Source organism: Neomonachus schauinslandi, chromosome 3, assembly GCF_002201575.2.
Source record: "Neomonachus schauinslandi chromosome 3, ASM220157v2, whole genome shotgun sequence".
In the NCBI taxonomy this organism is placed as follows: Eukaryota; Metazoa; Chordata; class Mammalia; order Carnivora; family Phocidae; genus Neomonachus; species Neomonachus schauinslandi.
Genome location: NC_058405.1, coordinates 185,115,480 through 185,187,031, shown reverse-complemented (window position 1 = coordinate 185,187,031; position 71,552 = coordinate 185,115,480). Strand labels below are relative to the sequence as shown.

The window sequence follows — 71,552 nt, the reverse complement described above, 5'->3', positions numbered from 1 at the left end:
AAATTTGTCGACCTCCCAGAAGTTCTGTCCTTCAGCTGAACAGCCACCTCCAACACCTTAACCTTCTCAGCCCCACCCTCACGCCACAGCCGTCAGGATAAGACAGAGCATCCTTCCTGTTGCCGGCAGCCTCCTAGAGAGGACGACTGGGCAGCTCTCTGTCTCAGCTTCAAAGACAAAGACAGCTTAGATTTTTCACATTAATGAAAACTCATCCCAGGCTGTGGCCATTTCTTCACTCAGGAGTTGACTTTGGCTCTAAGCAACCACCATAATGACTGTCGCTGACCATTATAGTCTTGATTATAAAATTCTAATGACAGAGACGGGGCGTGGCCGATGCCTGAATGAACACCTTGCCCAGGAGCCCCAGGGACATCCCAGACATCTGTCATCTGTTTAAACACATGGGGCAGCCAGAGACGGGAGTTGAGGGACAGTTCATCAAGGCCCAGGGTCCCTGTGCGTGTGCTGGCCTCTGGGAGGGCACCACACCGTCTCAGGGGGACTCCTTCCTCGGGCCCCAGAGCACCCACACGCCCATTAGCAGAGAGCTGGTAGAGGCCTCAGCAAAGGACTCTTCTAACCCTCCACCCAGTGAACCCAGTATGACCATTCCTTGCCCCGGGGCTGGCGGGAGACCCCGCTTCCTCTGCGTCTGAAGGGGACCCTTTCTGTGGCGCAGCGAGCTGCAGATGGAAAGGCTATTTAATGAGGGGCAGCTTGACCCAGACACCCTGCCAATGCCCATCGTGTGGCCCCCTGTTGAATCTTAAAGCCGGCCCTGGGGAGGTGGCTATTATTCCATTTTATGGGTGAGGAAAGCGATACTCAAAGCTATCCAGGGCCATCCAGGAAGTTAATGTCAGAGTTGGGATTCGAGCCCAGAACTCCCAACTCCTCAGGTGGGTGCCTTCTCCTTCCCTCAGCTGTCACGCAGACACAGAAAGCTGAGGCAAGCACCTCACGGAGGGTTTGTGTCATTAGCAAAAAAAGGGAGGAGGGCATCGCCTCACCCGGTGCCAAGGGCCAGGCCTGCAGGGAGCCTGAGGGGGAGGAAAGCTGGCAGACATCCTGGTTCCACCTGCGCTGGGGCAGGAAGTGCCAAGGACACAGCAGATGAGGTGAGGGCCAGAGAGGGGCCCCTTCCCCACTCCAGGACGGCCTGGTCAGGGCTAGTCGGCCCAGGTGGGACTCAGCTTCACATTGCTCGGGAAAAGCGCCGGTCCTGCAGGCTGGGCTTCTCAGCTGAGTGTCCCATGTCCCCTCTGTGTTTCAGGATTGGGAACTTGCTCCGTTTTGCTGAGGTCATTCTTGGTCATCAGCCTCACAGCATCTGGAAGCACCTCCAACGCAATGTGGCTTTTACATTTCCTTTTTTTTTTTTTCCCCCGGTACTAGGAATACACAACACCAGCTGTTTTATTATTATTTGGGAAGGGGGGTATGATTTTATTGTTTGGGGGTTTTTTTAATGAAAAATAAAAAGTTATATATTATATATATATTATATACATGCAACACACACACCTACACGAACGTGATGACAAGGGACAGTTGTTAAGAGACTGACAAAACCAGCTGTAAAACATTGCTGTTTGTAAATTCATGTCATGCATAAATGTATTTATGTTGTAAAGCTATTTATATTGTTTATAAAGAGATATTTATAAAAATTTTATTTATGTAACTAAATGAAAGAAGTCAATCATTGTAATGTTTTTGTCTTAACTAGTGGAAAAATGTAAAAAAAAAGTCATTCCATGAACATCTTGAAAACTGTCTTTATTTACTTACTGCATTTATTGTTTAGATATTAGTCTGAGGAAGAGGGGAAATGTGAAGACAAGGCTTTTGCCTTTCTTCCCTCCAGCTGTAGGTTCAACCAGTTTCCCGATTCTGGATTTGTTTGTATCAGAATCCCCTGGGGATCCTGGGGCACAGGGGTGGCTCAGTCGGTTAAGCGTCTGCTTTCAGCTCGGGTCATGATCCCGGGGTCCTGGGATCGAGCCCCACGTCGGGTTCCCTGATCAGCGGAGAGCCTGCTTCTCCCTCTCCCCCTGCCCCCCCCCCCCCCCCCCGGCTCATGCTTTCCCTCCCTCTCTCTCCCCTCCCTCTCTCTCAAATAAATAAATAAAATCTCAAAAAAAAAAATGAAAAAAGATCTTGGGGATCTTGCTAAAAGTAAAGACTCCTGCCCCCACAACCCCCTGATTGACTGAATCTGAGCCCCCCAGGCAGGATAAGACTCACCATGTGCATTTTGTCTCCGGTGGTTCTAACCAGTTCGGCCCGGTCAGGAGGCTCTGCTCAGAGCCCTTCACAGCTGGGAAGTCAGATGCTGTGAATTAAATTAACATGGAATTTAGCTGACTGAGGGTCCTCTAATTCTACTCCATCTCTTCTCTGTTATTAGAGGAGGGAAAGAACTGGAAACTCTTCTGTTTGGAGAGATTTAGGTTTCTGTGTAGGTTGCAGAATTGGTCAGGTTACCTTGTGAATCTTAGCGCACAAACGCATACGGTGGTTCGTTTTATCTCAGAGTGAATGTCATGGTCAACAGGGACCGAGGCCGAGGACCTCAGAGAGAACAGGAGCTATTAGCTTCCATGTTTGCACAGTGTGCTGTGCTTTGCCAGGGGCTGTGGTGTTTCTCTTCACTTGAAGCTGCTAACAATTATGATTCCTATGCCCCGTGGAGCCTGAATGTGACATTATGAATATTTAGAATCTCTTTGCCTGAAACCTGCAAGAAAATCAAATAACTCCGAGATAATCTCACCACATCCTTGGCGTGGTGACCCCTTGCATCTGTCTCCTGTCCCCTGTTGGGTGAAAGCAGGGACAAAAAGAGCCTTTCGGGCTGGTTATATCAGCTGGGAGGGAATTGGACAGCGTGGCCCCGAGGTCACGGGTCGGCAGGCCAGGCTGAGTGGTTTCCCGGGAAAACCGGCACGTGGGGGAGGTGGCCAGGACACCCAGCCTTTCTGCTGACATCGGAGCTCATGGCCTTTCTTCCCTGCAGCTGCAGGTTCTCAGGACAACCCAGTGACCTCGCCCAGGTGAGAAAACTGCTTCTAAGACAGGTTCCAGCTGGGGAAGGTTAGGGCCCTTCCCACCCCCACGCTCAACTTCCACCACTGCCCCAGGGAACAGCTCGTCCAGGGTGTGGCTATCTTCCTCGGTCTCACCCCACCTCTGTGGCTCAGAACTCAGGTGCCTACGTCAATGAGGGTGAGGGCTTGCTGCACGCAGCCCTCACCAGTGCCTCAGTTCACTGTGAGTCTGCAGACCCCATGCCGGGGGATGCAGAGGGGGGCTGCAGAAGCAGGGGGAACAAGAAGGCAAGGGGTACACTGTGGGCTTTGCTGGTGGTGAGGTAGGCACATCTCCCCTAACCCCAAAGACACAAGGGGGAAGAATTCTGGGATTCAGGGAGTCACTAAAGGTTTTTCCTGTGGACAGGACCTGGGATGCCAGTAACCCCCCAGCCCAAGTATACATGCTATCCTACCAAGTAGCTCTCACCCCATGAATTAGTCCACAAATAGCTTCAGTCCCCACGGGGTGGAAGCCAGTCCCTTGGTCTGTTGGCTTAAGATGTTGCTAGACAGCCAGTCCTCCTTTGCTATCCAAACCTGAAATCTTATGGCTGCTTCCTCAGCAGTGACAAGGACATGTCATCCCGGCAGGAATTTCTGCTGAAAAGCCAGGAAGGATAGGCAAATATTCCATAAATAACAGGACAAGTTTTGAAACCTTCAGAGATTTCCCCAGGTGGTATTACCCAAGAAATTCCAATCCTCTGGTCTGGGTCTTGGTCTCCCCCGTCTCTCCAAGCACCTTGCCTCCAAAGCTGCCTGGGGAACCCACAGCTTCTGTCTCGTGCGGGGTGACCACGACAGCCAGGACCACCTGGAAGGTATGGCTCCCGAGAGGTACCATCCCTGCACCTACCATGGAGGTGATGGGAGCACTAAGGAGACAGAGTCTCCAGATCCTCGGCCAGGCACGTGGTTCCAGGAGTCTACCTCTGCCCTTCCACATACCCAAGACGTGGGAGGTCCTCCGGTGATAGCCATGACCCCGAAGGAGTGGTCCAAAATGGACTGCACAGGAGCAGGGAGCCTCTGGGGGTGATCAGAGAGATGACAATGTCTGAACAGGCTCAGAGCCTGAAAAGGGACAGACCGAGGAGCCCCCTCTCTTAGGGACCATGTAAGTGGGGAGGGTCCCATCAGAAATGGAATTTGACTCAGACGGTTCACATGAAGAGGCTTTACTGAAGGTACTACTCACAGAGGTGTGGGCAGGTGCCACCGAGGAGCCAGGGGGTGGCCACTTCCTCCCCTGGGAGGAAAGGAGGAAGCTGTCCCTGAGTTGGAGCTGGGTGGAGGGGGTGTCCCATGGGAGCGGAGCCATGGTGCAGGACATGTCCCCAAAACAGGGAGAAATACCCCAAACTCTCTCTCCCCTCCTTGCTCCCTCTCTTGCTGGTGTCTCACAGGCTGTAGGCTGAGGCTGGGAGGCGTTTCTCTCTCTGGTACCTTAGTAAGGTCCATCCTTCCTGGTTCGTCCTGATTCTGACATCACATTGTCTGTCAGTCACTTTGGAGTGCTGTGAGTTTGGGTCCTCATCTACACCTTCCTGTATGTGTGGCCCTCTCCAGAAACAGTTTTGGAGCCAGGAACTCTTTGCCAACAAAGTACATTTCAGATTTGCGAGGGGCAGAAGTTTATCTACTTCATGAATGTTTTTCCCTTTTTCATGGTACCAGGACACAGGCTCTTAATTAATTCCACTATTTTGCTATTTTCTGATCTGTATATTTTTGCTCATATATTTTTTTACTTAGTAATGTTATCTATATTGATTTTCTTAACAACTTCCCTCTACCTTTTCTCAATTTGTAATTGAACATTGATCTCTGAGTACGGCTAAGTGTCACTGTCATTTAAGGACTTCCTACATCACATGCTCTGTATTTCCTAGTAAAGTCTTTTTTATCTGATATGAACATTATCACTCCAACTTTATTTTTATTTGTGCTTGATATCTTTGCGCAAACTTGGATTCTTCCCCTTGCTGTGTTTTTTTTTTTAATTTAGGTGTGTTTATCAAGTTTTAGATTAAAATATATGTAATTTGAGACATTTTGGAATGTAATGAGGAAACTAGATTGTTCTTGCCATCATTATTGCTTATTCTTGGGCCAACTTCTTCATCTGCATTTTAACTCTGTTTTTAAGGTTCTTTAATTTTTTTGTTGTTGTTCCTTTACATTTAATTTTTTTTTCTGTATACTGTTTTGTTTGCTTTTATCTTCTACAATGATTTGGAAAGTAGACACCCTGTTTTTAATTCTGTTAGTGGTTCCATTTATTTTTTCATGAAAATTATTAAACCCACATTTATATTATTATCAAAATCAAAATCACAAACAATAACTGCAGGCTCCTTCACAAGAGAGACAAAGAATTTAGCCCATTTGCTTTTTCCCTGGTCTCTGTCCTTTCTGGATCTCAATTAACATAATCTGAGGGCACTCTCCTCAACTGGACCATTAAAACCACCAAAACATCCTCTCTCCAAAATTCCTTCAGCTTTCTGTTTGTTGCCCCATTGCAATCAGATATTTAGACCTTCGACCCTAACCCTCTTCCCCAGATGGGGTCCCATTGCACACTATCCCTTTCCCTGGGCTGGCTTCACTACCCACTGCCTGTCTCCATGGTCTTTGTGGGGTGGGGCGCTCCAGCAGGTCTGGGGTTTCCATTTCAGCCCCAGGGTATGGTATGGTGTGTGTGTGTGTGTGTGTGTGTGTTGTGGGGGCTGTGTGGTGTGTGTGCGGTGTGCATTGCGCACTTGTGTCTTGCGGTGTGCATGCGTGCGTGTGTGTGTGGTGTATGTGTGTGTGTGTTTGGGGGCTGGTGGTGTGTGTGCGGTGTGCATTGCGCACGCGTGTCGTGCGGTGTGCGTGCGTGCGCAGGGGCGGTGTGCGGGCGCGCCTCTCCCCGGGCAGTGCGGGGTGCGCTTCCTGCCCGCCGCCCGCCGCCCCCTTCCCTTCCCGCGCGCCGCCTCCCTGAGCCGAGCACGCAGCGGCTGCGCATCGCTCCTCGGGCCGCAGAGCTGCAGACCCGGAGCTGGACAGACTTGTCGCCCCCCCGGGCTGGCCGGCTCTCCAAGGCCTCTCTCGGAGGCCTTCACCCCCTTTGTTTAATCTGCTGGGGAGCCCCGTGAGGCCAAAGCGAGGTTCCAGGTGTTGAGCTGGGTCAGGAAGGCGCCCCACACCTGGATGGACACCAGGGGGCGCCACAGCTCTGGACCGATCAAGGGCTCCCAGGGGACAAAGGCAGACAGGGCCGAGTGCGGGCCAGAGAGGCAGGGCGTCGAGCGAGCGAGGTGCCCTGTGGCGCACGTGCGAACTGGGGCATGGACCCCGGGCGTGGGTGCTCAGGGTGAGATGGGGGACGCGGGCTGCGCCTTGAGCCCTGAGCCCTGGGAAGCGCTACCGGACTCCCTCTCCTGGCTTGGGGCTCAGGTCCGTTGGTCTGTGGGCTCGGTTCACACATTCTTCCGGGGCGCAGAAGGCCCAGGCCTGGTGTGAATTCTGAGTGTGAGCAGAGCGCAGGGCCGGCAGACTGCCGCAGCAGCCTCCTGGGGGCACGCCGCCCCAAACACATTGGGCCCCAGGAGGGCTGCCTGAGCTGCTCAGGATCTACCTCCTTTCCACGCCGTGAAGTAGCTCCAGTTTGTGAGCTCCCGCACCCCACCAGTAAGATCTTGGGTGTCTTATTTATTTGTACATGAAATGCAAGCACTTCTGTGTTAATGAAATTGTAAGATTGTGTATATATATACTTTCTTCCCAGGCCCCGGGATAGGCCGCACTCCCGTATGAAGTGCACCAGCCCAAAGAGCCCTCAGCACCTTTCCACGGAAGGCCTGGTGGGAGGCATGGGATGGGGTGGAGGGAATGGTGTCAGCTCCTACACGATCCGTGAGCCGGGGGAAGGGGGAGACTAGGCCTGAACTCAAGGAGAAGGTTGAGATCGTTCTCTGAGGCTGGAGAGGCGGTGACATCTGACAGGATCTTTACCAAATGGTGACGGCTCTTATCCCTAGATGAGGGATTTCAGGTGGCTCTTTTTATTCTCTGTACTTTTGGTTGGACTTGCACTGTATGCAATGAAGAGGTGGAAGGTATATGTATGTATGTAGATGTAAGTGGGTATATGTGTGTGCGTGTGTGTAGATGTGTGTATGTGCACGCACACACATGTTCGTGGCAGCATTATTCATAACCACCAAAAAAGTAGAAACAACCCAAATGTCCATCAGCGGGTGAATGCATTTGTAGAAATGGTGTATCCATACAGTGGGAAATTATTCATCTGTAAAGGAAGGACGACACATGCTTACAACACCAGTGAAATTTAAAAACATGAGGCCATAAGTAAAAGAAGCCAGACACAAAAGGTCGCGTATCGTATGGTTCCATCTACGTGAAAAGTTCCAGAATAGGCACATCAATGGGGACAGAAAGTACATTCTGAGTGGTTGTCTAGGGTCTCAGTGGGAGTGTGAGGAGATATAGGGAGGGACTGTTAACGGGTATCCGATTTCTTTTTGGGGTTAGGAAGACAGTCTCAAACTGATTGTGATGATGGTTCACGAGCCTGAATAGACTGAAAACCACGGACTTGCTCTTCCTCCCCCTCTTCTCCATGGACGAGCCCACGTGACCACTCCTGCCCCAGGACTTTGCCCTTGCCGCTCTCTCGGTCTGGACCAGCGGTGTCCCCCTCTATTCTTGTGGTGCATTCACTTACTCGGATCTCAGCTCAAATGCCAACTCCTCAGCCAGGCCCTCCCTGACCATCTTCTCTGGGATACCTTCCCACTTGACTGCCCCACGCACTGGTTACCCTCCTACCCTGCTTTGTTTTTCTTCCGACATTTATATCATGTGCTTCTTTGTTTAGTGCCTGCCTTCCCCACTAGAATGTAAATTCCATAGGGGCAGGATTTTGTCTTGTTTACACTGCAAGTCCAGCGTCTAGACTCCAAAACACGATAAGTGCTCAATAAATATTTGTCAGATGAATAAATCATCATGTTTACAGCCAAATCCTGGGTAACTGCTCAGTAACAAGCAAGTTTAAAAAACATGTAAGTTAATGGAAGTGACTTTTAGCCAGTTCGGAAAATGCAGTCTGTCTTTTAAAATGTACTTCCTATACAAACTACAATGAAATATCACCTCACACCTGTCAGAATGGAGCGAATCAACAACACAAGAAACAACAGGTGTTGGCGAGGATGTGGAGAAAAAGACACTCTCGTGCACCGTTCGGGGAAATGCAGACTGATGCAGCCACTGTGGAGAACAGTATGGAGGGTCCTCCAAAAATTAAAACTAGAACTACCCTATGATCCAGTAATCACACGACTGGGTATTTACTCCCAAAATACAAAAACACTAATTCAAAGGGATACACATACCCCTATGTTTATTGCAGCATTATTTACAATAGCCAAATTATGGAAGCAAGTGTCCATCGATTGGAGAACAGATAAAGAAGATGTGGCATGTATTTACAATGGGATATTTATTACTCAGCCATAAGAAAGAATGAAGTCTTGCCATTTGCAACAACATGGATGGAGCTAGAGTGTATCATGCTGAGCAAAATAAGTCAGTCAGAGAAAGACAAACAGCATATGATTTCACTCATATGTGGAATTTAAGAAACAAAAAAAAGAAAGGGAAAAATAGAGAGAGAGAGAAATCAAGAAATTGACTTTTTTTCTTAAGATTTATTTATTTATTATTTGAGAGAGAGAGAGTGCGAGCGAGCAAGCGGGGCAGGGGCAGAGAGAGAGGGAGAGAGAGAATCTCAAGCAGGCTCCACGTTCAGCACAGAGCCCAACACGGGGCTCGATCTCATAACCCGAGATCACGACCTGAGCCAAAATCAAGAGTCCGACACTTAACTGACTGAGCCACCTGGGCAGCCCTGGACCCTGTGCTTCTATGGGAAGCTCTCAAGAAGGCCCTCAGGGCACCACCAAGAGAGCCTTCCCTGCCTGAAGTGCGCTGTTCTGATGGCAAACTCAAAGGCCCTTTCGTGCTAAAGCCAAAGCCAAACACTGTGTTTTGGGGGGGGGGGGGGGGGGAGGGAGGGCAGGGAGGGAGAAGCAAATAAATGGATCTGTTATGTTTCATTTTTTTAAAAAATCAATGGGATGGTGGCTACATTTGTCAAAATTCATCGAGCTATCGAACACTTCCAATGAGTACACATACGTAAAAGGCACCTCGCACAATTGATTGGAAAATAACCAAAAAAGAGGAAACCAGAGGGCGGGGAGAGAAGTGTCACTGGTGATAGCCAGGCTCTCAGCCCAGGGGACCTGCCCCTGGAGGCAGGAAGTAGGGGCCTGCAGGAGAAGCAGAAGGAGGGGATGGGCCACAGCGAAGCTGTATCCTGCTTTTTATAGAATAGAAGCTTTTACTAGGAGGTAATCTTTGCTGCTGACCCCAGTGCTTTCTCATTTCTGTGCATTCCAAACAAAACAAGCACTATCAAAGGAGTCTCACCACCACCAAAACACACTGGGTCCTCAGTTAAGCAAGGACAGAAGGACAGTACAATTTGGTCCAAACACGGTGACATTTAAGGTTAGTCAGCAATTGCCAACATAGTGACAGTCATTCTTTATTCAAAAACAAAAAAAAAAGAAAGAAAAGTCTGGCGAGGCCTTAATATCCTTAATATACTTGCTAGTCTTTGGGAAACTAAAAGCTGCCAAGGGGGAACCACAGCCCACTGGTGCCCTCTGGTGGGAAAGTGGCAGCACTGCATGGGCTTGCAAAAGTCAGGGAGGGATTCCCAGACTAGAGCTCAAGAGGTCAGCTAAAAGGGCGCACGCACCCGACTCCCAATTTCTAATGTGCAAAGCCCCAGGTGGGGCCTGAGAATATGCATTTCTAACCAGTTCCCAGGTGCCACTGCCGTCCCTGGGGCCACACTGACAATCACCGGTTTAGGTTGGTCTATCCCAACACCTTGCGTCTATCATACTCAACTGCATGCTAGGAAATTAATTAAACCCAGCATTTTCCTACATCTCAACAACAGTTTATGGGTGACTTTTTTGTTGGTTTTCCCCAATTTTTGCAATAAGGTTATAGCTTCTGGGTTTGTTTTTAGCAAAACGAAAAAGACCTAAAGCACGTCGGTCTTGTCGGAGAAGGGTTACCACAATGTCCTTTCAAGAGACAGGCGCAGACACTTTTGTGACGCTGGTCTGGGCACTTCAGAGCTTGGGCCCTTCTTTGTCATTTTAATCGCCTTCCATCAAAGGCCCCACCAGGAGGGTTGTGCCCCCAACCTGCAGTACTCGCTTTGCCAACATATTGGAAATTTATTTATTTATTATTTGAGAGAGAGTGCAGCCGCTCATCCCTCCAGGCCAGGGCTCTCACCCTCTGCCTGGGGGCTCCAGACCCCACTTCTCTTGCCGCCCTAGGCCCTTGCTCTCAGCTTCTCCCCCTGCTCCTCCAAGAGCTCTGAGACCTGGGTTCACCCCTGCCCCGCTTCTCTGCTGATGGGTCAGATTTGGGGCTGCAGGTGAGGAGACTCTCAGCTCCCACTGGCTTTGCAGAGAGGAGCCCTCAGGGACTGGAGGGGAAAACGGGCTGTGGGGGCGGGGGTGGGACCTAGAATCTGCACTGCCAAGGCCACAGGGACTTTCTCTGCATCAAGTCTCTGTTTCTTTCTAAGGGTCAGCCACTTCCTCTCAGGCCTGCTAGAACCATGAGCTTGGCAGTTCCCATACCTCTCACCTCCCCGCATTACCATCAGAGAGGAACTGGGGGCTGGGAGGGGGGCACAAAATCCCAAGGATGGACCCCAGTTAGCCTAGCTGGGGTCAAGGAGCCACCTCAGACCAGTTGCCTGTGGCCAGAGTTCAGGGGTCTTGTGATGGGCACCCCATCCCCACAAGAACCACTTGGACTTGGTTGGCTTGGGGCAGAATTCACCTTCCCAAAGGAAGTTGCACAAAGTGAGTGTCCCAGCTGCTGGGTGGGCTGGGGTACAACTCTCCTTGCTTCCCAGGGCTGGAGCTTGCCATGACCAGGCTGCCTCGGTGGCTGGCTCTCCTCTGGCTGCAGCAACATAAGCCATCTGGGCTCTGCACAAGGCACCTGCCCCTTCCTGCAGCGGGTGGGGGCACGAGAGGAGGGGAAGTGCCTACTGGTGAGTGCTCCGCACCACGTGACCAGAGGGAAGGTGCTAGTGGAGAGGGGACTATCCCCCGGGGGGATGGAACTACTGGAGGGCCTCAAGGTGGCTGAATGACAGAACTGCCTCCAATCCCCCAGCTTCCTCACCAGGGTACCACGGACATTCTCTCCCCTTCCACTGAGACTGGGGAGGTGAGGGAACTCCTGCTCTGGCAGATGCCCAGGAAGTGGGCCTCTTGCTGCTGAGGGCTGCGCCCTGACTAGGGCAGAGAAGACCTTTGGGCCTACAGGTGGCTAGTCCATAAAGGTTCATGCACCTGCTGGGGGCCCTGCCTCGGCTGCATCAGCCCCAGACTGACACCCTGTTCTCAATCCCGGAAGTGAGCTTTCCCTTCCAGAAGCTTGGAAGTTCCGGCCTCTTCCCCAGACTGGAGTCTGCCAGGCAGCCCCGACCATGTGGCCCAGCGACCTCAACCAGCTGAAAGCCTCCCTATGCACATGGTTCTCGCCCATAGATACCTGCAGGGGCCCAGTGACCCACGAGACAACCCCCAGAGCACTGGAGAGCACATCAAGAGGCCAGCGCTGAACTTGCCTGTGGCCCACGTGCTCCTCCTGGGTCCTGGAAAACCTACATTCTCGCCTCAGGCCAGCTTGGGCCCCCTCTAGGTCTGGCCCTGCCTGCCCCCAGGTCCCTGGATAACTCTGAGCTCTGCTCAGAAGAGCTCTGGACTTGCCTCAGTGAAATTACTCACAGGCCCTCACCAAGATCTGTGTCTCAAAAGCAACTGGCTGCTTTTGGAGATGGGTGGTGTGGGTATAGACAGTCCCAGCCTCTCCCATCATTTCCAGATTAGCTCCGTGCCTGCCATGTATGGGTGCAGAATAATGACCCCCTTCAAGAAGTCCACATCCTAGGGGCACCTGGGTGGCTCAGTCGTTGGGCGTCTGCCTTTGGCTCAGGTTATGTGGGATCAAGCCCCACATCAGGCTCCCTGCTCCGCGGGAAGCCTGCTTCTCCCTCTCCCACTTCCCCTGCTTGTGTTCCCTCTCTCGCTGTCAAATACATAAATATGTAAAAAAAAAATCTAAAAAAAAAAAAGTCCACATAATTCCAGAACCTATGAATATGTCCCCTTACCCGGCAAAAGGGACTTTGCAGATGTGATCACATCTCAAGGGTACAGACCTTGAGATGGGGAAATGATTCTGGATTATATGGTGGGCCCAATGTCAACACAAGGGTCCTTAAGAATGGAGGAGGGAGGCAGATGAGTCCCTCTGAGGGAGATGTGACTACAGGAGAAAGGCACAGAGGCGCCTGGGGGCTCAGTCAGTTAAGTGTCCGACTCTTGATCTCAGCTCAGGTCTTGATCTCAGGGTTGTGAATTTGAGCCCTACACTGGGTTCCATGCTGGGTGTGGAGTCTACTTAAAAAAAAAAAAAAAAAAGAAGGACAAGGAGGAGGAGGAGAAAGGCACAGAAAGGCACACTGCGGGCTTTGAAGGTGGAAGAAGGGGCCATGAATCAAGGAAAATGTGGGCACTTCTAGAAGCTGGAAAAGTCAGGAAACAGATTTTCCCCTGAAGTCTCCAGAAGGGAATGCTGCCCTGCCAACACTTTGATTCAAGCCCAGTGAGCCCCATGTTGGACTTCTAACCTACAGATCAGTGTGATAGATGTGTGTGGTTTTAAGCCACAAAGTTTCGGTAACTCGTCACAGCGGCAATAGAAAACTAATATGCCATGACAGCCTGGCTAGTCGAGAGACAAAATTTCAGAGCTGCCACAGGATTTTGAAAATTTTCTAACAGCTTTATTGAGTTGAGCTGTAATTCACCTATCATGCAATTCTCCATTTAAAGGACCCAATTCGGGGTGCCTGGGTGGCTCGGTCGTTAAGCATCTGCCTTCAGCTCAGGTCATGATCCCAGGGTCCTGGGATCAAGCCCCGCATCAGGCTCCCTGCTCCGCGGGAAGCCTGCTTCTCCCTCTCCCACTCCCCCTGCTTGTGTTCCCTCTCTCGCTGTCTCTCTCGTCAAATGAATAAATAATATCTTTAAATAAATAAATAAATAAATAAAATAAAGGACCCAATTCACCATAGAATTTTAAGGGTTTTTTTACAGCCTCAACTTCTGGGGGAAAAAACCACCATTAACAAACTCCAAGTACATCTTCGGAGGCTTATGTAAAATAGTTTGCCTCTTATCGGGGGTTCTTCAACAAACGACTGATATCAAGGAGCTCACCCTTGTCCAGTTGTGCTTCCTGACTCCGAGGTTCAACCTTAGGTGAAAGGAAGTGAATTTGGTCTTGGCTTCACAGTTGTCGGCGGAAGCCCTCCTGGGAGAGGGGCTGTCTTTGTGCAGAAAAACACCTCGACGTGTTGGGGGAAAGGCGAGCTCGGGGAACGTGGAAGGTGACAGGCGTCGGTCATCAGAGCTGGCTGAGTTGTTCCGTCTGAGAGGAGGAGCGGGAGGATGGAGAGAGGGGGGACAGGGAGGCTGGGGGGATGCTGGCACGGTGGCTGAGGCCGGGGGTCGTCGGTGCCAACAAAGGAGGAAGAGGGGCGGGGACACAAGCAGCATCCAAGGATCCATTTGAAGTCGGTTTTGCTGAGAATGTAAATCCTCCTCCTCGTGGGAGGGCTTTGGGGGGTTGGGGGGTAAGGAAAGGCCTGGGCTGCACACTTCAAGCCGGCGTGCAGAGCAGGGTCCACACTCGCAGTGGCCTGGGGAAAGCAGGTCGTGTTAGACGTGCAGACGTCTAGTGCACGACTCCTCGGGGCATGGAACAGACCCCAAGCCGAGCGTTCATCAAGTCCGAGGGGCCAAGAGACATCCCCCCTCCTCCGACGCGCACACGCCAAGCTCGTGCGTACTTGCACACGGGCGCGGAACGCTTTGTCACATTCTTGCTGTGTCACCCAGCTTTTTGCCTTACTTGAGCCAGTAATTAGTGTTTAAAAAAAATAAGATGTTTTCAATCACGAAGTAACTAGCGTCCTCCTGGCTTCCTTCCGTGCCCCCAGGCTGCGGACAGATGTTGGGGTCCCCGGCCTTAGTATAGATTCTCCCCCGTGTGATCCCCGAGACCCTCCAGTGCCAGGGTATGCTCTGGGAGCTTGGAGAGCACCGCGCCCTGCAGCAGCCTGCTGGGGACACGGAGGCCCGGCCGGCGGGAAGGCAGGAGTCCAGTCTGGAGCTCTGGCCCGCGCCCCCTGGAGCCGGCAGAGCCCCCCCAGGCAGGCGGCGTCTGTCTGGGGCACACTGATGACCACACCCCCGGGGCGAGCTGGCCCAGGACCTCGGCCCCCCCCCCCCGAGTTGTTCTGAGGCCGATCTCCCAGAAGCCCTACAACTGAGGTCCTCTGTTTCCCTCAGGGATTCTCCAAGGGATTACTCAGATTTTTTTTCTTTTAACCTTTGAAACAAGAGGTTCTGATTATAGTCCCTTTGCCCAGACCATTGTCAGGTCCCCTCGCCTGAGATCAGAGCGTTCTTAAGTTGTCCCCTCTCCTAAATACAAACTCAGGCCAGGGGCACAGATGTCCTGTCCTGTGCTTCTAAGTTTATCTGCTGTCAATGAGTTCAAGGAGGCTTTCTGGCAACTTCTTAAGAATAAGAGAAACAAAATATAAACTTAACCTCTAACAAGGCACCCTGACATTTTTAAAATTCTAAGTTTAATTTTCAGGCAAAGATGGTGAACATCCTTGGGTACTCTAAACTCTGATGTGTGTTTATTAAATTATCGGCCTTCATGCTATTTGGTTCATTTAAAACATTAGCAACACAGTCATGTATTTTATTCTTAAACTAGAACAAACATTATTTTATCATACATTAAAAATAAATTTAGAATCTGAGCTCTACACAGAGAGTGATTTTTGCCTGTCATGCTCATCCCTGCATCCCCAGCATCGAGAAAAGTGCCTGTCGCCTAGTACGTACTCAATACATACTTGTCGAAGGAGTCAATTAACTAATTAACTGATCAGTTTTTACAAATTTTAAAAATACCTGAAAACGTCTTTAGTGTTATAGCTCACAGTGTCCTCGCAATACTAAAGAAGAATATAATGCAGTCATTTTCACCTTCTTTTTAAGATATCTCCTCTATCAATTGTGGCTTCCCTTAAGTGGATTTAATGTTTTATTAAGAAACAAGATTGGAGATCCCTACGGCATTAAATGTCTCTTCCCTGAAATGAGAGCATAATATATTTGCACTAATAATTCTGAAACCTTTGAACTGATGGAAATTCATTAGAAAAAAAGCTAACCAGGGGCACCTGGGTGGCTCAGTTGGTTGGGCAACTGCCTTCGGCTCGGGTCATGATCTCAGGGTCCTGGGATCAAGCCCTGCATCGAGCTCCCTGCTTGGCAAGAGGCCTGCTTCTCCCTCGCCCGCTTCCCCTGCTTGTGTTCCCTCTCTCGCTGTCTCTGTCAGATAAATTAAAAAATCTTTAAAAAAAAGAAAAGAAAAAAAGAAAAAAGCTAACCATATTAGCTCTAAGAAAGACATGATGTAATAAAAATTCAGGGGTGCCCGGCTGGCTCAGTGGGAAGAGCATGCACTCTTGATCTCGGGGTCATGAGTTTGAGCCCCATGTTGGATGTAGAGATTACTTACATAACTTTTTTTTTTATTCCAGAAAACCACAAGTTAACCCCTGATTTTACTACTTATTATCTCTCTGACATCAAGAAAGTTCACTGAACCTAGGACTCCTCATTTGTAAAATTAATGCTAACACCTCACTCTTCTACTTCAGAGTTGCCATGAAGATCAACACACGTGAGAGCACATTATAAAACACCACTCAAAACTAAGCCATCCTTGGGCGGCTGGGTGGCTCAGTTGGTTAAGCGGCTGCCTTCGGCTCAGGTCATGATCCTGGAGTCCCTGGATGGAGTCCCTGGATGGAGTCCCGCATCGGGCTCCCTGCTCGGCGGGGAGCCTGCTTCTCCCTCTGACCCTCCCCCCTCTCATGTGCTCTCTGTCTCTCTCATTTTCTCTCTCAAATAAATAAATAAAATCTTTAAAAAAAAAAAAAACCTAAGCCATCCTAAAAAATACTCATGTCTGATCATACCCAAAATGAATATCTCAATTTTTATTATTTTTTTAAGATTTTATTTATTTATTTGACAGAGAGAAACACAGTGAGAGAGGGAACACAAGCAGGGGGAGTGGGAGAGGGAGAAGCAGGCTCCTGGCAGAGCAGGGAGCCCGATGCGGGGCTCGATCCCAGAACCCTGGGATCATGACCTGAGCCGAAGGCCGACGCTTAACGACTGAGCCACCAGGTGCCCCAAATATCTTAATTTTTAAAAAGTCAATCAGATAGCTAAACAGGAGTTAATCAGATAGTTAATTATCATTTGTATTTCCTTGAACCCCACTGCTTATGTTTATTGGCCATTTGGATTTCTACCTCAGTGAATGATTTTTTCTTCCTCTGCCTATTTTTCTCTTGGGAGTTTGCTCACTAACTGATTTTCAGTAACTTTTTATCTAGTTAACATATTTACTCCTTACCTGTCCTGTATGTTGCAATTACTTTTTCCCAGATGATTTTATTTGCCAGATGGACATTTTACATTTTTATGTAGGTCAAGTTTATCAATTTTTTATTTTAGATATAGATAGATGATAGGTAGATAGAGGTGTGTGTGTATATATATATATATACATATAAAGGTATGTAAACATATATATGTAAGCATTGGTTTTTGATCAGTGCTTAAAGAGAGCTCTCCAACTTTACGATTATAAAATATTTTACCTATATTTTTCTTCTCTGATCGATTTTTTTAGGGAGGAAGGGGGTGTGGGGAGGGGGCGAGGGAGAGAGAATCTTAAACAGCAGGTTCCATCTCACGATCCTGAGATCATGACTTGAGCTGAAATCAAGAGTCAGATGCTTGGGGCGCCTGGGTGGCTCAGTCGATTAAGCATCTGACTTCGGCTCAGGTTGTGATCTCGGGGTCCTGGGGCTGAGCCCCCGTTCCAGGCTCCCCACTCAGCAGGTAGTCTGCTTCTCCCTCTCCCTCTGCCCCTCCCCCTGCTGTGCTCTCTCTCTCTCTCTCTCTCTCTCTCATATAAATAAAATCTTTAAAAAAAAAAAAAAAAAGACAGGGCGCCTGGGTGGCTCAGTTGGTTAAGCGACTGCCTTCGGCTCGGGTCATGATCCTGCAGTCCGGGGATCGAGTCCCACATCGGGCTCCCTGCTCGGCAGGGAGTCTGCTTCTCCCTCTCCCACTCCCCGTTTGTGTTCCCTCTCTCGCTGTGTCTTTCTCTGTCAAATAAATAAATAAAATCTTAAAAAAAAAAATTAAATAAATAAATAAAGATACTTAACCCACTGAGCCACCCAGGTGCCCCGATAGATTTTTATATTTAATTATTTGATCCACCTGTCATTTATTTCAGGATAATATAAACAGTGGGGAATCTAATCATTTTCCCCCAGTGATGAGTCAGTTGCCCCAAGGTCATTTATTGGCTAACCTGTACCCTCTAGACTGATCTTAAATGCCATTTTTTTTTTTCAGCTACTAAACTCCCACCCAAACTTACAGTCAGATCTGGACTCTGTTCTGTTCTGCTCAGTCTACTTATGTCTATGACAGCATGACACAATTTTGATCACCATAGGTTCAATAGAAGGGCCTTTATAGGGGGTGAATCTAAGACATCATGCTGAGTGAAAGAAGCTGGGCACAGAAGAGAACATTCTGTAAGATTCCACCTCGATGAAATCCTAGAACAGGTGAAACTAATCTATCGCTACAGAAAGCTAACCAGTGGTTGCCTCCATCAGGCCTAGCATGGGGGAGCAGATTTGGGAGGTCAACCCTAACGGGTCACATGGGACCTTCTGTGAAGACGTCCTATATTTTGGCAGGGTTGGCGGTTACAAGAGTGTATACCTTTGTCAAAACATATCTAATTGTAACTTAAAGTGTATTATCATAGCGTATGTAAATTATACTTCATCTAAAAATATCTAACAAGGCAAGTCTCCTTCTCATTTCATCCTTGTTTCCAAAAATTGCTTTTCTGTGCCTTATATAATTATTCTTCCAGATGAATTTTAGAACACCTTTATAAATTTTTTTTAAATTTCATCAGACTCATGATAGGAATTGTATTAAATGTATTCATTAATTTGGGGTACAACTGACATTTCTCTATTATTAAGACTTTCCATCCATAAAGAGGATGTATCTCTTCACTTACTCAAGCTTCTTTGGTAAACTGTTATCATTTTGGTAAATGTGCCATACACATTTTTTATGAAGTTATTTTAGGATATATTTTATATGTGGTTCTTATTGTTAAAGGGTTCTTTAAAAAATCATATTTCCCAACTCATTTCTGATATATGAAAAGGCTCTTGATTTTTGTTTATTTACTTTGTATCTGGACACATCACATATGTTTCTTATTGTTTTAATATTCTGTTAAGCTGATGTTACTTTTTAGGTGGACAATCATATTATTTGGACATTTCATGGTCTGTGTTTTATTTTTCAATTTACCCTCAACTTTCTGTTTCTTACCAAATTTAATCATCTGAAGCATCTAGAGCTTTTGAATAGTTGCTGGGTACTTCTGGGTGATTTCTGGGTATTTCTGTTTTGTTCTTGATTTAATGAGGTTGCCTCTGTTTTTCCTTGAAGTACAATGTTTGCTGTTGGTTTCTGATAAATACTTTCAACCATGCTAAGGAATCATATGCCTGTTTTTAGAATTCTGAGCATTTTGGTCAGAAATGGATGTTTAATATCTAGTGTGTTTTCAGCATGTGCTTAGGTCAGTGGCTCTCAATACTGGCTTCACATTAGAATCACCTGGAGGGGTGCTTGGGTGGCTCAGTCGGTTAAGCTTCTGCCTTCGGATCAGGTCCTGATCCCAGGGTCCTGGGATGGACCCAAGTGTCAGGTTCCCTGCTGGGTGGGAGTCTGCTTCTCCCTCTCCACGCCTTCCTCCCTGCTCATGCTCTCTCCCTCAAATAAATAAATAAAATCTTTTTTTTTTTTTTTAAGATTTCATTTATCTGACAGAGAGAGACACAGCGAGAGCAGGAACACAAGCAGGGGGAGTGGGAGAGGGAGAAGCAGGCTTCCCACCAAGCAGGGAGCCCAATGCGGGGCTCAATCCCAGGACCCTGGGATCATGACCTGAGCCGAAGGCAGACGCTTAACAACTGAGCCACCCAGGTGCCCCTCAAATAAATAAAATCTTAAAAAAAAAAAAAAAAGAATCACCTGAAATCTTTAAAAATACTCTTGCCTATGTGCCCTCTCACCTAGATTCTGATTTAATTGGTCCAGAGTGGAGCCTAGGCCTCAGCATTTTAAAAAAGCTCTTCTGGTAGTTATAGTATCTACCCAGGGGTGAGAACGATTGAGCTGGAGCTTTGCTTCCCAAACTTTAATGCGCACACAAATCACCCGGCAATCTTGATAAAATGCAGATTGTGACTCAGGAGGTCTGGGGCTTGAGATTCTGCATTTCTTGTCCTAAGAGTGGGCTCCTTAAACTACCAGCATGGGCAGCATCCAAGAGCTTGTCAGAAATGCATACACTCAGCCCCAGACATACTGAATCAGAATCTGCAAGTTTACAGGAACCCCAGGTAATTCTTACATGCACTAAAAAGTTTGAGGGGCACTGAAGATAATTATGTTTAAGGTTTTTTTTTTTTTACTTTTATCCTATTAATGTAATAAATTACAAGACCAAATTTCCCAAATTTTTAACTACTCTTGCACTCTTATAATAAAACTGGCTTGATGTGCTGATGAATCAGATGTGCTAATATTTTATTTAAGATATTCAGACGAAAGATTGATCCATATTATCTTTTTGTGCTGATTTGTCAGGTTTGGGTATCAGGCGCTGTCTCAAGGGTTATTTCTCCATATTCATGCCTAATTATGTGTGCTTTTTCTTTGTAAAATTTGCCGGAAGGCTTCATCATTTGTTGATCTTTTCAAGGCATGTTCTCCTAGTTTCCCCTTTAATATATGTTGACTTCCTATGGACCCTAAAGTCTGTTTTTGAAACATTCTTTTTTAACCGTTTCACGCTATTTTAATTATCGTAGCTCTGGGTAGCATTTTAGTAACTCTTACCAAGAGATTTTGGTAAATCCATTGAGCATTCTAAAACCTCCCTTTGGTCTCTAAGTTCCTCACTCCCTCCAGGAGCCTGGTAGAATGTCAGGAGATATGACATCACTTCGGAAAGGCTTCACTATGTGCCACTCAGTTGGCTGGCAGAAGCTTGCCGGGTAGGTATGTGGGCTTCCAATCTGTCAGGCCCGAAACACATTTACCTTAATAAATGTCTTTACCACATGCTGAGAAGTCCTGAAAAGGAGCCTGGGACTCTGGGACCAACCCAGCCAAGAACACTCTGTTCCATCTTCCATCTTAATAATGAAACGCTGACTGCTTGCTAAAAGATGCACAATTTATTTTAAATATATGAATAGGATGATTGTTTAAAAAGAGCTCCAGCTGGTTAAATTTAGGTCCCTGCAATAAAACTCTTCTCCGGCACATTCTCTGGCTTGGGGCCCCGGAGGGCGGCAGGTTCTCTCGACTAAATTGGAGACTGTGGTCTTGCATGTTCAGGTTTTCCGGTGGTGGTTTTGATGTTCTGAGTCAGGGCGTCAGGAACTGCTCTGGCCTCAAAAGGACTCCCTCCATGCCTTGAGTGATCCACTTCTAGACTACTCTTGCCAGTTAGGAAAAGTGTCCTTTAGTGAAATATTTTCAGTGAACCATTGGGCAAAAAATTAGGTGGCTACTTTCCTTTGCTGTGATGAGGCAGATTCTCTCTCTCCGCTCCTTTGCATGGATTGGCTTCTGGATGTCCACCCACCAGGGAGAGAAGGGCCTTCCTGAGCGTTAAGCTGGGGTTCGCCGGGCCTTCTTCCACAAGTGCTCACACAGCTTCAGCTGACAAACTCGGCCTAGCATCCAAGTCAGTCTTGTCAAAGCCCCAAGGCTACCTGGCCTCCTCTCTTTGTTTTGGTCACCCTGTGAGGTCTTTTTCCCATGGCTTCCAACATCCTCTCCTCCAGGGGTCACCTAGGTCCTGTTAACATGAGGATGGACCAGGGAGGATGCCCGGCGGTGGCTTGGGGGTGACACAGGCCTGCCAGGACTGCATGTAAAAGGGTCTGGTTTAGGAGCAGGTGGGGCTGTGGGGACACTATTTCTAACGCAGAGGGAGAGAAGGGGCAGGATGGGGCACCAGGGTAGGGCACCAGGATGATGGAGAGTGTGTGAGAGCGAAGGACGATCACTGAGCTCGCTGTGCTCTCTGATGATCTGTGTTCAGAGAGAGGAGGGATGAATGGCCTGGGGCCGGCTGTCTTCCTGAAGTTGAGGACTAGAGGAGTGAGGGGCAGGAATGGGCCTGTGGTACAGATGGAATGGAAGGTTAGTAAAGGGAAGAAGAGGGAGAGGAGGTTGAAGTGCTGGTTGCATTTCAGGTGAGAAGAGCCCTCACTGCAGAGCCGAGGAGAGCGGACTTCAGTATACAGGCCCTGGCGAGCAGGAGGAACTTAAGAAGTCCATTCCGGGGGCGCCTGGGTGGCTCGGTTGTTAAGCATCTGCCTTCGGCTCGGGTCATGATTCCAGGGTCCTGGGATCGAGCCCCGCATCGGGCTCCCTGCTCCGTGGGAAGCCTGCTTCTCCCTCTCCCACTCCCCCTGCTTGTGTTCCCTCTCTCGCTGTGTCTCTCTCTGTCAAACAAATAAATAAAATCTTAAAAAAAAAAAAAAAAAAGAAGTCCATTCGGGCAGCAGCTTGCAGGCCGTCTGGAGCTGTGCACTCCACTGTTCACACTGCGTTCATCCTTTGAGCTTGAGCACAGTGTATCGGGCAGGTTCCTGCTGAGTCTTGCTGGGTAACAAACCCGCTCAGCCTCGGCAGTGGCTTAGAGCAGTGATCGTCCAGAGCTACAGGTTGTCTGAAGCAGCTCTACCTCAGGCTCTGGGTTCCATTTAGTTTTCCTCCATGTCTCTCCTTCTGGGACTGGTGGCCACCTGGAGTATGTTTTTCCCACACTGGGAAAACAGGAAAAGTGCAGCAGAAAGTGTGATGTGGGTAGCATCACACATGCCCTTTGGAACTGTCACTTCTGCTCTGATTCCATTTGTCAGAACAAGTCACTTGGCCAAGCCCAACATTCACAGAGCAGAGAAATACACTCTGCTTACTCTAGTGGGAGGCAACTGAGCATCTCAAAGCAAGAACATGGATGTAAGATTGGAAACAATGATTTGATTACCACCAACACCAACTAACTTCTCCAACAACTTTAGCTCCTGTTTCATGGGTGGCCATATGGTATAATAGGAGTGCTGAAGAAGGTTCGGAGGTCCTGGGTTCTAACTCTGCAAGGCATTTAGTCTTGAAGACCCCCAACATCCCCCTCCTCCACAGAAAATCGTTGTCCTGGTTGCTTTTCAAGATCTCCTCCAGCTCCAGCCATCATGAGTCTTCAGTGCTCAGATGGCCCCATCTGCCACAAGCATGATGGACTTGGGAGGGGTTGAGACCAGAGGCCAAAGACCCTGAGATGAGCATACAGGAGGGCAGGCCTGAAATGGAAAGAAGGGAGTGAGTTTGCAAAGTGCCAGGAAGGAAGAAGAAAGCTGAGTGTCAAGGAGATTCTGGTGTTGGTAAGCAAGGTTATATATTTGATCACTGTTCCATGGGCCAGTTTTTGACACTCTGCCTGACAGGTCCAGTGATTCCTGACCAGGATGACGTGACATGTGGAAGGTTTTTAGAGAGAGAGAGCAGGCCTGAGAGATCACTTCAAAGCATTCTAAGCAGATGAACAAGAATCAGAATACAAACATAAGTTCAGAACCTTTTCATTATTCCACGACCTTCCATCTGGATTCCAATTTGTGGGTCAGGAGTGATTTAGAAACCAAGAGTGGCCTTCATCCCTTTAATCTGTCAGAGCTGTGAAATTGAATAGTTCCCAATAAAATTCAACAAATGAGTGTTAGATGTCTTTGGTTGCATACAAGGGAGTCTGTGAATCTAGCCAGGAGGAAGCATATAGGAAGGCTGTCAGATAACTCAGAAGGCCGAGGGGAAAGCAGAAGAAACAAGCTCAAACACAGATCAGGGGCCAGGGCGGCACTGCGTCTGCGATGAGTCAACATTGACTCTTTTCTTTTCCGTCCTGTGTCTCTCTACTTGCCCCTCGTATCTCAGAGTCCCAGGAGACTCTGGTGGATGGAGCGTGGGTCCTCTGACCCAAGGAGTCATGGGCTGGGCAGTCTGAGTTCTGTGATGGGCTCTGAAGACCCCTTTGGTCTCTCCAGCAATCAGGTTGGGAACTTCCTGATCTATTGCTTCCCAAAGACAGCACCCAATGGGATAGGGGTGAATCTCCCCAAAGAGATTAAGGGCTGTTAAAATGGGGCAATGGATATTGAATGAGCCACAAAACAAGTACCCATGACAAAGGGATAGAAGAGCACTGGAATATAACATTGCAAGGGTAGCAGACAACAGTTCATAGAGTCACTCTCAGCCATGATGTTTGGAGGGGACTAAGACCCAGAAGGAGATGCCAGTAAGGATACCCTAAGCCCCAGCCCAGGCAGTCCCATGGCATTCCTTTCTGTGCCTTTCTCTGGAATGGCCAAAATGGCTAAGGTTTGTTATCCAAAAAAATGTCATTTAACTCCTTTCCTATCTTCTACTTTACAGTAAAATAGCTAATATTTATAAAGCAGTTACTATGTGCTGGGCACTGTTCCAATAATTAACATAAATCATCTCATGGAATCCCCACAACAATCCTTATTAGGTGGTTACTATTTTTATCCCCATTTTACAGATGAGAAAACCAAGGCATAGACACTAGCTCCCTAGGCTGGTGAAAATTAGAATCAGGATTCAAACCCAAGTAATCTTGGTTGGAATCATGAGATCCTTCCATGAATACTCGTTCAGAGACGATGCCCCAGGTACAGAGCTCCCTGGAGGGACTTAGGAAATATACTCAGAGGTCTTAATCAGGGGAAACTGGGACTATTTTGCAGGTGCCTGGGACAGGAAGTAATCATGAGGCCCAAGGAGGAGAAAGAGACTGGGAGAAGGCGATCTCTAAAATTCATAAAATAAAACACAAGGATGGAAAGCTTTAAAACCCCTGGAGGGTTTCTCTAAAGTGTTGAACTGTGGAGAGTTGAAATGGCTGCTCATATCCTCGCGTTCCTACTTCAGCTCCTACCTGGCGAGGGACTTGCATTTCCTGTGGGTCCCCGGGATGGTTTCTATTCCATTCCTAACTCGTCTGTCACGAGGACTGGCCCGTGTGTGCAGCCAGGTGTGGGGCCTGAGCACAGCTGGCTCTAATTTGAGGGGCCTTCTGCCATTTTAAGATGACCTCACCCCATTCCCTTGACTTTTTAATATGCAATTCACACCACTTTTCAAAAATTGGAGTAATGATTTGTTGGCTTCTTTTCTTGCATTATCCTGCAGTGTGAGGTTTTTTTTGTTTAAGGGCTTGATAACTCCTCTTGATAGGGGGGTTGTAAATGTATCTACTAGAGGAGCGATGTCCACCATTCTGGCCATATTTTAGTCCTGGCCAAGGAATCCCTCTCCCACCTCTACCTCTGACAGGTAAATGCAGGACAAGGGGGTGATGGTTAAGTGGCTTTGGCATGAACAGACTTGGATTTGCATCTTGCCTCTGACCCTTAGCTGTATGACTTTGGGCAAAATAGGGGACTCTACTACAAGGTCCATCCCTGCAGCAGCAGGAAATGCCCGCTCTCTCGGTCCCTCCTGAGGTTGTGGGGTTCTGTACTACCCTGACCACAGCTGCTTGGCCAGGGTGGGCATCTGACCTATGAGTGGCTGGCAGGAAAGGAGAGTGGAAAGGAATTAGGCCAATCAGATTCCCTTTCAGAAACATGAACTGGGAAAAATGAGCAGCAAATCACGGCGGCTGCCGGGGGGAGGAGGGGGCAATGGGCCAGGGACCTGGCACGGGGCTGGGGCGGGGGGGCGGCAGCTGGGTCTCCGTAGGCAGTGATGGAGCCTGGCAGGGAAGCCCCAGACCATCTTTTTATCAGATGACTGAATCCTGGCCCTAGAGCTGCCTTGAATCCACAACTCATCTCCAGGGGGCGGGTACACCGTGGTTCCCGTGTTGGGAATGCTGGGGGGACACCTCTCCATCCTATTATAAAAGAAAACAGGAGGCTGCCGCCATGTTTGCCTGGGGTGGGGAGGGGATGAAGGAGGCAGCCCACTTCATATCAGTGGGGAAAAACAAAACCTTTACACAGCTCTCCTCCCCTTGTGCGGGCTTGTGGGGAAGGGAGAAAGAAAAGCAGGAAAGAAAGAGAAGTGCTGGTAGCTCCTCAGTACTTCCAACATGTGTGCTAAACAGATAATCCGTTTAGCAGAGAATATTAATGGGTTTGGGGTTGCCCAGGGAGGCCCAGACCCCAGGGAGAGGGAAAATTAAACAGCTCGGCACAATGAGGAGGCCGAGTTTGGAGGAGGTGGAGAAAGGACCCCCAAAATGGAATCAGGGCATGTTGGGGGCATCTCTTCGAATGTCCAGGAGGCTGCAGGCTGTCAAGAGAGGTATACAGGGAGGGGCGCCTGGGTGGCTCAGTGGGTTAAGCATCTGCCTTCGACTCAGGTCATGATCCCGGGGTGCTGGGATTGAGCCCCTCATCGGACTCCCTGCTCCACAGGAAGTCTGCTTCTCCCTCTCCCACTCCCCCTGCTTGTGTTCCCTCTCTCGCTGTCTCTCTCTCTGTCAAATAAATAAATAAAATCTTAAAAAAGAGAGAGAGAGAGGTACACAGGGGAAGTTGCTGATGATGGAGACCTAGAGGATTTTTAACACTATAAAAATATTGAGTCGAAGAGCTCGCATTCCTGTGAGGTAAACCCCTTTCACCAATGAACACATGCAGTAAAATAGTACAAAAGATCTATTTAGAAAATACCCCAGAAGACAGAGCTCCTGGGGGCTTCTGGATCCCTCAATGAACACCCACTGCCTGAGGAGCTGGGAGGAGCCTCTTTTTTTTTTTTTTTTTTAAAGATTTTATTTATTTATATGACAGAGAGAGACAGCGAGAACAGGAACACAAGCAGGGGGAGTGGGAGAGGGAGAAGCAGGCTTCCCGCTGAGCAGGGAGCCCGATGTGGGACTCGATCCCAGGACCCTGGGATCATGACCTGAGCCGAAGGCAGACGCTTAACGACTGAGCCACCCAGGCGCCCTGGGAGGAGCCTCTTGTTTCTAGAACCAGAAGAATCTGCCCCAGAACCTGTCCTGCAGCAGGTCGCAAGGACTGGGGAATCGTGTCCACTGAGCACCCAGCAGGTGCCTGGCACAGAGTAGGTGCGCAGCCCACAGCATCACATGGAAGTCAATCAGTACCAACTCCTGAGCGTCTCCTGGGTGGGACATGTAGCAAATGCAGCAACAGAGACAGGACTTCCTGTTGGGGTGAAAGCCAGAGCCTTGCTGACCCAAGGGCTGAGAGGATACACGCATTTGTCAGGAGGAAATTAAATGGCCCCGAGGTGTCTTCATCAGGGGATAAATGCCTTGAAGGGACCACAGTACCACCCACAAGATGAATGCATTCTGGATTGTGTGTGGCCTGTTTTCTCAGACCCCATCAGCCCTCATCACAGTCATGGAAGTTACCTGTATGCCCACGGGGACAACCCGATTTACTCCCAAGGACCCTCTCCCTTTGCAAAGTTCCTCCAGGTATTTTCGGGGAGAGCACAGAGGTAATCACACACGAACTCCTGGACAACCCCATTCGGCACTTGCAGGCTGTGTGAGGGCCACCCAACCTGTACCCAGCACTGACATCGCCTCTCAGCTCGGCCTCTGATGCCCCGAACACCTCGAGGGACCAAAGCTGCACGAGTGTGCTCATCACCGGGCAGATGACACAGGAGTGGTTGTGAAGAATCCTCAGAGCAACGGTTCATAGGTGAGCAGTGAAGAATGTATCGTGCTCTTTGACCCCAATTCTCAGGACAACAGAAATGAAAGACTGTCAAAGCAGAGCATGAGGGAGCAAACTTCAGTACTGCTGGTGAGTTTGGTGCAAGAATCACAATTTTAAACTCATTTCCCTACAAGAGAAATGTACTATTCACTTACTCATTCATCCAAAACAAAACAAAACATGTTTCAAGGACTTTGACATTTTCACACTGAACTTGGCATTTCCAGTTCAACTCTTGTGAGGGGCAACCTGGGTCTCTTGTGATAATCAGTGGTCATGTCTGGGATACAAACGATGATTTCCTCTTCTCCCAGGCATCGCTGGACTTCACTTCCCAGCCTCCTTTGCAGTTAGGCGAGACCACGTGACAGTTCCCATCAAAGGAATGTAGGCGGAAGGGACTGGTGTCTCTTCTAGGCCTGGCCCATGAGAAGCTCCCATGTGTGATCCTTTATGTTCTCCGCCCCTCAGTCAGCTTGATGAGGACAAGCATGGTGACCCTGGAAGTGACATGTTGAAGATAGCAGGTGGCAGCGACCAGGGCCCAAGAATCAGCGCGGAGAGGGGAGCCAGCCTGCCAAGCACAACACCCGCTTTGGACCTCCGACCGCGCTCGAGCCCCACGGACCGCGCGGTTTATTTGTTAGGGTAGCTGGCATTGCGGCAAGTAAGCCAACTGGAAGATATATTTGACCATAGAGAAAATGTCCTGTTCTAAAACTTTGAAACTTAGATTTATTTATTTCATAGAAAGAGAGAGTGAGCAGGGGAAGGAGCAGAGGTAGGACAAGCCGACTCTGTGCTGAGTAGGGAGCCCTACCTGGGGCTCAATCACGGGACCCCGAGATCATGACCTGAGCAGAAATCAAGAGTCCAACGCTTAACCGAATGAGCCACCCAGGCACCCCCGTTTCCCTCCTTAAAGCTGCCCAAACTAACTTGATTTTGCAAAGTACTAAAAATTAATATATAGTGTTAAGTGCATGGAGAGGAACAACATGACCTGCTTCAACGGCTTAGCCTGGGTGGCTCTGTCGCTAAGCATCTGCCTTCAGCTCAGGTCATGATCCCAGGGCCCTGGGATCGGGCCCTGCATCAGGCTCCCTGCTCAGCGGGAAGCCTGCTTCTCCCTCTCCCACTCCCCCTGCTTGTGTTGCCTCTCTCTCTGTGCCTCTCTCTGTCAAATAAACAGATAAAATCTTTAAGAAAAAAAAAGGGGGAGTCACATCTCTTTGAATTTCTAATTATGTGTCTACAAGTTCCTATTAGCAGGAAGTTCTGTCCTTCCATCTTGAGGCCTCCCCAACACGCACCTGCCACCAAGCAAAGAGAACCACTGCCATCTTTGTCTCGATGCTGCCACCCAGTGTCACTGCTTAGAACGGGTCCCCAAATCTGCAGAATGCTATGGACCACACTGCAGAGATGCCCTTGTTTGTCCCGGCCCTCATCTGACCTCCAAGTCCTCAGTTTCCTTAGGTCACCTTCATGAGCTTGGGATTCTGCCCAAACCTCCACACCAGCAGGGTGGCTGAACCGGGACGCCCAGCCTCCGCCCACGCGGTGCCTGGAACAGCACAGCCCTGTCAGCCCAGCAACCTTGGCCAGAGTCCACTAGATGACCCCATGGGCCTCCCTCACTTCAGATCTCAGGGAGAAGGGGCTGGGGTCTTAGATCTTCCCTCCCCGGGGGCTCTTAGTTGGTGTGTGCCGGAACTCTGCACACCAGGGAGGCCTGCATCTGCTAAGCCTGTTCCTCACTGACCCCCACCTGGAAAATGAGAGCCCACTCTCCTTCCACTGCAAAACAAAGGGGCCACCCAGTGACTCTCAGCAGATCCAGATCGACTCTAAGATGTCCTCCTGTTTCGGCTTGTTCAAAAAAGCAGCTGGGAGCTTTTTCTTCTCTATTAAAAAAAAAATTGCTGCATATTACATTGAGTTGAAGGGAATAGATGATGAGCCCCTGGGAAAATATTAATTTCTATTTTGTTACAAAAACATACAGATTGCTGAGAATCTGATCCCCTCATTTTGCTTGTAAAACATGTTTTGTATTAGTTCATTCCTATTTTCACAGTATATTAATTTGCATTCCCTCCTTTTTAGAATTTGGCTAATGGCTTATTTTTTTAAGACTGACTGTAAAGGAACTTCCCCTTCAAATAAACATAATATTAAATCCTCCAATAGCCAGTCTCCCCTCTTTGTGCCCACACTTGTCACCTGTGTGCCCCCACTTTCCCCAGCCTGTGGTATCTGATCCCCAAATGCTCTGGCCTGAGGGCAGGCAAAACCAAGATCTTGCCCTTTTCTCTATCAAGATGAAATTTAGTTTTTTAGTTTTTTGTTTTTTTTTTTAATTAAAAACAGGTAAGACAGAGGGAAAGGAAGACCCTATAGGCAGGGTAAGACTAGGTGGATTGACAAAGTATGGGTGTAAGCCTCATGATAGGGTGCACTCGCCTCAAGCTTTGTGCCTCCCTCTCCCTGGATGCAGGATCTGCCGGGTGCTTTCCTGATTTTGAGCATTCTCTGTCCCACCCCAAGTCCTTCTGGGGTATTCACTGGGGTAAGAACTCCCGTCAAGAGTCCACGGCCAGTGGGTGGCCACAGGGTCACCTGCACCCAAGCCCACCTGCCCCCAGGTATCTGATGGGAAGGAGGAGCAGGCTGCCAGGAAGGGCTGGGCCCCTTCCTCCCTCCTGCGCCGCTTTGCCCCATTCTGCAGAAGGGCCATCTCCTCCCACGTGCTGTTGATTAAATTTATCAATTCTCTTCTTCCTCCATTTTGTTTAAATTTACTACTTCCTTTTTCTCCTTTCTCTTGGTTTGTAACTTAAAGGGAACAAAGTTCATCAGGTATGGACTTGATTTACTCTTTCTCTTTTTTTCCTCTCTGTAATATAAGCACTGGGAGCAATAAATCTCCTCTAAGTACTGCATTGGCAGCATCCCAGAAATTGAGATATGTCATTTTCATGGTTTTGTTCTTTAAATATTCTGTGGAGTCCTAAATGTCTTCCCTAACGAAAGGTTTACTTAAGAAAGGATCTGTTCTGCCGAACACAATAAGAAACAGCTGAAAAAGAGGTTCAGCTCGAGGAAGGGAAGGGAAAGGCAGGAGATAGAATGATCATTTGTTGATAATGTGACTTTATTCCTACAATAATCAAATGAAAAATTGAATTCTTAGGACTAATAAGAGTTTAGTTAAGGTGAACAGATATAAAATAATTCACAAATCAATTCCTTTCCTCTACACCAACAGCTAGAAAACAAAAGGGTGGGGGCAGACCCCTATAGACCATAGCAACTGTAAAAGGAAAATACTTAAGAATTAGCTCAACAGGGGCGCCTGAGTGGCTCAGTCGTTAAGCGTCTGCCTTCGGCTCAGGTCATGGTCCTGGTATGGAGCCCTGCATTGGGGGTCCCTGCTCAGCGGGGAGCCTGCTTCTCCCTCTCCCACTCCCCCTGCTTGTGTTCCCACTCTCGCTGTCTCTCTCTCTGTCAAATAAATAAATAAAATCTTTAAAAAAAAATTAGCTTAACAATAAATTGTGCAGAAACAAATAAAAACTGAGAGTTATAAAAGACCAGAAAATACAAAGACATGTCATGCTTGTGATAAGACTCAATGTTGTAATGATGTTTCTTTTTATTTATTTATTTGAGAGAGAGAGAACGAGAGACAGAGAGCAGGAGAGGGAGGAGGGTCAGAGGGAGCAGCAGACTCCCCGCCGAGCAGGGAGCCCGATGCGGGACCCAATCCCGGGACTCCAGGATCATGACCCGAGCCGAAGGCAGTCGCCCAACCAACTGAGCCACCCAGGCGCCCCTGATGTTTCTTTTCATATTGATGTATATATTTAAAGTAATGTCAATCAAAATCTCGATGGAAATTTTTAGGAAACATGCCCAAATGATTCTGAAGCACATCTGGAAAAATAAAGAGACACAACTTTCCCGGAGTCTTCTCCTGGGGAGGTGAAGCTCTGGGCTGGGAGAGGGCGCATAAACGGCAGGGGTGGGAGGCAGGTGGGGACAGAGGACTGGCCACCATCGGGGCCTTGCAATCCCTGAGCTTGGAAAGTGGTCCTGGCTGTTAACTCCTGGATGTGACTTCGGGCATTTCCCACTCGGGGGGAGGCAGTGAAAAACAGTATTCACTGAGCATCAGGCCCAGCTACACTCTCGGTGGAAGTTGGGCTCTTGTTCTGTAGCTGTCTGACTCTCCTGTCTGTGTCAGAGGGCCATACATCTTCTCAGAGCCATAAAAACAAATCTTCAGTAGCAGATAATAAACTTTTGGTGTGTCATTTAGTGACAAAGATAAGGAAGTTTCTCGATGACAGTGTTAAAGTATAAGCAGGGTATTATTTGCCCATATAAATTATGGCTGAGGCCAGGTTAATTTTTTCTAAGGTTACATGTGGATAAGAAAAAGGGTGTTAGCATTTTTATGAGGTCATGGAATGTCAGGACTGACTAATGTTTCTGAATAAGTATCTCCTGCATGGAATTTAAGCCTCCCCCAGCTGCCTCTTAGAGGAAAGCCCAAATGGGTGGACAGCCGCCCACGGTCTGCCGTTCCTGTGTTAGAGCACTCACTAAAAAACTCACTTTGCAATGTGGAGGCCCACAGATTCACTCATGGCAGAGAAAGACTGATCATCACCCTCCTGTCCCTTTGGGATGCTTGACCAAACAGTGAGACGTGCACATGCCTGTAGCCATACTTATTGATTTCGTATGATCATCATCGCTTTTCAGGTCCCATGCCCAGAGGCCCTGCTGTAGAGGTAGATTAGTTACAGATTAGTGTTTGATTGTACTCCTTGGGGCTTACAATAAGGCTTTTCCCAACTCTCCAAAAATGTGCAAGAGGGGGAGAAAAGATTGCCCTCCAAGAGTCATCAAAAAGAGCGTGGTAATGGGGCACCCGGGTGGCTCAGTTAAGCGTCTGCCTCTTGGTTTCAGCTCAGGTCATGATCTCAGGGTCATGCGATCGAGCCCCATGTCAGGCTCCACGCTCAGGGCGGAGTCTGCTTGTCTCTCTCCCTCTGCTCCTCCCCGCAGCCCATGCTCTCTCTCTCTCAAATAAATAAATTTTTAAAATTAAAAAAAAAAAAGAAACTGGTAAGAATACCCCCGGTCAGGACTCAGCCTGACCCATGCCTGACCACCACAATACCCAACAGAAAGAATGGCTAACATCTGTGTTAGGTTTCTGTATGGACATAGGTTTCCATCTCTTGGTATATACCTAGGAGTGAAATTGCTGGGTCAAATGGTAACTCTATGTGGAACTTCTTGAGGAACTACCAGGCCATTTTCCAAAGTGGCTGCACCATTTTACATTACCACCCACAGTGTATGAGGGCTCCAGTTTCTCCACATTCTTACCAACACTTGTTATTATCTGTCTTTTTGATTATAGCAATTTTAGTGGGTGTGGAGTGGTATCTCATTGTGGTTTTGATTTCTCAGCATTTCCCTGATAAATGCTGTTGAGCATCTTTTCATGTGTATTGGCCTCTGTATATCTTCTTTGAAAAATGTCTATTTAGATCCTTTGCCCATTTTTTAATTGGTGAGAGGTATTTTTCCCTCCTGACACCAGATACATGGTGTCTTTTCCAACCTCACTTCTCCAACTCTGCAACACCAACTGGATGTCCAATAATTCAATCGTACTCTAATACTACCTGGAGTTAGCATCAGACTCCACAGGTTTAAGAGCTCAGCACCACAAGACTGCCCCCACTTTAGAAGCCAGCTACAAGTATTGCATCCAGGTTACCTACACCTCTGTCCAACTTGGCGAAAAGTCAGGGGTTCCCACCCACCCTAGGTTCAATAATTTGCTAGGGTACCTCATAAAGCTCAGGAAAATCCCAACGAGTCCTGAGCACAGGAGCCTCTGTCCTCATGGAGTTGGGCTGTGCCATCCTCCTGACATGTGGATGTGTTCACCTACTCAGAAGCTCTTGGGGCGCCTGGGTGGCTCAGTTGGGCGACTGCCTTCGGCTCAGGTCATGATCCTGGAGTCCCGGGATCGAGTCCCGCATCGGGCTCCCTGCTCGGCGGGGAGTCTGCTTCTCCCTCTGACCCTCCCCCCTCTCATGCTCTCTCTATCTCATTCTCTCTCAAATAAATAAATAAAATCTTTTTTTTTTTAAAGATTTTATTTATTTATGTGACAGAGAGAGACACAGCGAGAGAGGGAACACAAGCAGGGGGAGTGGGAGAGGGAGAAGCAGGCTTCGCGCTGAGCTGGGAGCCCGATGCAGGGCTCGATCCCAGGACCCCGGGATCATGACCTGAGCCGAAGGCAGACGCTTAACGGCTGAGCCACCCAGGCGCCCCAATAAATAAAATCTTTAAAAAAAAAAAAAAAAAAGAAGCTCTTGAACCCTGTCATTTAGGGGTTCTTGTGGAGGTTTTATTATGTAGGCATGACTGTGCCACTGGTGATTATCTCAATCTCCAGCCCCTCTCCCCTCCCTGGAGGTTGGGGGGTGGAGTTGAAAGTTCCAAGCTATTAATCAAGGCTTGGTCTTTCTGGGAACCAGCCCCTGTCCTGAAGCTACCTCGAGGTGGACAAAGAGTCAACTCATTAGAAAAAAAGGCACTCCTGGGGCGCCTGGGTGGCTCAATCGTTAAGGGTATGCCTTTGACTCAGGCCATGATCCCAGAGTCCTGGGATCGAGCCCTGCATCGGGCTCTCTGCTCAGTGGGAAGCCTGCTTCTCCCTCTCCCACTCCCCCTGCTTGTGTTCCCTCTCTTGCTGTCTCTCTCTCTGTCAAATAAATAAATAAAATCTTAAAAAAAAAAAAAAAGACACTCCTATCACCCTTATCACTCAGGAAATTCCAAGAGTTTTAGGAGCTCTGTACCAGGAACTGAGAACAAGGACCAAGTATCTTTCTTATTATACCACAGTTAAGTTATATGTCTTTTTGTTATTCAGTTATAAGAGTTCTCTATATAGTCTAGATACTAGTCCCTTATCAGATACATAATTTATAAATCTTTTCTCCTGTTCATTAGGTTGTCTTTTAACTTTCTTGTTGGTGTCTTTAGCACAAAACTTTTAATTTTGATGAAGTCCAATTTACCTATTTTTTGTCTTAGTGTCCGAGGTGACAAAGATTTATCTCTATTTTTTCTAAGAATTTTATAGTTTTAGCTCTTATATTTAGGTCTAGGATTCATTTGGGGTTAATTTTGTATCTAGTGTGAGGTAGATATACAACTTCAATTTTTTTGCATGTGGATATCCAGTTGTCCCATAAGTATCATTTGTTAAAAACCCTATTCTGGTAGTGCCCTTCTACTTACCAGATGGGATGCTGTGTGATTCATGAATCACTTAATAAAGCCAATGAGATCTGCAAAACAAACAAACTGAAACACACACACACACACAACCAAGCTATTCTTTCCCCCATGGATTGTCTTGGCACCCTTGTCAAAAATCAGTCGACTGCAAATCTGAGGTTTATTTATGGACTCTGAATTCTATTCCATTGATCTATATGCCTATCTTTATGCCACTACCACATTGTCTTAATCACTGTTTTTGTTTTTGTTTTTTTTTTAATTAAATTTTGAAATTGTAAAGTCCTCCAAATTTCTTCTATTTATTTGAGAGAGCGAGAATGAGAGAGAGAGTACATGAGAGGGAAGAGGGTCAGAGGGAGAAGCAGACTCCCTGCTGAGCAGGGAGCCCGATGCGGGACTCGATGCCGGGACTCCAGGATCATGACCTGAGCCGAAGGCAGTCGCTTAACCAACTGAGCCACCCAGGCGCCCCAAATTTCTTCTATTTCAAGATATTTTTGGTGTTCTAGGCCTCTTGAGTTTCCATATGAATTTTAGGATCAGTTTGTCAATTTCTGCAAAGAACTGGAATTCTGTCCGCTGGAATTCTGACAGAGATTGCATTGAGTCTGCAGATCAATTGAGGGAATATTACCATTTTAAGAATGTTAAGTCTTTCTATCCATGAACATAGGATGTCTTTCCATTTATTTGGAATTTTAAAATTCAACAATATTCTGTAGTTTTAAGAGTGTAAGTTTTATACTTCTGGGGCATCGGGGTGACAGAGCCAGTTGAGTGTCCAACTCTTGGTTTCAGCTCAGGTCGTGGTCTTGGGGTTGTGGGATCAAGCCCCACATGGGGCTCTGCACTTCGGTGCAGACTCACCTTAGGATTCTCTCTCCCTCTCCCTCTGCCCCTTCCAAGATAAATACATCTTTTAAAAAAGAGTATAAGTTTTACACTTCTGTTGTCAAAGTTATTCATTTCATTCCTTTTGGTGTTATTGTAAATGAATTTTTTTAAATTTTATTTTCAGATTGTGCATTGCAAGTGTACAGAAATACAACTGGTTTTTGTATATTAATCCTGTATCCTGCAACCTTGTTGAACTTGTTATCAGTTCTAATAATTCTCTTTTTTTAAAGATTTATTTATTTATTTGAGAGAGAGAGGGCAGGGGGCAGGGACAGAGGTAGAGGAAGTCTTAAGCAGGCTCCACACTAAACATGGAGCCTGACATGGGGCTCAATCTCATGACACTGAGGTTACGACCTGAGCCAAAACCAAGTCAGGTGCTTAACCAACTGCATCACCCAGGACCCCCCTAATAATTCTTTTCAAAAAACACTATATTAAAAATAGAAGTTAGGAAATCTTCCTCAACCCACCTCATTCCAAAAGTTCAGAGAACTAATTTCACATAAAGAAAAAAATTAAAAATCCCACCCAAAGTGTAAGAAAAATACAAAAAGAGAATAAGAAGCAGAATAACATCCATACAGACAATAAGTGAAACTATACCAACTATTCCAAGTCAAGAAAAAAGAAATTACAAAAATCATAATTAGAAAAACTCAGAAGTGAGACAACAGCACTTAGGACAAATTTAGAAATAAAGAAACAATAATTTCAGGTATGAAGACTAATTTAGAAAAAATACAAGAGCAAATCAAATGATGTTCATGAGAAATAAAATGTGAGAAGTACACATAAAGGAGTTCAAAAGAAAATGACAAATATAGGAAATAGTCAAAGGAGTGCCTGAAACTGCAACTCATAACAAGGGAACAGAACAAATACTAGAAACCAAAATTCAAGGAAATTTCCCTGAAATTAGAAAAAGGGGGGGGGGAGTGCAGGAGGGCAGTGATTTGATACTATGTTGCATTAGTCAGGATCCATGTAGGAGAAAGAAACCACAAAGGAATTTGAACAGGAAAGTTTCATATCAGGGATTACTAACTATAACAGGAGGTTGGAATAACGGAGGAATGGCCAGTAAAGACTAAAAGGAACTTTAAAGAATGCAGGGCAAAATCTCTACACCCAGGTCTGAGACAGAGGTACCAAGAAAAGGTCCTCCTTCCTCAGAACTGATGCCAAGACCTTGGAAGGTGACACAGCTGTGACTCACTGGATGGTGGAGAAGTTTGCTGAAGCTGAAACCACCCAAGGGAATGCCAAGGGAAGTTTTCCATGGGTACTGCCCTGTGCTGCTGACCACCAGGCTCTGCTGGAGCTGAGAGCTCCATGCAAGGCAGGCACTGCATAGGCTTATGCATGAGGCACGCTAGAGTCAAGAAGAGAAACCCCTTCCTCCTCCAGTCCCCCGACAGCACGCTCTACTGACAAAGTTTAACTCTCAAAGGAGAAATAGCTCTGGGGTGCAGCTCCATTATTGCAGAGCAGACAGTGAAGATGGTTTTGGAAGCCGAGAATCAATAGATGAGTAACTGGTGCATATATGTTAAAAAAGAATACAATATGCTTGAGAAAACTGACTCAGAATGAGCAACACCAAGACATATTTTAGTAAATTGACTGGATATTAAGGGAGGGGGAATCCTTTAATAATCGAAGTGAAGAAGAACAAGTGACTTACAAGGGAAAGAAAATTAGATTATCATCAGATTTTTCAACAGCACTTCTTTGTATCCGAAAAAAAATGGTGTGAGCTATCTAAGGCAGAAGTGTGAGCCAAGGAATTTATATTCAAGAAAACTGACTTTCAAGTGTAAAAGGTACACACTGTTATCAGTGTACAAGAACTCAGGGAATACTGTTCCCATGAGCACTTCCTGAAGAATTTACTAGAGAACAAGACTCAGACTGCCAAAATTACTAGCTACATCAGCATAAGAACTAGCAGACAGCATTAAATACATAGTAACTGGTAGAACCAAAACTATATGAGGCTTAAAAGGCAGAGAATATGGTATATGAAGAGTATAAGCTCTATTGATGTAGCTACAGAACAGCTATAAACATTGGGGTACAAACTTTTTTTTTTTTTTAATATGGAACACTTCACGAATTTGTGTGTCATCCTTGTGTAGAGGCCATGCTAATCTTCTCAGTATCATTCCAGTTTTATTCTGTGTCCTGCTGGAGCGAGCATGAGAACTTTTAAACTCTTCTCAGTTATCATTCTGCTGGTAGCAGCATTAGTACTGATATTCCCTGTTGTGTGTGTAATGTTGCCTAAAACAAATGAGTAATTATGAGCTATTTTAACTATCGTCCCCTGTGTCCTAAAATCAGGATGCTCAGTGTGGAAGAAAGAAGAGACAGCTGTAATTTTTTAAAAGATTTAAATAAAAAATCCATAGTCCTGAAATTTAATTGGAAAAACAGTATGAACTTGTGAGGTATTTAATCTATCATTCTATCTATACCTAAGAGCTCTGTCCATTCAAAATGCCTGGAAACAAGGACAATTCATAGCAGTGAGCATCCCTGGAGTCCACATTGTGGTCACAAAAGGCCATTTCCCACTAAAAGTCAGGGCTGTACGGAGAAATGACTGACAGCAGGAGGAGAAAATGTACAAAAGGCGTCTGGACCATCCTGACATAAATAGAGGCATGCAAGCCACCATGGATAGGCTATATGTAGACTAGGGTAATGTCAAAAGAACCCAGAAGCCAACCCACAGGGGTTCCCACTGACCAAAGATAGGACAATTTGAGCTTTGAACATTGTAATAATTGCAACAAATTCAAACTCATCAAATTTATTTAAATCTGTGAGTTCATGACGATACTGAAAAAATGAACTTGGTCACCTGCAGAGGATAATAAGGAGCTTATTATTCTGCAAACTGATAAATATAGGGAATAAAGGAAGCATTTATCCTGCCTCTTCTACATGAGCTATACCACTGGGTAACCTCATGGTAGATGAGAGGAAGCATCTGTTTATAAAGAAATCCAGCAAATAATTGAAAAAGAAATGATGGAATTAAAATATCATCATTTGGTAGTGGTGGCAGCTGTGGTTCTTTTCATTACCTCATGTAGAACACTGGAACAGTCTCATCAACGATGCCATCATCTGTTTAACACTCTCAAGACATTTTCTCAAAGCCTATTTACTTATAAATTGTGTGGAATCACAAAATTAATAAGCAATAAAATGTGAATCATAGCACAATGAAAACAATATATGTCACCACCCTTAAAACTAATGATGTAATGTATGGGGATTAACATAAAAATTAAAAAAAAAAAATTAAAAAAAAAAATTTAAAAAAAAAAATATATGTCACCACCTTGAATCCCCAGTGAATTAATGAATCTAGGAACTGAGCATCCGTAGCTACAAACACCACAAAGGGAGCGGCAGCCTGACATTACGTGGCCCCTGATGAAGGAAGGATAGGAAGGATAGGAAGGAAGGATACCGAGTCAAGCTTCTAGATCCAGCGGACAATGAGCAGCAAATACAAAGGGCAGCAGAGCATATGGAACTGTCCCAGGAGCGGGCAGCAAACAAACCCCAGACAGTGGGAAACGCTACAGTCCAAGGGCTTGGATTCTTCAACAGATAAAATGAAAGGAAAGGAGAGGGATAAGAGGAGACTCTGAAGATTAAAGAGAGGTAAAGATGTATTTTTAAAAGTGGGCAAGACTGGGGTGCCTGGTTGGCACAGTCAGTTAAACATCCAAGTCTTGGTTTTGGCTTAGGGTCATGAGATCAAGCCCTGGGTCAGGCTCCACACTCAGCGAGGACTCTGCTTGAGATTCTGTCTCCCTCTCCCCCTGCCTCTCCCGCTCATGCGCTCGCTCGCTCTCTCAAATAAATAAATCTTAAAAAAAAAAAGTGGGCAAGACTGAACCATAGCTTCTAGAGATGCACACTTGGATGCTGAAACTATAAAGAAACACAAGGGGGGCGCCTGGGTGGCTCAGATGGTTAAGCATCTGCCTTCGGCTCAGGTCATGGCCCCAGCGTCCTGGGATCGAGCCCCACATCGGGCTCCTGGCTCAGTCGGGAGTCTGCTTCTCCCTCTCCCTCTGCCTCTCCCACTGCTCATGCTCTCTCTCTCTCTCTCTCTGTATCTCTGTGTCTCAAATGAATAAATAAAATCTTTAAAAAAAAAAAGAAACACAAGGAAGTGGTTACTATAAAAACCAGGCAGTGGTTACTCTTGGTGGTGGGGGTCAGGGGGGACATGACTGTGATTAGGCCCAGGAACGTGGGGGAGCTGCTGGGGTGGCTGCAACATTCCACCTCTTGTGTTACAAGAGCATTTAGGGTGCTTGCCTTACAATACTTCATTAAGCTCTACCTTTGTTTTGCATATTTCTATATCTCTATTTCAAAAGAGTTTTAAGTAAAAAGATTTTTTAAGTAAAAAGATTTAAAAAGGAATGTTGGGGTGCCTGGGTGTTGCAGTTAAGCGACCTGGCTTGGTTTTGGCTGGGGTCGTGATCTCAGGATCATGAGATGGAATAAAGCGACAGGCTCGCACTGAGCACAGAGTCTGCTTAAGACTCTCTCTCCCTCTCCCTCTGCCCCTCCCTCCTGCTCTCTCTCTCCCAAATAAATAAATCTTTAAAAAAATAATAAATAAAAAGGAATGTTAAAAAAATTGATGCACATGTCACTTAACACCATGGTACAAACAGCACACTTCAGGAAATCTTGAGCTTTTCCAAAAGCCTGGCTATTGAGAGGCAATAGAAGCCACCTTGCCACAGGAAAGTCTCTCTCTGAAGACCTCTGTGCCCATTTGGACTGGGTGGACTTCATGGTGGGGGTAGGGAAGAGTACAGCAGGAAAGTGAGGCCTGTACTGGACAGCCTGAGGACACAATGGGCAGCCAGTGAACGCAGTGTGGATGGGGTGGCGCGTGGAGGTGGGGTTTCCTATCTAAATACATCCTAAGCACTGCCTAGCATATGCAGCTGAAACGCAAGACCCTGTCTCAACCATAGCATCTCCTAGGTGGCCCGCCGGGCCCCTGGCCAGTGGGGATGGCTGGAGATGTCACAACCAGCTTAAAGGCCTGAGGCACATGGAGACCTGCAGAACAGTGTCTCGGAGGCAGGAACCACTATTGTGGTCCAGCTGTCAACTCCTTTATGTCAGAACTACACCCCCATCCGGGTAGACATGCCTGTACTCTATGATTCTGTCCTCCCAGTCATAGCTGATTGGACCAGAGAGGGACACCCTACGCTGGAGGTAGTAGACCCGGGCAGTTTGCTGTCCAGCCTCTATGTCCCCTCCCACTCGTAGTAGCACCTCAAATTTCTTTTCAGACACCTCCCTTCTCCCATGTGGTCAGGGTAGGATCACCTCATCTCCAGTTTAAGCTTAGATTAAACCAATAAAATATCCCTATCTCCAGGTGTTCAAGGAGGGGTTAGGAGTCCAGGCACAGGCCAATCACTGAATGTCATTCCCTTGGCCCGTGATTGGTTGAGAGAGGGGCACCTGACCCAGGCTGGTCCAATTAGAATGAACCTTACAACTGCTGTAGGGAGTGATGAAAGCCCCGGAGTCCCTCACTTCCGTGCGACCTGCAGTGAGGATCAAAGGTGTAGGACTGCTACAGCTTCTCTTGATCTTGAGGGAAGGTGCCCTGAGAATAAAGCCAGAACTCAAAAGTGTGCAGAGCCATGGACATTGCAGAGAAATGGAGCAAGTTCCTTTCTTTCTTTTTCTTTCTTTTTTTTTAAAGATTTTATTTGAGAGAGAGAGAGCACGTGCATGTGTGCACAAGCAGGGGGAGGAGCAGGGAGGGGGAAGACGGAGGGGGAAAGAATCTCAAGCAGACTCCCCGCTGAGCGTGGAGCCCAACACCAAGAGATCATGACCTGAGCCGAAACCAAGAGTCAGGTGCTTAACCAACTGAGCCACCCAGGCGCCCCATGGAGCAAGTTTTCTGACGACATTCTGAGCCTCTGGAGGCCAGTTTAGTCATTCCTCTGGATTTTATTACATGAACCAATATTCCCCCCTTCCTTTTTTTTTCTTTTCTTTAAATTGAGCAAGTTTGCAACAGGTTTCCCACACTTGCAACTGGAGGTATATTAGGAATGTTATAGCTGCAAGTAACAAAATGCTACTAACAATGACTTAAACAAATACGGGTATACTTTTTGCGCAAAACAAGAATTCCAAAAGATGATGGCCTAGGACCGCTCACGTAGCTCAGCAATGTCATGCGCACACACAAATGCATGTAAAGGTCATGGCACCTGAATAAGGCCTGGATTGTACCAATGTCAATTCCTGGTTTAGATATTATACTAAAGTTAAGAGAGATGTTAGCACTGGTGGAACTGGGTGAAAGGTACACAGGGTCGCTACTATTTTTGCAACTACTTCTATAGTGGAATCTAAAATTATCTCAAAATTAAATGTTATTTTTTTTAAGATTTTATTTATTTATTTATTAGAGAGCGAGCGAGAGAGAAACAGCATGAGAGAGGAGAGGGTCAGAGGGAGAAGCAGGCTCCCCGCTGAGCCGGGAGCCCGACATGGGATTCGATCCCAGCACCCTGGGATCATGACCTGAGCTGAAGGCAGTCGCTTAACCAACTGAGCCACCCAGGCGCCCTATTTATTTATTTTTTAAAGATTTTATTTATTTGACAGAGACACAGCGAGAGAGGGAACACAAGCAAGGAGGAGTGGGAGAGGGAGTAGCAGGCTTCCCGCAGAGCAGGGAGCCCGATGCAGGGCTCAATCCCAGGACCCCAGGACCATGACCTGAGCCGAAGGCAGACTGAGCCACCCAGGCGCCCCAAAATTAAATGTTTTTTAAAGAAGATATGTAAGGGCTTGATAAGTCTGCATATGATTTCAGGGCTTCCTATTGCCCTGATGCTCATCTAGCTCCTAGGGGTTAGGAGGCTGGGGCAGCATTCACGAGTCCCCTGCCCTTCACAATTCCACATTTCAGCAGCATCACCAGGCCCTCCCTATTACGCTGCTTCAATTTCTCAGTGAGATTGAGGACAGAACAAGACAGCTCACAGAGAGAGGCTAGCATACATGCAATTGTGTTCTATATTTCTGGAGGATGGGGAGGGCATGTGCATGCATATGTGCGTGCACACACACACGCACACACACACACCCCCTTACTCTGGCAACAACCTGGGACTCACAGTGCCACAATGACAGCCCTTGTCTAAGAGCTCCTGGGTGTCTCCTACCAGACAGAATTCATTTACCACTCTGGGACATACAGTCTTGGCCTTTCAAAAGTCATCTTCTTGTTCCAAACCCACCCATTTCAGATGAATAACTCGATTTGTATAGGAAATTAACCATCTTGACTGTTCTAAGTTCCCCCCAAGTCCATTGATGTCAACACCCCAGGACCCAGGCTTTGCCTTTGTCTAAAATAACACTGTTGAGCTTCAGGGTCCAACACCATTTCCTCAGCACCCTGGTGCACTGCTGCCCTCTGCTGGTAACTTCTAGGTAGTACTTAAAAATCGAAAAAAAGCAATGGTCCCAGCAGAGCAATGAGTCAGGGACAAGAACAAGAAAAGTCACAAAAGAAGAAACGCAATTGGATAATCAGCATATGAAAAGTATTAACCCTCACTGGTAATTAAAGAAATGCAAACCACAACATCAAAGAGATACTATTCCCCCTGAATCAGATTGGCTCTAATGGAAAACAATGGCAACGTCTAATGCAGTCCAGGGCTTATCACAAAACGAGGCAAACACAGAAAGTGCTCAAACCCAGCAGAGCACCCTCTGGAACCCACTAGGGCTCGGACATCCAGGCACCCTGTGGTGAAACCCTGGCTTGCATCACTGGGAGGAGTGTAAGTCAGCAGACCCTTCAGTGGGAGCTTGGGTCTATGCAGAAATGACCTTAAAATTCCAACTACTCTGGGGTATCTGGGTGGCTCAGTTGGTTAAGAAGCGTCTGCCTTCAGCTCAGGTCCTGATCTTAGGGTCCTGGGATCAAGCCCCATGTCAGGCTCCATGCTCAAGCGGGAGTCTGTTTCTCCCTCTCCCTCTGCCTTCCCCCAACTTGTGCATGTGCTCTCTCTCAAATAAATACATAAAAATCTTTTTTAAAATTCCAACTACTCTGAATCTCAAACGTTCCACCTCTAGGGATTTCTCCTAAAGAAGTTATCAGACACAGACAACTGAGTGAAGAAATTATAACCAGAAGCCAATCTTCAAACTGCCATGTTCTCAGGCAAAATGCCTTCATTCTTCTCCCAGAAGTCAAACAGGAAGCCATTTCAAAATTTAAAACTAAAAGAAAAAAAAATTAGAACGAAGCCTGTGGTTCCTTCGAAGCTGACCTCCAAGAGGCTGTCTTCATTGCTTGAAACCTTTCCCCTCCTTTCTTTCCACACCCACAGCAATGGGGCCGGATTTTACCCATTTCACACCTTTATTGTCTATCTCCCCACAAGAACAAAAGCTCCATGAAGTCAGAGGTATCATCTGGTTCCTTCATGACGCTTAGAACATGCCTGACACACTGTAGACCAACAATACAGCTACAGCATGGAGGGACTGATCCAGGTGGATGAGACAACACCCCACCATCCCAAAATGCTAGATGAAGGTGACAACTGTCGAAGACAAAGGACTGATATCTGTGTTAGAGATCTGTAAACCTCCACATGAATAAGAATATTTTTTCACATAAATAAAATACTGGGAGACCAGTTGTCCAATGACTGTACAAATTGATACACCTACATCATGGAATTCAAACTAGGGCACACCACTGTCCTTGCTGACATCTATTTCAGTTAGCTAATGCTGAGTAACAAGCTACCCCCAGCCTGAAGCTTAAATATTAGCAGCAGTTACAGGCAGTAACCAACATGATAGTTCCAACTTAAGATTTTTTTACTTTACCATGGTGCAAAAACAAGACACATTTGGTGGAAACTGTACTTCAAATTTGGAATTTGGATCTTTTCCCAGGCTCGCAAGGTGCAGTACGATCCTCTCGTGATGCTGCAGCTCCCCGCCAGCCACATGATCAGGGGGGTCAACAACGGATACACACAACCATTGTTTGTCACTTTCGGTATTAATGAATTACATGACATAGTCAACACTTTATTATAAAATGGGCTTTGCTGGGGCGCCTGGGTGGCTCAGTCGTTGAGCGTCTGCCTTCGGCTCAGGTCGTGATCCCAGGGTCCTGGGATCGAGCCCCGCATCGGGCTCCCTGCTCGGCGGGAAGCCTGCTTCTCCCTCTGCCACTCCCCCTGCTTGTGTTCCCTCTCTCGCTGTGTCTCTCTCTTCAAATAAATAAATGGAATCTTTAAAAAATAAAATAAAATAAAATAAAATGGGCTTTGCGTCAGATGATTTTGCCCCACTGTAGGCTAGTGTGAGTGTTCTCAGCATGTTTAAGGTGGGCTAGGCTAAGCTATGGTGTTTGATAGGTGTTTTAAATGCATTTTCAATTTATATTTTCAACTTACAATGGGTTTATCAGGACACAACCTCATCATAAGTCAAGGAAGAGCTGTACTGTATTTTGCTCACCGGTCTGCAGTCTGTGAGGGTTTGGCAAGAGCTTGTCTCTGCACCATTTGGTACCAGCCTCAAAGCTGGGCACTGGAATTACCTTAAGGCTTGCTCATTCTCAGGTAGCACTGTACTGTGAAGACTCTTTGGGCATCTGTCTCTCCCTTCTTCCCTCCCCCCTCCTGCCCCTGCCCCTCCAGGTGATCTCTCCAGCATGAGATCTCTCAGCAAAGCCAAGGGATTCCAAGGCATGCATCCCAAGAAAGAGCTTGGATTTTCGTATGCTGAGTATCACCTTCCTAATCTAGCCTGTCATTCAGCATCACTCCTGCCACATTCTATTCAATATTCAAGGGGTGGGGGAATCAGGCTCTACCTTTTGCGGGAGGAGTATCAAAGAATTTGTAGACATACTTTAAAACCACTACAATATGGAAAGATGTTCACAATCTATTAAGGGAAAAGAACAAATTATAGAATAATATGAACAGCCTGGGAGAGCAAGAACCTCTTTGCTGTCTCTGCATTCTCAGTCCTGGAGCCTGAACCTGGCCACCCCCAGCCTCCCAGAGGTACAGCCATGCCTTAATTTCAGATGTAGCCGGAGTCAGATCTGGATATAAATCCCAGTTCTGGCACATAGTAACTCAGAGCTGTTTCCCCAGTAGTAAAACCAGTTACAATAGTACTTACCTTACAGCTCTTGTGAGGATCCAATGAGCCACCCATTAGAAGTGCTTAACCCAGCACACAGTAGGTGCTCGGGTACTAGCGGCTCCCCCTGGACAAGCCTAGACCGGCGCAGGCCTCCACACCGGGGGCCAAGATCCCGCTGACCGGTTGCTGGCAGTGACAGGATGCCAGTCCACGTCCACTAGCGCCCCACAACAGCGGAGTGTGGCCTCCACCTTCTGGAGCTCCAGGCAACTGCAGCAGCCTCCATCCGCCCACGCCCGCACCAGGCTGCGCCTCTGCCGGGTCCCGTGGCCTTCCGGGCTGGGGAAGGCTTTCCTTCCACGGAGCACCATGGAGGCGTGAGAAGGGAGCACAGCCCCTGCTCTCAAGAAGCTCACAGTCTAGTAGGGGGGCAAATAAATTATAAAGGACTGTAATGCAGGAAATAGGTGGGAACACCATAAAAGGTGTAGGGTACCAAATGGTGCCGCTGGGGGTTATCCCCGGCAACGGGAGCTTTCGTAGATGAGCGTTTGCCAGGTGGACAGGGGCAGGGGAGGCAAGAAACGCAGACGGAGCAAACTGCACGAACGTAAAGAGGCCCAGTGGTGCAGATGGCCATGGCGCTTTCTGAACCACAGGAGCTCAGGGAGACTGGAGCATATGCGGTGAGAAGTGGAGGGACCTGTGACAGGGTCTGAGTCCACGGCACGACAGGCTTCTCAAGACCAGACAGAAACCTGGACTTTGGGGAGGGGAAGCCACTGCAGTTTGAAAGATCACGAGGGAGGCATCGGGAGGCTGGACTGTTGGCAGGGGAGGCTGCTGCCGCACAGCAGGGAAGCACGGAGAGGCGGAAATTTATGTTCTCCCAAAAATGTGTTGAAGCCCTAACCCTAATGTGACCATACTTGGGGATAGGCTTTAAAGAGGTAATTAAGGTTAAATGAACTCATAAAAGTGGGGTCCTAATCCAGTACGACCGGAATCCTTATAGGAAGAGACGGACACCAGGGATGCACACGCACAGAGGAAAGGCCATGTGAGGCCCCAGTGAGGTGACCATCTGCCAGCCCAGGAGAGAGGCCTCAGGAGACATCAAGTTTGCTAACACCTTGATCTTGGACTTCCAGCCTCCAGAACTGTGAGGAAATAAACTTCTTTTGTTTAAGCCCCTAGTCTGTGGTATTTTGTTATGCCAGCCCTACAAAACAGTACACTTGGCAACTGGTGGGTGCCATTTACTATCTGAGTAGAGCTGGAAAACAGCATGTAGAGATGCCCACCTCAGCTGCTGACTACACATGTTGGCAGAATGAGTGGAGAGAGATTTGGGTATTATGAATAGAAGTGGAACCATGAGAGTGAATCACAGAACCTATGGAGAATGTATAGAAATAAAATAAGAAGGTCACCATAGGGGCACCTGGGTGGCTCAGTTGGTTAAACGTCTGCCTTCAGCTCAGGTCATGATCCCAGGGTCCTCGGATTGAGTACTGCATCAGGCTTCCTGCTCAGTGGGGAGCCTACTTCTCCCTCTCTCGCCCCCTCCTCCCTGCTACTGCACTCTCACTCTCTCTCTCTCTCTAGCTCTCTAGCTCTCTCTCAAATAAAATCTTGAAAGGAAAAAAAAAAGGTCATGATGGAACCCTAGCAAATGCCTACTACTAAGACTCTAATGGAAGAGATGCCCCTGAAGAAATTTTAGAAGAGGCAGGGGAACACAAGGCGAATCTAGAGATTGGGACCATGAAAACTAAAATAACACTTAAATAAGTGGGCTCAACAGTGCCAACTATAACATAAAGATGAAGGCAGATAGGGGTGCCTGGGAGGCAGTCAGGTAAGCGTCAGACTCTTGATTTCGGCTCAGATCATATTTAGGCGTGAGAAAGGAAGTAGAGACAGAAAGGGTAGACAACGCTAGAGCTTGATTGTAAAAAAGAGAAAAAAGGTGGTGGCTCTGGACATCAGGTTCAGGGAGAGTTAAAGTACACAATTTCTTATCACACGCAGCAGTTAGTGGGGAGCGACAGAGGCAGAAAACTCCGCGGACAGGAGACGCAGATCGACATGGCACGGTTGACGAATTACTCACACAGAAGGGATACCTTTTCCACTTCGAAAGGAACAAAGCAGGTAAGGCTGGAAGCAGATGATTCCGTAGGTGGAGAAAACCTAGTGTTCTTTTCACTACGAAGCAGGAAATCCAGTCATCGCCGAGTGAGGGGTGAGGCACACCACTTTGAGAGAACAGTGAAACTAGACCAGCTGTAGGCGGTGAGCACACACTACCTCGGGGCAGACGATGGGATGGCCCAACAGCTCTGAGGACCCGGTTGGGTTTAGAGACAACAGATACAAGAGACGTATAGTGGCACCACCCTGCAGTCGTGGGCCTTCTCCAGCAGCAATAGGAGGTGCTGGAGGAGTTCCCAATCTCTCTTGGTTTTCCTTGTTTCTCTGCCCATTCTAAAATTTCTTTAGGGGTGAGGGGCACCTGACTGGCTCAGCTGGTAGAGCACACGACTTGATCTCAGGGTGATGAGGTCAAGCCCCACATTGGGCATGGAGCCTACTTAATAAAATAAATTTTAAAAAAACAACAACAAAAAGAATTATGGGGCGCCTGGGTGGCTCAGTCAGTTGAGTGTCCGACTCTTGATTTCAGCTCAGGTCAGGATCTCATGGTAGTGGGATCGAGCCCCGCATTGGGCTCCAAGCTCAGCGGGGAGTCTGCTTGGGATCCTCTCTCCCTCTCTCTCAAATACATCTTTAAAAATAGATAAATAAAAATAAAATTTCTTCAGGGGCATCTCTCTTCTTTTAGAGTCAAGCTGGAGGTGTTTGCCAGAGTTCCATTGTGACCTTCCTATACTACTTATGTATGTTCTCCACAGGTTCTATAATTCACTCCCATGGTTCCACGCCATTTCCTGTGAAACTGAAAATCTGGAAAGGCAAGTAACTAGATGAATCTCTGACTAGGGAAAAGCAATGAAAGGACAGGCATAAATGACCCCAAAAAGAGTTGGGCCACACCCTATCTTTCCCTTCTCCATCACTTACTTCCTTGTTTTATCCTTAACTAAGAACAACAGTTCTCGGGCGCCTGGGTGGCTCAGTCGTTAAGCATCTGCCTTCGGCTCAGGTCATGATCCCAGGGTCCTGGGATCGAGTCCCGCATCGGGCTCCCTGCTCAGTGGGAAGCCTGCTTCTCCCTCTCCCACTCCCCCTGCTTGTGTTCCTGTTCTTGCTGTCTCTCTCTGTCATATAAATAAATAAAATCTTAAAAAAAAAAAAAAGAACAACAGTTCTCATCCCAAAAAAACATTCCCTTTATATAATGAACACCTTTACTGTCCTGACGTCAAGTCATAGCTAACCTGCCTAACAGACATAAGTTTAAAAGATCCATTTAATATCCTCAGGGTAATGTAATGGAGATGCAAAGTGAAATTTATACTAAAAAATAGATTTCAATCTGTAAGTCTCAAGCATAACTACAAGAAAAGACTTACTGAAGCGATCAGATGCTCATGGCTGTATGCAGAATCCCCAGGAAGACACAGGTACGATCACAGAATGATCAAAGCATGCTATTACTTGAAACTCAAGTACATATATGACAGCCCTCAGGTCCAGTACAAATCAATCAATTGCTGCATTTCAAAAAAGTGTTTGAAGTCTCAGGCTGTTAGAATAATGACTCTAAGAACTGGAACGTGATTTGGCTTCCAGCAACCCGGCTCTGACTACCTTCCTAATGTTACCCAAGTAGGAACCAGAATGCCTCTCATTTGGACAGACAATAAAGACCAGAGGACTTCAGAAAGCAAACAGCTTAAAGAAGGTGGCTAGAGGCACTGCTCCCTAGCTAATGCTGCTTAATGCTGCAGTGTCTCCTTCCTAAGATGCTGCCCTACTGATGAGGACCCCTCTTCTGAACACTGGAAGTAAAACACCTGTGCATATTTCAGACAGCCCAGCCGTCAGAACATGGAGCCTGACATGGCAGATGGGGAACCCAACAGAGCAATGAACATCCCAGCTGTTCCCACAATTCCTAGCCCCAGCCCCATCCACCCTGATTCCTTACAAAGTGGCTAAGTGGGTTTGGGGAGCAGAGACTGTGGTGTGTTGGGTGTCAGTTAAAAGCAAGATGAGCCCTCAGAGGAACAAGCAGGTAAAAGGATGCCAAAGGTCCGTCTGGGGAGCAGACTAACTTTAGTATATGTGCTGCTTAAGCGAGCACGTGGGGAGCCGACTCTAAACTAGACTGTAACACAGAGAAGATGGCAGGATGTACGAGCCGGGAGACCTAGGAGTCTGTTTGCACTTGCAGTGAGAGTACTTTGAGTCTCTGAGTCCCCTTTTCTCATACGTAAAGCAAGAACTGTAGTAATACTTACCCTTACAGCCTGAGGAGATTGTTTGAGTGGATGGGATTCAGTGGCTTATTATACATGAAGACACTTTATAGAGCACTTCACAAATGTGTTCTTAGTACTGCCATTACTATTTTTAAGGAAGCAAGCAGCAGAACCATAAAGAAGATGAACCTAAAGCTCCTCAGGGCCCTGGGGCAGTCAAACAAATGGTCACACATTTCACACAAGTCAAGCCAGGCTTCCTAGTCTGCTCCCCAGTGCGAAAGATAAGGATGAAAAACCACTTGCCAAGAGTGAGAGTGCCTGTTTTAGGTCTAGAAAGTATAGCTGTAAAAACCTACAAGGCTGGGAGGTGTTTTTGAGAAATAGATAATGTTTCCAAAAATTTCCTCAAAGTGTATTCCACTAGATAGTGGATAGTTCCACAAGAAGAATTTGGTGGTGAAATCAGTGTGGGAATAGGCTTCCTCACCCAGGCCTTTTCTGAGACCTTAAAATGAATTTCCAATGAGGATGTGGGATGTAGGATGTGTGAAATTTATTTAACAACAGAACCCCTTTTCCACAGAGCATCTGTCAAGGGGTTTCATGAAACATAATTTGGGAATTAAACTCTCCAGGTGGGCATAAGGTTATATGGGCACACGGACCCGGTGAAAAGGGAAACAATACTTTGTTGACATTCAATCCACAGTCAACACCTGCCGGAGAGTCTGGAAAAAGGAGAAACCCGTTTTTTATCCATGGAACAGAAAGAGTGTCACATTTTCCCTGAACCACCCTAATCCCAGACCCTCCAGATCCACCAGCTACACAACCCCGCACTCCACAGTCACATACATTAAATCTACACTTTTATTTCTTGTTCTAAAATGTGCTTTTTCTCTCATTGAACTTTAATATCAGTCCAGGACCTCCACCTCCCCTTAAAAAAAAAAACAACAACACACACACACAAACACACACACCACCCTCCAACCAGGTGAAAAATCACCGGCGATTAGTTTAACAAATATTGACACGAGGGGGAAAAAAAAGCATGTTGAAATGTATTAGAATCAGAACCTGTACAAAAAAAAAAAAAAAAAAATTAAAATATAACCTGAAACTGTTCAAGTTCAGAAAGGCTAGTCAAGTCCTTTTCTCTTGCCAGGAGAATGCCATCATCAGAGGGCTCTGGGTCATCAGCCAAGAAGGGGTGGAAAGAGAGAGACAGAAGCAGCAGCAGGTCCTTCAGCAGACAGAGGGCCCTCAGCACGACCGTCCCCAGCTTAGACACCGCCAGGAGGGATAAAGGGTCTCGGGAGAGCAAGTGTCGGCGGACAGTTCTGGGCGGCAGCTGGGGCCTTCACACTGAAAACCAGGCTGAGGAGTCAAGGGGGCAGCAGGGCAGGAAGCGTGGCCAGCAAAGAACACCAAACCAGAAGAAACTTCTGCCACCCAGCAGACCCGCAGCACCCTCCACTGGTGCTCAGATACCAGAGGTTAGTCAACCCAGTGCTCCCGACTAATGAGAGATTGGAGCTGGGCTTAAGAGGCTGAAAACCCGCAGGTTTAGTAAACATAGCCCAGCATCACATCCCTCCGTGGCCTGATCGGAGCTGCCAACAAGGGATAAGGCAGGAGAGGGAAAACGAAGCATTTGATACCTGGCTAGAGACCACCTGCACCCGTGTGGGTACTGTGGTACATGGGGCTGGAGGAGGCAGACCCTCCTCCTCACTCAGAGAGGAGCCTCCTTCGCAGTCATCCTGCGGGCCGGCTAAAGCTGCCTCCGGCTTAGGACCAGCCTGACAAAAATGACACAGAGCAAAAGAAAAACTGGGAGGGAGACAAGCCCTTAAACAAAGACAAGAACCTCCTGGAGGGAAGCTGGGCAGTGTCTGACCCTGTTGGGATGGCATCAGTGGAGCCCCTGAGTCTGAAGGAACAACTGGGGGAGGAGAAAGTGGGGGAGAAAGGATTAACGGTTCTTCTGGAACAGTACCAACAGGGTGGGAGGCGCTGGTGAGGGGACGGGCAGGTCTGGAACTCACGGAAGGTAGAGAGGGGAGGAAATAGGCCCTTGGTGTCCCCTCCCCACCTGACCCAGGCCTGGTGAGTACCAGCTGCCCCAGCCGGCCCTAGTGGCGGCTGGAGACCAGACCTTTCACTTTGGACATCTTCTTGGTGGGCTGCCTCTGCTCAGCGTGAGGGGGACACTCCCGTTCCGCCAATTGTTGCTCCATCTCCTGAGCCGAGGAGGCAGCAGTGGCTTTGAGTGTCTTCTTAATGTTGGTAACCTAGAGGGAGACACAGAATTAGTGTGCTGCAAGTGCAGCCTCTAAGTGCCAAAAACTCATTGAAACTTGTTCTCACTGTACTGGGGGCCATCCAGGGAAGAAACCAGAAACCTCGGCAAGAAAATCTGAGATTATCTTGAGAAAGCCAGATGAGGAGAAGCAAGCTGGGGCTACTCGCAGACAATACATGGAAATAAGTCAAGCAAAAAATGGAACTAACGCTTCCTTGGTTGAAAAGAGGGAATAAGCCAGTGGAAGTGGACCATCTGGCAAAGAGGTACAACACAGCAGGTGAGAGAAAATACTGGTTAAAATGGCCTTAGAAACAAAAAGGGGGTCCTAAGAATACTACAGTCAGTTAACCACTGTTCACGTATGAAACTAAAAATGTTTCCACAGGAACTTTGGGAATACAGCTGCATGAGCCTTCCCGACTAAACAACTAGAGGATGAACTTCAGCCAACCAAGTGACAAATGACGAAAACATAGTATCAGGACTGGCAAAACACGATTACACCGGTTTTCAGCACATGTTTCTTTTTTCTTTTTTTTTTTTTTTGAAGATTTTATTTATTTATTTGACAGAGAGATAGACAGAGCCAGAGAGCACAGCAGGGGGAATGGCAGAGGGAGAGGGAGAAGAAGGCTCTGCATTGAGCAGGGAGCCTGATGTGGGGCTCGACCCCAGGCCCCTGAGATCATGACCTGAGCTGAAGGCAGACGCTTAACCATCTGAGCCACCCAGACGCCCCACAGCACACATTTCTTTACTTAACAAAGGAGGGCTCAAAATTACTTAAGCAACTTCTGAACATTTTCCACATCAAAACACACATCCTTGGTATCATCTGTGTACTGTTATTATGAATGTTTGACAATTTTTTGCTTTTCACTTACGTCCAGTGCTGCTACGAACAGTCTTCTATGTTTACCTGTTCGTACTTTTGTGAACAGCACTGGAAGACATATTCTTAGAAGTGAGCTCTCCAGATCAAAGGGTTGGCACATTTTACATTTTTAACAACTATTGCTATCTTGCCTTTTGAAAAGAGATTATACCATCTTGTACTTCTACCAACTGTGCCCTCCTGTGCCTGTTTATATACGCATTCCCCAACACCAGTCCTAAAGGATCTTTTATGCTTTTGCCCCTCAGCCAGCTGAGAGGAAGGAAAACGGGAGGAAAAACACTGAAAGAATAAGAGGAGATAAGGATGCTTCCCCAGTTTGATGACCCCCGTGTTCTCTGGGAAGCAGGCAGCATTTTCTATAAAGAAGGGAGCTGTGAGGGGCAAAAGTTCTCAGCAGTCAGAATTTCAGGAGCTTGAGTAAGAGGCAGTCCTAACACAGAGAAGAAACAATGCTGTGTCTAAGGCCAATACCAGGCTCCTGGAAGAGATCTATCATCTGCAGAATGAGCCTTGGCTAGATTAAAGCTCTTTTATTTCAGTTTTTGTTGTTGTTTTGCGATGTAGAAACAGCCATGCCCTAAACTGCTGTCACCTCAATCAACACTACAACCTTCCTGAAAGGAGCATCAAAAGAGGACAGAGGGCTGGGACAGTGAATACAGAGGGCATCCTAAGTCAAGTGTGGCTTCACCCAGTGTCCTGCCAGCCCAAGACATGCCATCTCAGGGCGCCTGCGTGGCTCAGTCGGGTGAACATCTGCCTTCGGCTGAGGTCATGATCTCAGGATGCTGCTCAGCAGGGAATCTGCTTCCCCCTCTCCCTCTGCCCCTTTGTTCTTGGTAGATTTGTTTTCTTTTCAAATCAACAAACAGCTTTCTATGTACCTTTTGCTGGGGAATGATCAGCATCCTATACTAAGTACCCTGATTATACATTTACTGAATGGAAAACGGACAAGGCTCTGCGTTTTGACCATGCTCCCTCTTGTCTCATAATGGTCTGTTCCAGGTTTTCTAGAAGACTGTTAAGACAGTAGATTGTTTGGGGTTTTTTTTAAGATTTTATTTATTTATTTGAGAGAGCGAGAATGAGAGAGAGAGCACATGAGAGGGGGGGAGGGTCAGAGGGAGAAGGAGACTCCCCACTGAGCAGGGAGCCTGATGCAGGACTCGATCCCAGGACTCCAGGATCATAACCTGAGCCGAAGGCAGTCGCCTTACCAACTGAGCCACCCAGGCGCCCCAAGACAGTAGATTGTTTTAATTGGTGGTGGAGGTGGCCTTGGTCTTTTCCTCAAATTTCTTTCTCTCAAATTTAATCAAATTATTACCGCCACCTGGTGGCAGCATCAGGCTCTGCCTGCAGAGTAACCACAGCTGTGGTTTTCCAAAAGTAGGCCTCTGATAACAAATCCATGTGCACTGGCTCTCTCTTTCTTTGTAATAACCATAATTTAGGAGCCCACACTGTTCTCTAAGTATTGGTCATGCCTCACCATTAGTCAGTGCCTTCTTTCATCAGATGCCATTTGTCACGGAAATAAACTTGAACCATTCAAAATTCTGAAATTAACATCATTCATTTTTGCTAGTGAGCACAATCCAAGCCCCCCACCTACCACACAATTAGCAACAGTCTGGGCACAGTGGGGCCTCCAGCAGTGATCAGGCTCCTCTCCAGCTACCCATCAGGTTAAAGATGGTTTGCTTTACACAGGCTACCCCAGCTCAGTGGGCGCGTTTCACCCCCAAACTTCATTTGTTTCCACAGTTTAATTTATAGGAAAGAATCAATGGATAGGAGAGAGTGGTTGGCCCTTCCTACTTTGCTCAGACATCAATCCCAGGCTCAAAGAAGCCACAATATCCAAGACGAGGATTACACAGCTTCTTAGAGAAGCAGCAGGCTTACTGTCCTAAATGTATTTGTCATTTAGCTAATTAGCTAAATTTTAGCTAGTGCTAAATTAAATGTAGTTCAAACTTCTTTGGCTAGAAGTAGGGTTAAAAATTAAACAATGCACTGAACATTCACAGACTTGTTATGTACATATATGTATGTAGGGATGTGTGTATATCCAAAATAAATGTGTTCTAGTTCATGAAAAGTGGAGTTCAGCAATCCACAGACACAGAAATATTCAGTACAACAAACAATTTGAGCACCTACTATGGGTTAGGCATCTGACAAGGAGCTGGTCTTACAAAGACACTTAAGACAGGTTTTATTCTCAAGGAGTACATATAACAGAGTAATGGAAATCCTCAAATTTCATAAATCCCCCTTTGAAAGGCACATCTACTTTTCTTTTGTTTCTTAAGAATGTTAACTCTGGGTCCCATTCTGCCATATTCCTGGACACACGACTTAGAAAACTCATTAAATACCATGAACACTTCAAGCTCCATCACACTAGGAAAGGACTTCCAATGCTACAGTTTTTAGCTTATGGCTCTGAATTCTGAGGTTGCAAGTGACCAGGCCACAGGCACACGAGCTGCCATTAACCCGAAGGCTAGAACCTGTGTTTTGAGAGGCTAATCGTGTCTGGAACAACCGGGTGTCACTAAAACCATAACAACACACTTTCTTCACTTGCACTTCATCTGCCAAATGTTTCCCCTTCCTTCCTTTTTCAACATGAAATCTATCATGCATGTTAAAAGATCACAACATACATGTGTAGCTTAAAGAATAAAATGCACACAGTGCACCTACCACACAGCTTCAGAAGCAGAGCAGAACCAGGGCCTTGAAACCCTGCCCCACTGCACCCCCCCCCCCCTTTCACCCATCTTCAAGACCCACCCCCAAACTCGTTTCTTTTGCTCTACAGCTGCACAGTACACGTATACCGTGGAATGACAACATTCTCCGCTCTCCGAGCCCGCTCACCCTCCGGCAACCAGGAATCAGAAAGGAGACAGAGAGCATGAAAAGTAAGGACCACATCACCCGCATCTGTACCCCGCTAGCCCAGTGCCTATTAGCGGCTGTGGCACCTACACCAAGAAAATGAAGGCGCAAACAGGGAGACCCTGGAGCAGGTAACAGATGTCCTCCTCCTTACCTCTGCCTCTACCTGCTGCTGAGTTCGGCTGTGGTTCTCCTTGTACTGGTTGGCTCGCAGAACTTGCTGCTCGATGCCTAGCAGAACCGCTTCGCAGCCATCGCACCTACAACGGAGATAACCAGCCCTGAGCCACAGAAAGGCCTGGGAGCTCTCCTCCGGCCTCCAAAACCTCTGTCCCCAACACCCGATAGGGACTTCCTTTAACACCCTGTCTGCCAAGGAAGGCTCTTGCCCTTCACTCCTTCCAAGACCAGTGTTTCTGAATATGTAACACAGGGCACCTGGAGACAAACATGGAGGATGTGGGATAGTTTCCTAGAACACAGCTTGAATGTCAACCTTTGTATCCCATGGGAGAGTTTCACAGAATGTACCCCCAAGGGAATTAGGACAGACTTTACAGGTGGCACGGATTCACCACTTTTCTCAATGGAAAAATGATTTTCTAAAAGCATCCTATTTTTTTAAAGATTTTTAAAAATTTATTTGACAGAGAGAGAGAGAGCACAAGCAGGGGAAGCAGCAGAGGGAGAGGAAGAAGCAGGCTCCCCACTGAGCAGGAAGCCCAATGCGGGGATTGATCCAAGGACCCTGGGATCATGACCTGAGCCAAAGGCAGACGCTTAACCAACTGAGCCACCCAGGCGCCCCTAAAAGCATCCTATTTTAAAAACTGCCCCTTTTCTCAGAAGTTTGTTACTTCCAGGACACCTGGGTGGCTCAGTCAGTTGAGCATCCGGCTCTTGATTTATTTTTTTTTAGATTTAAAGATTTTATTTATTTATTTGACAGAGAGAGAGGCAGCGAGAGAGGGAACACAAGCAAGGGGAGTGAGAGAGGGAGAAGAAGGCTTCCTGCGGAGCAGGGAGCCCGACGCAGAGCTCGATCCCAGGACCTCGGGATCACGACCTGAGCCGAAGGCAGACGCTTAACGACTGAGCCACCCAGGCGCCCCTATTTTTTTTTTTTTTTTTAGATTTATTTATTTGAGACAGAGAGAGAGCACAAGCGGGGAGGAGGGTCAGAGGGAGAGGGAAAAGCAGACCCCCTGCTCAATGCAGTCTGTTTGTCCCTCTACCTCTGCTCCTCCCCCTGCTCACACACACTTAATAAATAAAATCTTTAAAAAAAAGTTTGTTACTTCCTAATTGCCATCCCTCTCATTATTTCATTTCCCCACTTTTTATTTTGAAAATGTTAAAAAAAGTTGAAAGGATAGTACAATGAATACACATTTACCCTCCACCTTAAAGTAATTGCGAACATTCTGTCGTATTTGGAGTACTGCTCTACCCAACAATTTTGTTTCAAATCTAACTCCAGTGCCTCAACAAAAGCTTTAAGAATCTGTACTAGTAAACATCCTGGGATCAGGTTAGGATGGCACCTCTGGGTGGAAACACAGTGAAGCCAGACTCTGGGCATGAAAACAGCATCAGTCATCTCAAAGATGGAGTAAGGCAGCCGACACAGTAGGACTGGAGGCCTAGGTTTGTGTGCCAGGGCACTTTCACGTGAGGGGTGTTTTCTAAGTTTATTTCCTATTTATTCTGATTGAACACTTTTAAATTTTTTGAAAGTTCCTGCCTGTGTCAGATGTTGTAAAGGGAAGGTGTTTGAGGCCATACTTGGGATAGAACCTGGGGTAAGGGGTGGACAGCACATGCCCTGGGGTCCAATAGTAGCTGAAGTGAGGGAAACTTGGCGGGGTCTGGACAGGGGGTCAGGGAGTCAAAGCTGGGCTACTCATGCCTGAAATGTTTCAGTCTATTTTAAAGAAGACAATCTCCCTAACCCTCTGTACAAAGCTTGCCCGCTCTGCTTCATGATTTCCAACAACACCACATGCCTGCCTGGGAACATGCTCTCCTCACCTCCAACTCTCACTAACCCAGGCCTCCTTCAAAACTCAGCTAAAACCTCTTCTCCAACTAGGCCCATCTGGCTTTATAAGCTCCAAATCATTTTAATAACTCCGTAACAAATCCTTGCAGAATGTCCAAAGCTCTTGCAAACATCAAATTCCATTAAAATAGAGAACATGCAAAAAAACAAAAATAAAACAGAGAACATGCAAATGTCCCACTTTTTTTTTTTTTTTTAAGATTTTATTTATTTATTTGACAGAGAGAGACACAGCGAGAGAGGGAACACAAGCAGGAGGAGTGGGAGAGGGAGAAGCAGGCTCCCCACTGAGCAGGGAGCCCAACGCGGGGCTCGATCCCAGGACCCCAGGATCATGACCTGAGCCGAAGGCAGACACTTAACGACTGAGCCATCCAGGCGCCCCACAAATGTCCCACTTCTTTTTATATACCAGAATATGGTTATCAAACAGTCTGTGTGTGCGTCTGTGTTCCAACTTAGAATAACCCACTCCTTCTCTTCACTATCCCTCACAATGTTTTACCAACACTAGCCCAAAGTTACTGAGGCTGAACATGAGTTCTCGTATCCACAGAATCTGATCAACACTAACTTCCTGAGCTTGGTCAAACTCGGAGGCTGAGTTTGCAAAGCACTGGATCCATGTCACATGGCTAGGCTCCAGAGGCTCCACCTGCCAAGCCTGCTATTAAACAGCCCCCCCCGCTGCAGCAGGATGAGAACTATTTTACAACTAAGGCCCTGGGAGGCCTGCAGGGATTCCTGTTGCCACACAGCTCTGGTCACAAATGCAGCCCCACTCCCTGGCTTACTGTCCTAAGGCTCCAGCTCCCAAGCAGCCCCAGCTGATACTGGGAGACAACATTTCCCGAAGCAGAGGCACAGAGGGCACGCCATATGTCCCCCTCCCTAATGAGAGGGGACCCCTCCTTCCTTCAGTCTCACCATTCATGCAAGGTCTTGACAATATTATTGATATCCTTCTTTCGGATGTCACGGCCAATGCAGAAATCCACTTCCAGCAGCTGGTTTCGCTGGTCCAGCTTCCCCTGGATGATGTCAGTGTACACAGCCTCAATGATGAGGTCTTCCAGTTCCCGGAGATTCCTCATCTCCAGGTCCTTCAGCAGCACGGAGTAGGGGATACACTGCAGATAAAGCCAAGTGATATTTACAAAAACCATTGACAAGCGCTAAAGAAAATGCAGGTGTACATCTGTCTCAAGGGTTTGGGAAATGCAGTCTGGTGGTAATTATTAATAACTACGGCAACAAGACATAGATAAATGTGAGCTGTGAGACCTATGGGATTGAAACAAGACCCACAGCATCTAGGAATGCATTCTCCTAGATTCTCTACCTCCTGGACTTCACCCAGCCTTTAGCTTTGATGTTGTGAGGCACTCTTAGTGTCCCAGAAGAGAAAGGGAAATACTCGGTGTGTACCACTCTACCACCTTCTGGAAGCTTGCAGACTTGACATAAAATGCCAGACCATAAAACTCCCACACAATTTCAGACACTGAAGAGAACCGGCTGCCTGCCCAGGAGAGCACAAGCAAAAAAATTTGCAGGCTAACATATCTATGTACAGGTGGCCAGTGGGTACTGCCAACTCAGGGGTCATCCTGAAGTTTACATCTGTTTTCTCAGACTCTTACAATCAATGTCAATTCCCCAACAGCAGTCCCTTATCGGGCTATACCAACACTTTACATTTATCCAAGACAACTCTATATCTAAATATCTAGTTTTCTGGACACATCACTACTAGTTTGGAGGTTAATACAGCAATCAAATCTCAAAAACAGACAGGACAAAGAGGTATACAAACAAGAGAATAACAGCAAACATACCTAGAGGGGTTTTCTATGACTAAAGGTCTGAAACTCAGGGATGTAGATGGGCTTATAATGACAGATTGCAGAAATAAGGAAAAAAGTTACTCCTACTCTTTGCTACACTTGGGAAGTCCATGATCAGGCCAAAAAAAAAAAAGGGTCAAGTCCTCATTTCCTAAGAAAACAGGCCTCCCATCCGAAATGCCAGGCTGAGAATCAGAAATTTGTTATTAGACCAAGGGAAAATGATCTCAGCAACTGAAATGGCAATTCAAGAACAAATCTACATCTCTCAAGCTCAGTCACAGAGGGGAAATGCAAAGGGCAAACCTCTTCCAGTGGCAAAGCCCCACAAAAACTTAGACAGTTATGCTGGGATTGGGCAGAGAGCCAAAATCAACTGTAAATTAACCAAATCTGGATCTTCTTTGTTAATGGCTACGAGAAGCTGGCTGCAAGGCCTCTTCTAAATGGAGTGGGGCAGAGAACTAAGAGATATGCTGCAGTGGTTATCTTACAGAAGGTGAGCGTCTAAAGAGAGCATGTAAGGCAAAAATCTTTATTAAGATAATTAAGCTTGACAATCCCCAGAAGAAGGCAGCATATTAAAAATCTAGCTCTCAGTAAGTCCAATAGAGCAAGTGTTTCCTCCAGCACCGGCACAGTTCACTGTGCACTAAGCAACAGATGAAGTGGTTAACTTGCCTTGAGATGCAAAGTTTTCCCATCTGAAAAACTACCTATCTTGAAACAGCAGTCTCCCTTTGGTACAGCAAAATGCTCACACCAAGTGAGTCACTGCAGCATGCCAGAACTGAGAGCTGCTGATTCACAAGGTCTCCTGGGCATATTCTTCCTGAATGAAATGGTGAATAATTATCTACACTATTTTAATGGTTATCTTTATCTCTGTTGTGCTTTGCCAAGCCAATTTTATGCATTCATGGTATGACTACTACGCACAGCTGGGAGCTCGGGCACCGACACCAGTGAGGAGCAAGACAGGAAGAGGTTCGGCACTGTACCTTCATTCTCGACGCCAAGCTCACGATGGTAAGGTGTTTCAGCTTGTTCTGTTGAGCTGTGCTCAGTTCTGGCAGGCTCTCCTTGTTGGCTGCTCAGTCCCACCCACCACAAAAATCAAGACACAAAATAAAATTAGAATTTCTTTATGGAATAAGCTCACCGACTCCCCACACCGAATCTACTATTGATTCACTGTCATGACTCTGCACTTATTCATGAGGCAAATGTTCCATGAGCACCTCCTGTCTTCTCTGGAAGACCATGTGCTCCTGAAAAGCCAGGCATGAATGCACAAAATGGTAAGACAATCATCTTAATGGAATACTATCTGTGCCCTGTGTGACATTAAACCAAGGTCAGCATGTCTTCACTGGGAATCTGTTATGTGCAATGCACTGTCTTAAGTGATTCAGGGAAGTCAAGGATAGATAAGATGGGGGCGCCTGGGTGACTCAGTCCTTAAGGATCTGCCTTCGGCTCAGGTCATGGTCCCAGGGTCCTGGGATCGAGCCCCGCATCGGGCTCCCTGCTCGGCAGGAAGCCTGCTTCTCCCTCTCCCACTGCCCTTTCTTGTGTTCCCTCTCTCACTGTGTCTCTCTCTGTCAAGTAAATTAAAAAAAAAAAAAAAAAAAAGGATAGATAAGATGGGCCTTGCCAGAGCAGCTGCACTGCACAACCCCAGGGATAATAACCACAGATTTGTGCAACTCGAGGGCCTTGGACTTGTCCTCAGTCTTACAACTGAGTATTCGACAGCTACAGGTGCAAGACAGAACCACCAGAAGAAAGGTACAAACTACCAGGAGCAAGCAAGAGGCTGAGGAGGACAGGGGAGGCAGGAGAGAAAAGGAAAGAACTAGAGAAACGGAGAGAGCAAGTGAGCACGATCACCTTGGGAGGGACAGGAAAGTAAAAGAAAGATGGAGTTTGAGATGAGCCTTAAAGAATGGGCAAAATCTTAGTAATAACAGTAATGATAACAAGAGCAATGGCAGCAGCCGCAGGGCACATGTACACACACAACCCCATCAGTCCTCACAACAACCTCGAAAGATAGATCCAAATGCCTTCAATTCCTTATCCTGGATTCCAAAAAGGTGAATCCAAGCTGACTTTTTTTCTTGGGCATGCTGCTGAAATTTATCTGGTGGCAATTCCTGACCTCAACTGAAGCAGGCTATTAATTCCACTTGTTGTACAACTTCATTTGTTTTGCTGCAAAACTGTGAATGTGTTTTCACTATAGGTGCTGCCCACATCTTGGAGGTATTACATAAAATGGCGTATGCATCATATTACCTCTTTAGAGTCCCCAAAATTCTAAATTCTGAAGCATCTAGCCCAAGGAGTGCAGGTAAAGGATTGTGGACCTCTATTATTACTCCCATCTGATTAATTTGCCAAAGGACACACAAGTAGTGGAAGTGGAGCTAGAATATAATTCAGGCAGTCTGGTTCCAGAGTCTGTGCAATGCTGTCCCTTTAGTGAGGATGGAAACAGAAGACACACTCACTGGAACAAAGCAAAGGTCAGAAAAAACATGTGGCAAACTCTCCAGATGACAGAGCACAGGGTAGGTTCAAGTGACCAGGAGAAAAGAAAGGGAAAAAGAAGCCTGGGATATAGTAGGGAAGGCCCTGGGTCATACCATGAAAGTAAACTACCAGGCCTTTGTCATACCAACAAAAACTAAGGAAGCCAAACAAAAATGGCTTGGGTGGAAGGTAAGATAGTATTTAGACATGCATTCACCTCATTCCTGATACTTAAGATCCTAATATAAAATGATTCAAATAATCAGGGCCCCTGACTGGCTCAGTCAGTGAAGCATGCGACACTTGATCTTGGGGTCGTGAGTTCAAGCCCCACGTTGGATGTGGAGATTACTTAAAAATAAAATCTTTAAAAAAGAAAAAAGAAAAGAAAGAAAGAATCAAATGACCTACAAAACAGAATGGGCTGAATATGGAGTTTTAGATTACAGAATGTTAAAAATGACTACAAAGATGTAAAACATGGATAAATGCCTATGAAATAAGTGAGAGAAGATACAATATCGTATACATAACTGAATGACACCTACTTAATAACAAACACAAAGGGGAAAAGTCCAGCAACATAATGCTGTTAAGTAGTTTAATGGTGATATAACTATGAGTGACTTTGTGTCCTATTTTCCAAATTTTCATCAATATAGTGACATTGTTCTGATAACATTTAAAACACTTAAGTACTGGGGCGCCTGGGTGGCTCAGTCGTTAAGCATCTGCCTTCAGCTCAGGTCATGATCCCAGGGTCCTGGGATCAAGCCCCGCATCAGGCTCCCTGCTCGGCGGGAAGCCTGCTTCTCCCTCTCCCACTCCCCCTGCTGTATTCCCTCTCTCGCTGTCTCTCTCTGTCAAATAAATAAATAAAATCTTTTAAAAAAAACACTTAAGTACTGGGGCGCCTGGGTGGCTCAGTCATTAAGCGTCTGCCTTCGGCTCAGGTCATGATCCCAGGGTCCTGGCTCGAGCCCTGCATCAGGCTCCCTGCTTGGCGGGAAGCCTGCTTCTCCCTCTCCCACTCCCCCTGCTTGTGTTCCCTCTCTCGCTGTGTCTCTCTCTGTCAAATAAATAAATCTTTAAAGAAAAAAAAAAAGAAAACACTTAAGTACTTTACAACTGGGTGTTCTGACACTTCACAACATTCCTAAGTGTTCTACAAACACCAAGCCAGAAGAATCTCATCTGGAAAACAAATAAGGACCATATTTACACATGAGCATAAACATAGTCCCCCTTTTACCCACAGAGAAATAAAGGGTGAGAAGGTAAAGACCTCATGTGAGGTCACCTACAGTGCTCAGTAAAGTGGGAAACAGCCAGGTCAGAAAGTTCCCACCCCACGCTTTCTATCCCAGACCTCAGTGATCCTCATGGAGTCAGTATGTCCAAATAGAGTGACATAATTAAGAAAAGTCTTTGGAAGATTTTAACCAACTCACCTATGTAATCTGGGTATGTTCCATAGGCAAACAGATTCAGCAACTGCAAATATGCAGCATTAGCTCCTTCTGCAAGCTGAGGAGGGAAAAAAAAAATCAAACAGTTCATGAACCAAGCTGTCTACCAATCACTGCAGTGTTCAAGCAAAGGGTGATGATCATGTGCCACAGTTGACTCTTCTACTAGATGGTCCCTGAGGTCCCTTCCAACTCTGATTTTTTGGGAAAAAATAAGTAAGATTTATTTAATTTTAAATTTAATTTTTCTCTCTCAGGAATACACATTTTACACTCCATATAGCATGCCTAAGCAACTGCTTTTGTCACACACACACAAAGCAGTAAGTATTGGGAGCAGTTCAGGTTTTCTTAGAATTTCCTTGCCATTGGGACGGACGCCTGGGTGGCTCAGTCAGTTAAGCATCTGCCTTCAGCTCAGGTCATGATCCCAAGGTCCCAGGATCAAGTCCCACGTTGGGCTCCTTGCTCAGCGGGGAGCCTGCTTCTTCCTCTGCCTGCTGCTCCCCGATTGTGCACTCTCTTTCTCTCTCACAAATAAATAAATAAAATCTTAAAAAAAAAAAAAAAGAACTTCCTTGCTATTAAGACAAAGACTGGAGGGGTACCTAGGTGGCTCAGTCGGTTAAGCATCTGACTCTTGATTTCGGCTCAGGTCATGATCTCAGGGACCTGGGATCAAGCCCCACATTGGACTTCATGCTCAGCGGGGAGTCTGCTTGAGGATTCTCTCTCCCTCTGCCCCTCCCCCTAAAATAAATAAGTCTTTAAAAAACACACACACACGGGGCACCTGGGTGGCTCAGTTGGCTAAGCATCTGCCTTTGGCTCAGGTCATGACCCCAGGGTCCTGGGACTGAGCCCCACATCAGACTCCCTGCTCAGCAGGAGCCTGCTTCTCCCTCTCCTGCTCCCCCTGCTTGTGTTCCCTCTCTCCCTGTGTCTCTCACTGTCAAATAAATAAATAAAATCTTAAAAAAAAAAAAAACACATGCGGGACAAAAAACGAGGACTGGAGCAGCCTTGTGTACACACCGGGTTGGCAGGTACAACACAAGCCACTATCAGTCCAAACTGAATAAAGTGTAGGGTAGGTTCTAAGTTTCAGCACTACATGAACAGTATGAGTGCTGGAAGAGATTAGCACAGCATAAAGTGTGACACAACAGCCCATGTGGGACTGGGAACTACAATATCAGGCAGTCCCAAATAAAAATGTTCATTAAAATTACTTATTCCTTAAAAAGAAAAAATTACTTATTCCTCACTAATGTGGACGGCAAAGAGCCATCTGTAGAAGTAAAACAGAAAGAGATACTGTTCTGCCTGGAACTTCTGTCCTCTGTTGTCAGTTAACTTAACTGGGTGTTTCTTTTACTCACAAATATGTACCCATTACTCTTCCAATTTATCAAACTCCATAAAATAGTATTACCCAAGCAGTATTCTGTGGATGCCAATAGTAATACTACTTAATTTAAACCATCTTTTATTTATTTTTATTTTTTTTATTAACATATAATATATTCTTTGTTTCAGGAGTACAGGTCTGTGATTCATCAGTCTTACACAACTCACAGCGCTCACCATAGGACATACCCTCCCCAATGTCTATCACCCAGCCACCCCATCCCTCCCATCCCCCTCCACTCCATCAACCCTCAGTTTGTTTCCTGAGATTAGGAGTCTCTTATGGTTTGTTTCCCTCTCTGTAAACCATCTTTTAAAAAGAAGTTTCCAAGGTGCACCTGGGTGGCTCAGGTGGTTAAGTGTCTGACTCTTGATTTCAGCTCAGGTCATGATCTCACGGTCATGAGATTGAGCCCCACGTCAGGCTCCACACTGGACATGGAGCCTGCTTAAGATTCTTTCCCTCTCGGGGGCTGGGAGGATGGGTTAGCCTGGTGATGGGTATTAAAGAGGGCACATTCTGCATGGAGCACTGGGTGTTATGCACAAATAATGAATCATGGAACACTACATCAAAAACTAATGATGTAATGTATGGTGATTAACATAACAATAAAAAAATTTTTTTAAAAAAGATTCTTTCCCTCTCCCTCCACCCAACCCCCCCCCCGCTCTCTCTTTAAAATAAATAAATGAATCTTTAAAACAAAAATGTTTCCAGGAACTACATCTATCATTTCAGACCATTGAAAAGCAACTAGGGTTCCCAGCTCACACATGGAAAAAAACAAACCTGGGGAGATAGAGGTGATTTACTCAGCACCCCCACGAGAACTCTGGCTTCCTATTAACCCAGTCTACCTTCTCAGGTTATCAAGAACCTCTTGAGGTCCTAAAACAGACAAGGAAGAGACCATCAAATCTAGCCCCCACTTTTCAGACAGATGATTATAAAATTAAGCCTAAAAGACTATTTTCTTTAGAGCAGATACTCTAAAACTTCTCCCACTGGCCTAAATCAATGTCTTTCTCATTTTAATTTTCATCCATCTCCTCTCAGCCTATCTTCCAAAGTTATGAAACAACCACTTGGCATATTTATTCAGGCTTTTCAGGAACCTGAAGGAACATATTACCCCTTTGTCATCTCTTCTATTGAAAAAATGATGAGCTATCATGCCATAAAAAGACATGGAGGAAATTTAAATGCATATCACTAAGTAAAAGAAGCCAATCTGAAATGGCTACATACTGTACAATTCCAACTATATGACATTCTGGAAAAGTCAAAACTAGGAAGAGGGTAGAAAGATCAATGGTTGCCAGGGATTAAGAGGGAAGGAGGGATGAATAGGTGGAACACAGGATTTTTAGGGCAGTGAAGCTACTCTGTATGATACTGTGATGGAGGACAATGTCATTGTACATTTATCCACACCCACAGAATGTACCACACCAAGAGTGACCCCTAATGTAAATTATGTCTTTGGGTGATAATGACGTGTCAGTGTAGGTTCCACACTGGAGGGGGATATTGGTAATGAGGGAGGCTATCCATGTATGAGGGCAGGGATATATTGGAAATCTCTGTACTTTCCTCTCAATTTTGCTATGAATCTAAAACTGCTCTAAAAAGATAAAACCTATTAAAAAAATAAACCCTAGTTTTTGGGGTTTTTTTAGATTTTATTTATTTATTTGAGAGACAGAAAGAGACAGAGAGAGCACAAGAGGGGGGAGGGTCAGAGGGAGAAGCAGACTCCCCACTGAGCAGGGAGCCTGATGCGGAACTCAATCCCAGGACTCCAGGATCATGACCTGAGCCACCCAGATGCCCAAAATAAACCTAGTTTTAAAAATTTTTCCTCTCCCCGCTCAGCGGGAAGCCTGCTTCTCCCTCTCCCATTCCCCCTGCTTGTGTTCCCTCTCTTGCTATATCTCTCTGCCAAATAAATAAATAAAATCTTTAAAAAAAAATTTAAAAATTAAAAACAAAGGTAAAAATATTTCCTCACAGGATTTCTTTTACATCTCTGGTAAATTTTTACTAAAAGCCTACTGTGTGTCAGACTACATATTAAGTGCTAAGGAAACAATGGGGAGCACAACAGACCTTACCCTTACAGAGCTTAGTCTAGCAAGCAAAGCTGGCATTAAATAAAAATTCATGGGGTGCCTGGGTGGCTCAGTCGGTTAAGCATCCGACTCTTGATTTTGGCTGAGGTCATGATCTCAGGGTTGTGAGATCGAGCCCTACATCGGGCTCCACACTGGGTGCGGAGCCTGCTTAAGATTCTCTCCCCAACCCCCTCTTAAAAAAAAAAAAAAGAAATTCACAATTCAAATGTAAAAGTGGCTCTTTCTGTCTCTGTTTATCACAGGAAGACAAGATGATGCCAGGTCCATACATCAGCAATAGAGGATCATGGGGAACTGCTTCAGTTTCCTAATCAAGAGGAATAAGGAGATGTGCAGCAGCAGGCCCATAACGCGAAGGCCCACACCTCTGTCACAAGGGGCTGATTCACCACCAGGCTGTGGACATGGAGCCAGCAACTGATGGCAAAGGTGTCCTAATGGTCATGAAGTAAAGAACCAGCCAGCGAAAGCAAGCCACTTCCTACATGTGGACCACCATCGACATGAATGTCCAGGCAGCATGGTGCACACGATCCACAAGCACAAGCACCACACTGATCTGTGCATGGCGGCCACCCCCAGAGCTAGCGCCATCCTGGACAGCCAGAGAGAAGCTGTGACGGTAAAGAAGAAGCTGACCCAACCTCCAAGAGCTTCTGAGCACAACCCCCAAAGCAATAAAGATGTTGCCAGACTTTTCAATCAATCAATCAAGGGCGCCTGGGTGGCTCAGTCATTAAGCATCTGCCTTCGGCTCAGGTCATGATCTCAGGGTGCTGGGATCGAGCCCCGCATCGGGCTCCCTGCTCAGCGGGAAGCCTGCTTCTCCCTCTCCCACTCCCCCTGCTTGTTTCCTCTCTCGCTGTGTCTCTCTGTCAAATAAATAAATAAAATCTTAAAAAAAAAAAATCAATATAAAAGTATCAGTCAATATATGTAAAAGTATCCAAAGTGAGACGTAGAGGTTGAAAAGTTTAGGTTGCTCTACATCTCTTTGTTCTACCTGGTCATTCTTCACAAATCTTCTCATTTTTAAGGCACAACAACCACAACTAGATACCCAAAGTTTCAATAACAGCAATCAAAAATAGAAGCAAACAAAGCAAAAAGGACTACTTCCTAGCTTTTCATGTCCAATTTTTTTACACATCCACTTAGTGTAACATTGCCTTTTTCAACAGGCCCAGCTCATGTTCAATAGCAGCATTTTCTGCTTGGTATGTACCTGACCAATCTTTCTTGTCTATATTTGCACTGGAGGTTTTTTGGTCCTTGCAAATGCCTGAAAGTACCTCTGTTAAACATCAGCTATGCTTATACTCTACTTTTCTTATTTATCAGATTCAAGTGGATTTTTCCCCTATCTTTCAAATTATTAGTAACCCAATCTAATTTTACCCCAAGTTGAGATGAAAATATTGACCAGACGGAGCCCAAAACATCATCCTTGCTCTCCTTCCCTCTTCCCCCCCGCCCAATTCCCATCCTCCCTCAACAGCACCCCCCTCACAGGTCCACAATGCTTCAGCACTGAAATTCCTTGGGAACCTGGAGAATCACGGGAAGGTTTAGAACAAAGAAGACAGAGACATTGTTTGGAAACTGCTCTTACCTCCTGCACATTGGCCAGCTCCAGCAGTTCTCCAAAGACATATACTCCAGGAGCCTCCAACACCTGGCTTATGAGAGCAGTGAGGGCTGAGCCACTGGTACCTTTGGCTAGTAAAATAAACTGTTCCAGGAGGTTACTTGAGGGTTTCTGTTCACCTGCCATTCTCTGGCCTTGAGATCTGTCCAAAAGAAAAGTGTTTCAACCATTCTTCCTTCTCCTTTGCAAAGTCTATGCTTATTTATTGCCAGATCAGACATCAGAATACTTTAATTTGATAGTATCCAAAAAAAGAAAAACAGTCCAGATGCTATGACCACTTTGTGAGATGGGCAGGGTTCCACCTAAAGTTAAAGGGATTGTGTCCTTGCTCAGAAGTTTGAAACACACTTAGGAAAAGCCACTTCATCCACATGTGGCCGTCTTCCAACAGCAGCACCTTCTAAGCCCTTAAACCTGACTAGATCCAAGGAAACACACAGGAGTTATTCAATAGCTGCTTTATATCTACCTCATTTATAGACTGTAATTAAGAAACAGAGAATTTTGCCCAAACACAGAGGCAGCAGATGTAAGCAAAAGCAATCAGTTACAGTTTACAGTGTGTCATTAGAATCCCACCTACACATACAGATAAGGAAAACCACAAAAAGCAGACAAGAAAGATGTCTCATTTAATCAAAGAAGTTACTTGAGCCTAAGTAAAGGGGGAAATCATAATGAAAGATAATCAACATATTCAAACTAAGAAAATACATGCTGTGTAAGTCCTTGAAGAAAATCTCTCTATTTGACCTCCTAATGCTATGTGATTTTACCGAACATGATTTCAGAATTTGTACGAAATCTCAAGAAAATAATAAAAGGATTTGACAAAACAATGAGGATACTGTATTGCCATCCTGAAGACATTAGGGGCCCAGGGTCCCTCAACTGTTAATCCAATTACACGCTGACTAAAAGGGAACACACACTGCATACCTACTCTGCAGGAGTCCTGTGTAAGAAAAGACTACTCCACCAAGAACGACACATTTGGGGGCAGTGTTACAAAAAGAAGAAGAGGTAGAGTAAAGTGAAGAAAAGAATAATTCAAACGACAGTTTGGTGCAAGAGAAACCAAGTTTTCCTGTGGAGGCAGGCATACAGAGCAGCACTCCTTTCACAGTATGAGAGAAACAAGCATGTCGCATGACTTAGGGTTACATAAGAATGTCTTGTCCGAAACAGAAAAAGTGAAGTGCTAGGGAAGAAAAGCTGCTGAGGAAGGAAGGGGAAAGGGGAGAGATGGGGTAAGGTGGGAGGCGGCGGGAGAGAGGTGATGGAACGAAAACCTCCCCTGCAAGCGCACACGTATGGAGACTGAATGGAAGGACCTGGGGTGGAGAGAGAGAAATGGACAGAAACTTCGGTCCCTCAAAAAAATCTCGGCCTAAGGCGCCAAGCCTGTAGGCGCAAAGAGGTAAGGAGGCATTGAGAGTCGCTTTTTTCTGAAGTGGGAGGGCCGGAGGAAGCGGCTAGGGACACAGGGGAGAAGACTTCGCGTCGTGCGGGGGCGCTATTATGATGCACAGCAGAGGGGCAAAGAGGCAGCCTTTGGGGATGGGGAAGCGATGACGGCCTCGGTGGAGGAACTGAGGGTTGCAGGCTGGGGTGGACTTCAAGGCGGGCGGCGTGCTCCAGGCAGGGCCGCGGGTGGGGAGCGACGAGCCGCGGGGCGCGCTCCCCGGGGCGGGGCCGGCGCGGTGCGGCCGCGGGCTTTCCTGGGGACTGGCGCTAAACCAGACGGCTGGGACAAGCCTGGCGCGCCGGGCCCCGCCCTCTCGCCGACCCCTACCTGCCCTCGCCGTCTCTCCGTCCTCTTCGGTCGCTGGCTCGGCCTCCCGGCGCCTGTCCGCAGGTTGTCAAGCGTCCATGATCGGCTCGGCGTCCGACGCTTTTCTGCCTCCGCCGACCCGTTGCCCTTGCGGCTCCCCCGGAAGCCTCCCGCCGCTGCACTCGAGTTCCGCCCACACTAGGTTCCCCCCGCGGCGTTGGCAGCCTCAGACCTCCAGTGCGGCCTGGGCTTGGGAGAGACCGTTCGAGGTGGGTCGTAGCCCAGGAGCGGGGTGGAGAGGAGCCTGAAGAGAGGAATGCAGTCTAGGCAGTGATGGGGCCCAAACCATCG

At 46.7% G+C, this 71,552-nt stretch overlaps 1 protein-coding gene and 1 pseudogene across 1 annotated transcript; both read right to left on the bottom strand.

Annotated features, from left to right (window-relative positions):
• Positions 1 to 37,661: 37,661 nt before the first annotated feature.
• Positions 37,662 to 37,774, bottom strand: LOC123324402 (annotated as a pseudogene).
• A 13,285-nt stretch (positions 37,775 to 51,059) lies between these two features.
• Positions 51,060 to 71,328, bottom strand: COPS7B (COP9 signalosome subunit 7B). The gene is made up of 7 exons (XM_021690337.1): positions 71,223 to 71,328; positions 69,389 to 69,566; positions 64,210 to 64,285; positions 61,222 to 61,310; positions 59,301 to 59,503; positions 56,466 to 56,571; positions 51,060 to 52,483 (listed from the first exon to the last, which is right to left on the bottom strand). Exons 2-7 carry the CDS (start codon positions 69,548 to 69,550, stop codon positions 52,325 to 52,327), a joined length of 795 nt encoding a protein of 264 aa, XP_021546012.1. The 5' UTR covers positions 69,551 to 69,566; positions 71,223 to 71,328; the 3' UTR covers positions 51,060 to 52,324.
• Positions 71,329 to 71,552: the final 224 nt, after the last annotated feature.

What these genes read in the sequence shown, in the direction of transcription:
- COPS7B (XM_021690337.1), bottom strand. Translation starts at nt 69,550, where the DNA reads ATGGCAGGTGAACAGAAACCCTCAAGTAACCTCCTGGAACAGTTTATT. An exon ending in GCTTGGCGTCGAGAATGAAG is followed by an intron (nt 59,504 to 61,221) that starts GTACAGTGCCGA and finishes CTTTATCTGCAG; the next exon opens with TGTATCCCCTACTCCGTGCT. An exon ending in GTCAAGACCTTGCATGAATG is followed by an intron (nt 56,572 to 59,300) that starts GTGAGACTGAAG and finishes TCTCCGTTGTAG; the next exon opens with GTGCGATGGCTGCGAAGCGG.